General features: G+C 55.3%; 4 protein-coding genes across 4 annotated transcripts; 3 read left to right on the top strand and 1 right to left on the bottom strand.

The window, feature by feature from the left end:
• The first annotated feature begins 11,767 nt into the window (after positions 1-11,767).
• Positions 11,768-15,118, top strand: LOC134366153 (lipocalin-15). The gene is made up of 5 exons (XM_063082569.1): positions 11,768-11,878; positions 12,520-12,656; positions 13,631-13,704; positions 13,940-14,047; positions 14,988-15,118. The coding sequence occupies exons 1-5, from the start codon at positions 11,768-11,770 to the stop codon at positions 15,116-15,118; spliced, it is 561 nt and encodes a 186-aa protein (XP_062938639.1).
• Positions 15,119-19,761: 4,643 nt separating this feature from the next.
• Positions 19,762-31,225, bottom strand: GLT6D1 (glycosyltransferase 6 domain containing 1). Its single transcript, XM_063082568.1, has 4 exons — positions 31,185-31,225; positions 27,771-27,818; positions 21,066-21,203; positions 19,762-20,434 (listed from the first exon to the last, which is right to left on the bottom strand). Exons 1-4 carry the CDS (start codon positions 31,223-31,225, stop codon positions 19,762-19,764), a joined length of 900 nt encoding a protein of 299 aa, XP_062938638.1.
• Positions 31,226-39,518: 8,293 nt separating this feature from the next.
• On the top strand, positions 39,519-41,232 carry LOC134365483 (epididymal-specific lipocalin-9-like). Its single transcript, XM_063081597.1, has 5 exons — positions 39,519-39,617; positions 39,874-40,010; positions 40,305-40,378; positions 40,757-40,867; positions 41,177-41,232. Exons 1-5 carry the CDS (start codon positions 39,519-39,521, stop codon positions 41,230-41,232), a joined length of 477 nt encoding a protein of 158 aa, XP_062937667.1.
• A 12,236-nt stretch (positions 41,233-53,468) lies between these two features.
• Positions 53,469-57,090, top strand: LOC134366151 (minor allergen Can f 2-like). The gene is made up of 6 exons (XM_063082567.1): positions 53,469-53,558; positions 53,959-54,092; positions 54,569-54,645; positions 54,909-55,019; positions 56,868-56,969; positions 57,065-57,090. The coding sequence occupies exons 1-6, from the start codon at positions 53,469-53,471 to the stop codon at positions 57,088-57,090; spliced, it is 540 nt and encodes a 179-aa protein (XP_062938637.1).
• The last annotated feature ends 12,400 nt before the right edge of the window (positions 57,091-69,490 follow it).

Here is a 69,490-nt window from a genome sequence, read left to right as displayed (position 1 = left end):
GGGGAAATTTTAGCCAAGAGGATTAACCGACTCTGCGTTTATCTGTGTGCACCATAACCAGGAAAGCTGGAAAGGTCTGGCAAGGCCCAGAACCGTGACGGAAGGACCACGTGGACTCCCACAGAAGCACCTTTCAGGGGCCCAAACCCTGGATCAGCGACACCCGGGAGTCAGGTGCATGACTGCTCTCTCTACCCGGCGAGTTCTGGTTAATTAAACTCGCACCTCTGAGTTAGGCCTGGACGTCACCATGGCCAGTGTGGCTGGGTCCACTGAGCTGCCTGGCGAAGCTAGGGCCGCAACCATCGTCGTGAGAGTGACACATGGGGAGCCCAGCTCAGAGAGGTCGGGAGGCTGGGGGTGTCACACAGCACGTGTCCCTGGCACCCCTGCAGCCATCCCACCCACCGCACCTGCCCTGGAAGAGGGTCTGCCTGCAGGACACTCAGACACAGGAAGGGCCAGAGGGGTCACAGTGGGGACACCATCTGAGGTCCTAGAGCCCAGCCCTGGCCGAGCACGGGGAACACCCCCTCGGACAGGGTGGGTAGTGTGGGAGGATTGCGGGGGGGTCCTGGTGACACTTTTTGTGCTGGGACTGAGTCAGGGATGCTGCTGTGGAGCTGGCCTGCCTGTGTCCTTGATGGGGGGTGTTAAGAAAGGCAACTTCACTCTTGGACACAGGGTGGGCACAGTGACCGTGACAACCAGCAAGCCTGCCTGGTTGGCTGATCGACCAACCAGTCGTTCCCGGGCAAGAGGGAGACGGCAGCCGTAGGGGAGGCGCGTCAGCACGCGTCCGAGCAGCCCTGGGCACGTAGGGTCCACGCAGGTCCTGACCTCCAATTTTGTTGACTTGTGTGATACAGAAGGAAGGAAGGCAGGAGAAGCAGAGCTGCCGAGCACACCGTATGTCGCCACCTCGGTGGAAAGTCTGCATCCCTCCCCGTTTCTGGTCCAGCCGTGGCAGGCCTGGGCCCCTCGTGCGCCTTCCAGGGGTGACCCGCTCTCTTCAGGGGCGGCTCACGGTTTCAGCGGCGTTCTTTCCAGTTTATGTGCTTTCTTTTCTAACATTTTCTAAAAATGAGTTGAGACCTGGCTGCTGTGTTTCATTAAAGAGCCAATCCTGGAACAGCCAGTGCCCACCACCCAGAGGGCGGTAGGTTCCACAACCCCACCTTTGACTTTTGATGGAAACTCCCAAAGGAAGAGTCTGCAGAATCCATGCACCCAACACCCAGTGCTTTCTCGGGCCCTCTGTGTGTATGGCCAGGCCCGGCCCCTGGCCGCCCCACGGCTTGGGGACTGGCCTCTGCGTGGCCTCTGTCACCTCTCTGCCAGCCTGGCCTTGGTGAGAGTGGGGTCCCAGGGGACCAGGGGTGTCCCCAATGGCCCTCACCTGGGCCAAGGACACCGCCCAGACTCCACAAGCTCCCGCCCTCCATCCGTGGGATGCAGGCCAGTGGCCGACCATTGTTCCTGATCAGCTCTCACGTCACAAGTGGGGTGGTGGCAGGGAGAGGTGACCCAGGGCCGTCGGGCCTGCTGCTCCTCAGAGTGGACCAGATTCCACCCCCAGAGCCTGCCTTCCCCTTGCCCTGCCGCTGTCTCCATGGGATTCCTCGGGCAGAAGAGACAGAAGCTGATGCAACTGGTGTTTGTTTCCAATGAACATGATCCCGGAGTGCAGGAAATGGCCGAGGCTGGAGGCAGCAGCCTCACAAGGTCCCCTCTGAAATGCTGCCAGCGCTGGCCCAGGACGGTGCACAGACCGGGTGGGGCAGGCTCAAGCTTGGGTGGAGTCCTGGCTGGGGCCCTCGTGGGCTTCACCTGCTGGGCCAGCTGCTGCCTGACCCACGGCCAGGCACAGGCTCCAGGAGGGCGTGCCTGGGCCTCTCCTACCTCCAGTAGGTCCCCAAACTGCAGAAGGCCCTTCGCCTCGCAGCCAAGGGGCCGCGCCAGAGTGTAAACCCAATTTCACCCCCTCCCAGCAGCTGCCGATGCGTGCAGATGAAATCTGCATTCTAGCCCAGGAGCTCGGGTGGATGGGCCCCTGCCCACCTCAAAGATGTCACGCAGCGCTGTCCGTCTTCACCAGGACACTTGCATCCCCGCGTCTCTGACACCTGCCTGTCACGTCGCTGGGGACCTGAGGCCTCGTACATGCTGTTCCACCCTCTGGAACGCTGCTCCCTTAACCTCACCTCACCCCCTCCGATGGGGCCACACCACAGCGGGCCGCCCCACCTGCCGCTGTGTGTGGAGCCCCCGGCGGGCTGTAAGTTCCAGAAGGCACCGTGGACTTCATTGGTTGAGACCTCTACCTGTGCCCAGCGTCGTGGCCCGTGCGTGACAGAGGCTCACTGGTGTCTGTCACATGAGTTGAAGTTTCAAAAGCCGCCACCTGCCACCCCACCACCATGCTTCGTTACCAGGCTCGGGCCGTCCCCCATCTACCCTCCGGATGAACACAGTCATTCTCCCACAAGCCCCCTTTCCATGCAGAAGCCTCTGGGTTTGGTTCTGGGATTTGGTGCATCTGTCTTCTTGCTTAGCCCGTCGTGGTGCCGTAGACGCTCAGGGGCCTCCTGGCTGGCTCCTCTCCACGTGTCAGCTCAGCTGGTGCCGTCCCCACCCGTGGCGGCTCTCCTCCAGGCCCCCACACGCTTCGATGCGTGCTATCAAGGACTTTTCTGGGAACATATCTGTGGCTTTCCAATGTGATTGTGGCATTTCCACAACATCCCACGTGTGCACAGGGGCAAGCAAGTGCTGGCATGTGTGCGCACTCACACAAACAGAAGTGCGTGCATGCACGCGTCTTGTGTACATGTGCACGTGTGAGCACAGGTATGCTCACTCACACTCGTGCACATGCACACAGGTGCTCGGACACATGTGCTTACTTGCACGTTTGCACACATGCTCGCAGCACACCCTTACGCATACACATGCACACACACCTTCATGTGAGCATGCACACATGGGCACTCACACAATACACATTGCACACATGTGTACACAAGCATGCACGCACCCTCACATGCACACTCATGTATGTGCATGTGCACACTCATGCATACATCACACACACCACAGGATCTGAGTGGCTGCTGCTGGGGCCCCCCACCCGCCTCCTGAGGGACAGGAAGCCCCAGTCAGTGCAGCAGGAGTGGGTGGCGTCCCCTAGGCGGCCAACATGGGGGTACAGCAAGGCTCTCAACAGTCGCATAACCTGGAGACGGGGGCCTGAGCCTTCACCAGCTCCCAGACAACAGTGGCCTTGTTTCCTGAGCAAGGCGGGAAGGGCTGGGCTGCTCCTCTGATTACCTCTCAGGTCCTCTGGGAGCCATAATCCTCTTAGTCTCGCTGGCTGAGCAGCGTGGCTTCCTGGCAAAGTGCTGGGGAGCAGGGCAGGGTGGCCTCCCACAGAGGCTTTCACAGGCCCCAGTGGCCCACAGGGAGGGGCTCAGAGCGCTGACCACCAAGGGGCACCCTCTCCTGCATGGGACCCCCCACACCTCGGCACTGGCCTCTCCCCATCCCTCTTGGGTCTCAGGAGCCTGGAACCTCTGGCATGGGGAGGTGGCCCCACGGGGGGCTCTGACCCACCCTAAGCTGAGGTCAAAGGCAGCCTCAGAGAGAGTGACCCAGAAGCCCAGCTCATGCAGGGGGTTACTGCGTGGACCCCCGAAGCAACTGTTAGCCACTTGGGGGTAGGGGCTGGGAGTCAGGGTCCAGGCCCCGTGGCAGAAGCTCAGGCCTCATCCCCAGTGGTTCTCAAGCTGTGGGGGTCACAGGGAAAGCCACGGCCTCTCCCCAGCAAAACCTGGATCCCCCAACCTCAGTAGTGCTGACATTTCAGGGCCTCCGAACCCCATCTTGAACCATGGGATGTGCCTGGTCTACAGCGTTCACTCCAAACGGCTGAGAGTGGAAACAGACCCATTGGGCCTGTTCACAAAGACCTCCCGGTTGAGAGCCAAGTCCCACGGGCCCTCCGCCCCGACCTTTCCATGTCACCAAGGGCTGGCAGTGGCTCTGTCCCTGGAAGGCACCGGCTCTCCAAATATTTTGATTCCAGCGGGCAGTGCAAGGAGGGGAGGGAGCAGGCGGGAGGGGCCTGGAGACAGCTGTTTTCTCCAGGCTGCCCTGTCTCTGAAGCAGTGGATATGTGGGTTGGGGGGAGCCATCCCTGCACCCCGCAGCTCTGCACCCCCACGTCCCCGCAACCCGCTCGGCGACCACCAGGGAAGACGAAGCTGCTGCTGCTCAGCCTCGAGCTGGGCCTGGCCTGGGACCTGCAGGACCAAAGCCAGGTGCCGGTGCAGCCCAACCTCCGACCCGAGCAGGTGGCACTTCCCAGGGTTCTGGGAGGTAGGGCACGGAGAGGCACCAGTGTCCCCTGTCACCCCCCACTCCCCGCAATACTCTGCACAGGCAGCTGCTTAGCCCCATTCTGCACACGGAGATACCAAGGCACATGCCCCGTGTGCCCCAGCTGTCAGGCCCAAAGCCAGCTCCATGCCAAGAACACACAGGGCTTTGCCAGTGTCCTTTAGTGTGGGGACCAGGAGCTATGGGACAGTGACCCCCATTCCTCAGGGCTCTCCTGGGGGCAAGCCACTTGGGACCTCCACAACAGCCGGCCAGGCACCCCCCCCCACCATGTCCCCCACAGCACACAGACCCCGAGGGCCTCCTCGTGGGGAAGACGCTCTGTTCTAGTCGGGGGGCCTGGGGTGCAGGGAGCCACCCCCACCCCATCTGCGTCGTCTGCAGCCAATGGACAGCACCAAGCTGGCCAGCCCGGGGGGCGTAGAGTCAACAGTCCCCAAGGCCCCTGCTCAGGAGGAGGTAAAGTGGTGTCCGCACCCCACACCCATCTCATGTGCACAAGGCCCCCCTCACTGTGGTGAGACTGGCTCTGGGAAGACTGGCCCCCCCAGGGCTGCAGCAGCTGGGACAGGGGGCCCTGCCTCCTCCAGGTCGAGGGGCCATGGCACGCCCTCAAACTCGGTGCCACCAACCAGTCTGTCATCGAACAAGGGGGCTCCTACCTGTGCTTCATGTCCAGCATCAAGCTCCTGGAAAATGGCAACCTAAGGGCGGGCCCGTGGCTCACTTGGGAGAGTGCGGTGCTAATGACACCAGGGCCGTGGGTTCGGATCCCTATATAGGGATGGCGGGTTAGCTCACTTGGGAGAGTGCGGTGCTGATAACACCAGGGCCGTGGGTTCGGATCCCTATATAGGGATGGCCGGTTGGCTCACTCGGGAGAGTGCGGTGCTGATAACACCAGGGCTGTGGGTTTGGATCCCTATGTAGGGATGGCCGGTTTGCTCACTTGGGAGAGCGCGGTGCTGACAACACCAGGGCCGTGGGTTCAGATCCCTATGTAGGGATGGCCGGTTTGCTCACTCGGGAGACTGTGGTGCTGACAACACCAGAGCCGTGGGTTCGGATCCCTATATAGGGATGGCCCGTGGCTCACTCGGGAGAGCGCGGTGCTGACAACACCAGGGCCGTGGGTTCGGATCCCTATGTAGGGATGGCTGGTTAGCTCACTTGGGAGAGTGCGGTGCTGACAATACCAGGACCGTGGGTTCGGATCCTATGTAGGGATGGCCGGTTCGCTCACTTGGGAGAGCGCGGTGCTGACGACACCAGGGCCGTGGGTTCGGATCCTATGTAGGGATGGCCCATGGCTCACTCGGGAGAGCGCGGTGCTGACACCACCAAGTCAAGGGTTAAGATCCCTTTACTGGTCATATTTAAAAAAGAAAAGAAAAGAAAAGAAAATGGCAACCTGAGCGTCACCTACTTCTGCGAGCGAGGGCTTCCAGTGGCCTCCCTTCTCCCCCGTCCCCCAGGTGTCCTCTTGTCCTGGCTCTGACTGGCCACATCCTCAGACAGCCCAGGAGGAGTCCCTGCACCCTGACCACCTCCTCCTGGGCTTCCCGGCTGCTCACAGCATCCTGCCTCAGCCCACCGAGGACCCCGAAAACCAGGGCTCGGGGTTATGGCTCTGCCTGGGTGAACCCAGGGGCCAATGGGTTCACGCTCCGGGTGACCCTAGCAGGGCCTCACTATAGCAGGACATCTCTCGAGGAAGGCTGCTGTCCTTTTAGAAAAAATGGACCGTGCATGAAAGAATTCTACACTGGGGATGAGACAGACACCCCAAGCTGCTATACACCTTCAAATGGGAATAGAAGTGACCGTGAGGGGAGGGACAGGCACGAGCAGGCGACACCCCAGAGCAGCAGTTCCCAAACTGTGCTGCCCAGCTCCCAGGGCTCCCCTCCCCTGAGCCCCTCCCCGTGGACCCTGCCCAGGAGCTCATCGGTCCAGAGAGCGGCCAGGTCGGCAGGGGAGGCCGTGCGGAAGGCCGAGGCTCCGGGGGCCTCCCTCCTGCCCAGCCCAGGGTCAGGCACCACCTGGGATTTCCCTTTGGGAACAAAAGTTTCCAATGTCTCCTAAACCATTTTGCAAGTCACAGTAGGAAGCCTGGGGGACAGAGGATTCCAGTGTCGTGCCCGGAGAGGGAGGTGAGGTTGGAGCTCCCGAGGCGCTGGATCCGCAGGTCGTTGTGAGCACGTGCTAAGCCGGGGCCTGGGCTGGACAAGCCCAGTGCAGGGGGTAGCAACCACGGGACCTGCTGTGCTCAGGAAGACTGCGGACCTCCTGCTCTGACCCAGAGAGACAGAGAGAGACAGACAGACACAGAGACAGAGACACAGATAGACAGAGAGACAGAGACGCAGATAGACAGAGAGACAGAGATGCAGATAGACAGAGAGACAGAGACAGACAGACAGATAGACAGACACAGAGACAGAGACACAGACAGAGACACAGAGACAGAGACACAGATAGACAGAGAGACAGAGACGCAGATAGACAGAGAGACAGAGACAGAGACACAGATAGACAGAGAGACAGAGATGCAGATAGACAGAGAGACAGAGACAGACGGACAGAGAGACAGAGACACAGAGACAGAGACACAGATAGAGAGACAGAGACACAGATAGACAGAGACACAGAGACAGAGACAGACAGAGACATAGAGACAGAGACACAGAGACAGAGACAGACAGAGACATAGAGACAGAGACACAGAGACAGAGACAGATAGACAGAGAGACAGAGACAGACAGACAGACACAGATAGACAGAGAGACAGAGACAGAGACAGACAGAGACACAGAGACAGAGACAGAGAGACAGAGACACAGAAACAGAGACACAGAGACAGAGACACAGAGACAGAGATGCAGATAGACAGAGAGACAGAGACAGACAGACAGACAGAGAGACAGAGACACAGAAACAGAGACACAGATAGACAGAGACACAGAGACAGAGACAGACAGACAGACACAGAGACAGAGACACAGGTAGACAGAGAGACAGAGACGCAGATAGACAGAGAGACAGAGACAGACAGACAGACAGACAGACACAGAGACAGAGAGACAGAGATGCAGATAGAGAGACAGAGACAGATGGACAGAGAGACAGAGACACAGAAACAGAGACACAGATAGACAGAGACACAGAGACAGAGACAGACAGAGACACAGAGACAGAGACACAGAGACAGATAGACAGAGAGACAGAGATGCAGATAGACAGAGACAGAGACAAACAGACAGAGAGACAGAGACACAGAGATAGACAGAGGCAAAGAGAGAGACAGAGATATAGAGACAGAGACAGATGGAGAGACAGAGATATAGAGACAGAGACAGATGGAGAGACAGAGAAAGAGACACAGAGACATAGAAACAGACAGAGACAGAGGGACAAAGACAGAGAAATAGAGACAGAGACAGAGATAGGAGGAGAGACAGAGACAGAGAGACAAAGAGGGAGACAGAGATAAAGACAGAGAGACAGAGAGAGACAGGGAGAGGCAGAGTGACAGAGAGACATGGATGGTAAGAGACACACAGAGAGCTAGAGACAGAGAGACGCAGAGCGCACTGGCAGCAGTGGTCTGGCCTGGGCTGGGGTTTGGGCCCCTGAGACTGAGCGTGAGGGTGGGAGGGGCCTAGGGCCAGGGTCCCCTGAGGCGGGGCAGCCGGTGCCTCGATTCCAAGGGCTCTGTGGGCCGTGCCCTGTTTTCTGTCACAGACGAAGGCAGAAACTTCCTCACCTTTGTGGCAGTCGGGCCTGACTTTGTCGTCCTGGACACAGAGAACCACAGAGGCAGCTTCGCTGTGGTTGGACTCCACGGTGGGCATCCGCTCCAACCTGCCCGGTGCGGCCACGCGACTCGGACGGTGGGAGGAGTGCCCGGGGAGGGCGGGGAGGAAGGTGGGCAGCGAGGCATGCCAGGGCCCCCCGCACCTGCCGCCCACGCTCAGCCCTGGGGCCACGGGCAGGAGCCTCTCCGTGGGCAAGCTGGGGCAGCAGCTGCACAGGAGTCACGTGTCCCCAGGGGGCATCGAGGGGGACAACACTGTGGACCTGTTCATGCACCATGAGTCCCCCTTCTGTGTAGACTGGGCTCTCACACGGACGTGGCTGAAAGTGGCCTTGGACTAGGCACATCCTCCTTCAGGAAGTTCACCCTGGACAGCACAAGTGCTGAGAGGTGGCCAGGCGGGCGAGGGGTCCGTCTTGGACGGGTTGGGCTCGTTCGGGTTGTGGTGGAGCCTGGCACTGGGCCACTATGTGTGTGGGCAGGGGGAGGGTCAGGCCACGGAGCTCCTGCTGCGACCTCTGTTTTCCTCCTTGATCTGCAGCAAGACGCACGTCCTCGGGGGCGTAGGTGACACTACGTGGACACCTGCCTGTCTCCTCTCCTGCTCTAGGGACCACCCCACCAGGGGTGGCCCCTGTCCACTGGGCCACAGGCTGAGCTGAGCTTGGTCTGAATGCCAGGACCCAGCACCCAGGCTGGCGTGTGAACTCCACCTCCCTCTCCCTCACCTCCAGGCACCCCCTCCTGCAGGCCCCCATGCACACGTGTGCACCTGCACACACAGAGCCCTCCTGCGGCCTCCCGTGCACATGCATGCACGTGCACACACACCCCTCCTGCAGGCCCCCATTCACACACACGCACACGCACACGCACACACACCCCTCCTGCCTCTCCCTGCCGCCGCACACTCGCCCATGCTGTGATGGGTGCTCCCTGCACACCAATCGCCCTTGCCCACTCTTCTCTCCTTGGGGCCCTCCTGGGTCTCCCCTGTGCCCCCCAGGGCGTCCACCCTGACATTCACACCTGCATCCTATCCTGGTTTCCTTGAAGTCCTGTCCCCCCGGGGGTGGCAGGGCTGCGGCCTTAACCCCTGTCCTTCTCAGCAGCTCAGGAATGTGTGGAGAGACCCAGGCCCATCAGACCCCGACCCCCAGAATCACAACTCAAGGCGGGGGCAGGAGGCTCAGGGTCTGGTGAATACGAGAGCCTGTGGCCTGGTGGGGGGCAGAGCAGAGGCCCCGTGAGGCTCCGGGGTCCGAGAGCTTGGCCATCTGTCTCGGCGGCTGGGTGTGCAGGGCCGGGGGTGGGGCTCTGGGTGGGTGGTTACAGCTGAATAACGAAGGGAAGGGGCAGGACCCCAGCAGAAAGGGACAAACACAGGGAAAATCCCTCAGGACCCCTGACCCAGAGGCCAAGTGCTACCCTGGCACATTGGGTGGGGGATTGCTGGGCGGGGGGGACCAGCAACGGAGCACTTGGGTTCCCCAGGTCCTTATCAGGTGTGACCCTGGAGCCAGCGTTTTCTGTGTCCGCCACCTCTGGACGAGGCCCAGAAGCCCAGCCTCCCAGCCCCCCAGCCAGTGAACCGGTTCTGCATCTGCTCCAGAGGCCCCTGCGGCTCCTCAGCTCAGAGGAGGGGCCTTTCCCTCGGGGAGAGGGTGATGAGACAGCCAGGGACAGGACAGCCTGTGGATCTCATCCCCCAAACCTGAGGTCCGGGCTGGTGCCCCGCCACTGGGGAGGTTGGGACACAGAAAGGTTCCCAGAGGACAGAGGGGAGGTGCCAGAAAGCCCAGGCCAGGGCAGCAGCTGGCACTGCAGGGCTGCTGGGAGCACCAGGACCCCCAGGGCCCCGCTCACTTGTCCAGCCCAGACCCAAAGACCCACCCTCACCCGCCGTGCCCCATGCACAGGAAGGAGCAGGAGGGAGCCCGCCCTTAGTCCTCGCCCAGGCCCAGGCAGCCAGTGGTGGGGCCTCCCTGAGGCCCGGGGCACGTGGGCAGCACTGCAGAGGAGGGACGCTGTCGGCCACTGTCCCTCTTAGTGCAGGCAGGGCCCTGCTCGGCCTCGCAGGGTGGCTGGGAGCCAAGGCCGAGTCACCCATGCGTGGGGGCTGCTCTATCCTCCAGGCTGTGAGGGGCATGCCAGGGTCTCCTGAGCCCCTCACTCCCAGAGGCCAAGGCCTCACCTTCCAGCCCAGCCACAGACCAAGGCTGACCTGAGGGAGCTGCCCACACCCCGGCCAGCCCGAGTGCTGCCCCACAGAAACCACCAGAAACACCTTGCAGCTCAGGCCAGGCCCTCCCCAGCAGGGGCTTCTGTCCCCCGTGGGCAGAACTGTGTCTCGTGTCAAACCTAAACTGACCCCACGGCCACCATGGCCAGGAGATCATCCGGGTGGGTGCTTGACTGGGAGCGTGGCTTCCGTCATCCGGCCCCATCCTCAGGGCACCCCACGCAGCACTGTCACCCCTCCATGGAGGGAGGACTCAGAGGGCACAGGCCCTTCCCAAGGGCCCCCTTGGAGGTCATCTAAGAGCTGCCAAACCAGCCTACAGTGGCCCCCACTGTCCACCCAAGAGCCCAAGGCCAGGCCTCTGGTCACCCTGGGACTCTCTGTGCTCCTGCAGCAGAGCCCAGGCTCCCTGGAAGCTGGGACCGGCAGGGCTGGGGTTTCTCCAGTCCTTGCCCCCTGGCAGCCCCCGGCAGAAGGAAGAAGGGCAGAGCCTGGACACAGGGGCAGGGGCCCAGCAGAGGTGGGGGCATGCAGAGGAAGGTGCCACACTGGGGGACCAGGAGGGAGAGAGGGGAAGGGGCCAGACCACACGGGCTTCGTGCACTGGGGGTCTGCACTTAATCTGGAAGCCAAAGCAGGACCCTAGAAATGTGGGCTCCACGCCGGGCTCTGGCCACAGGAGGTCGGGGCGGGGAGGAGGGAGGCTCGTAGCCTGGTCCGGGCATGGTCCCGGGTTGGAGGGAGGGGCTGGAGTGAGGGATATTCGGAATAAGCAGGAACCAGTAACACCTGGCGCTGCCTGGTGCCCAGTGTGTGTCCAGCTCTGTCCTGGGGGTGCATCTGCACCGTCCCCTTCGATCCTCCCACAGCCCAGGATAGGAGCCCCCTCAAGCGGGGGTGGGGCAGGGACGAGAGTGCGGTACTTGCATCCCTGGCTCTGCAGCTGGTGACAGATGCAGCGGGAGGACGCAGGCCCAAGGAGGAGGGCCAGGCGCTGCAGGATGAGCAGCCAGGCCGCATCCTCCTCTGTCCCACCCTCAGCCTCCTGGAGACCTCACCCAGCTCCCAGGACACACTTGCAATGTGGTTAAACTGCCCAACAGCCACTCCTCACCCAAGTCCAAGCAACATCTTAGCATCACTGTAGACAAAGGCGGGTCACAGAGAGGCTGTGTCATTTCTAGGGGAAGGATTGCAGAACTTTTAGGAGGCCAGGTGCACAGCAGGGTTGCTCGGACGCGTGGTCCCTGGAGGACATACACGGAGGAGGGCAGCCGACTGGGAGGTGTTCTCCCTTCACCCCTGGAGTCATGGCCCTGGGGAGAGGGCTGCTCCTGCTGCTGGCCCTTGGCCAGGGCCTGGCCCGTACCCAGAAGACTCTAGAAGAAGTGCCAGTGCAGCCGGGCTTTGATGCACAGAAGGTAAGTGTCATGGTCAGGTCCCCAGACCCAACCCTGGGAAGAGGACATGGAGCAAGTGTCACATTGAGTGGGGCTCGGGGCAGGTGGGTGGGGGGCAGAGAGACTCAGGCCCAGCCTGACCCTTCAGGAGCTTTGGAGAGTGAGCTGCGTTGGGGCCTCCGTCCACCCCCAGGTAGAGCATCTGCCTGTTAACCCCCAGGAGGCTGCAGGGCAAAGCAGAGTGCCAGGCGCTGGGTGGGCCAGGCAGCGGCGAGGCCCCAGGGGGCCCTGCTAGCACTAGAGGGTCCCATCCCACCTCCTTGTCTGACCCTTCCTTGCCATCCCTGGGGTCCCGGATGATGGGACGGTGGACAGAGGTGGGGCAGGTAGAGCAGTTCCTTGGACAAGACAGCTCCCCCCACCCTGAGGGGGCAGCAAGGAAGGGAACGGGGTGGGGGTGGAGGGGAGGTGGACAATAGGTAGCCCGGAGGGGGGGGAGATGAGTATTTCAGGAAGAAGGAAGTGACAGCTCGTCCCCCACCTGGTAATTCACCAATATGTCCCTGGGGCTGTGACCACTGCTGACTGTGCTCAGTGCCAGGGCCGGGCCCCGAGAGCCTGCACCAGCCGCCCCACCTGCCCTGTGCCCCGCACCCCTGCAGGTGGAGGGCCGCTGGCTAGTCATTCGGCTGGCCGCCAGCCGTGCAGACCTGGTGTCCCCTGCCGACCCCCTGAGGCTCTCTCTCCACTCCATTTGGACCAGGCACGGCGGGGACATGGAGTTGGTGCTGTTCTGGAAGTAAGCCCGGTCCCTGCAGCTCCTCTTGGGTGCTGTTTCTCAGACCTGGGGCCCCCAGGGGACAGTAACATGGTCAGAGCCAGACACATCACACCTAGTGGGGGCTCAAGACCCCACCCTGAGAAGTGTAAGTTTCAGAGCTTTTAGAGAAGGGGCCTCAGGAAAGATGCACGCACAGCCCTGGCCATGGCAGGTGTGCCCACAGGGACATGGGCCTGTGTTGTCACAGCTTCCAACTGGAGGGACTCCAAGTCTGGCATTTTAAATGTGCAATCTCTCGTGTTTAAAAGTCACCTACTTATTCCCAGCAACCCCTATCCAAGAACCACAGCCGCCCCTGGGCCGACTCAGCACAAAACGCTTTCTGCCTTAATACGGGCAGGGAACGCGTGTAGGGCTGCACTCCCAGCGCTGGCTGATCCGGAGGACGTGGTGGTGACGAGCTCCGCTGAGCTCCGCGGCACCAACGAGCTGCCTCCTGATCAGTCTGCACCCACAGTGTTGAAGACAGAGACCCATGTCCAAGCGATGCCTAGTCACAGACACAGCTGTACAGTGGCCCAGTGAAGCTGGAGACCCCGGGGCAAGGCGGGCTTTGTCTATGCACAGAGCCGGGGCAATTAGGGACAGCCAGGACAGATCCTCTTCCCCAACACCTGAAACTCAGAGCCAAGGACAAATGGCCCAGCCCCTCCCAGGAGGTGTGGCTTCATCCGCAGAAAGGACGAACACCCGCTTCCTCACTCCTGCTGAGGGACCTCCAGCCCCTTCCCCTCGGCTGTGTGACGGTGATGCTGGGGCATGTACAAGCCTCCACCGAGCCCAGGGAGCTGCCACCCTGGGAAGGACGGTAGGGCTCTCAGCTGGGGCCCTCTGACATCCCCTGGGGCAGAGAGCCCTGAGCCAGTCACCACATCCTAGGGCAGGCAGAGCGCAAGAGGGTGACCAGAGTAAGTTCCCTTCTCTTTTCCCAGAGGACAGGGCGTATGTGAAGGAGTAAACGTCACCATCCATCCAACCGGGCTGCAAGGCCAGTACCGAGGCTCCTGTGAGTCCCCAGCCCTGGGGCCTGGGGCCAGCACTAAGTGGGGTGAAGGTGGGCAGGGGACACTTTGACCCCTACACTGGCTGTAACACGCAGGAGCTGCCAGCCTTGGTGGGAAGAGCGGGGACTGGAAGGGGAAGCACATCCTCTTGGTGGCATCGCGCTGTCCACAGGGTGAGGGTCTGGGGACGATGGAGAGATGCATCCCGCATCACCAGGCCCCTGGGGTCTCCCGCAGTTGAGGGGGGCAGCATGCACGTGTGCTTCGTCAGCACCGACTACAGCAACCTCATTCTTTATGTGCGCTTTGAGGACGACGCCATCACCAGCCTGTGCGCGCTGCTGGGTAGGTGGTCGGCTCTCCCCAGTGATGGCCAGCGAGGTGCCTGGGTCCCCAGGGGACGCTGGATGCTCCCGGGTCTGTGCTGTCTGGACAGGGGTCTCTTGCGCTAACTATTGTGTGGGCCCAGGTGCCAGCCCAGCATCCTCTCCCCATGCGGCCCTCAGGCAGGGCAGGCGCCGGGCACGCGCACACCCACTCATCCAGCTGGTGCACTTTGGCCGGCACTGCTCTGGAGCTTGGATTATCAGTGGATGAAACAGAAAAACGCCTCCTTATCTTCTCCTGGGGCAGATAAACCACCAGGCATCTAAAGTAACTGTCCCGTTGGGCTTCCAAAAGTGAAGGTGCTGCAGAAGAGCCTGGGGCGCAGGGACGGGAGGGGGCACAAGAGGCTGCAGTGACTGCAGACCAGACAGAGGTGGACGGGGCCGGGGGCATTCTGGGGACGGAGGATTGGCCAGAGCCATGCCCAGGGGTGGCAGCCACAGTGGCCAAGGGCCCCGAGCAACTGGAGAGGGTGAGCAGGATAGGGAGGTGGCAGCTCCAGGCCTGAAGTGTGAACCGTCTGGGGGTCTTCACCCGAGGTGGGCTGGGGCCTCGCTTTGCCTGCTGTGCCAAGGACAGACCTGTGTTTAGAGGAGATGAAGGTGCGGTCTTTGAGAGAACAGGAGCAGCTCGGGCCTGGGAAGTAGCAGGAAGGCAGCCCCGTGGCCAGGCGAGTCCCCAGCCATGCCCCCAGCCATGCCAGCCCCCAGCAGTGCCCCCAGCCATGCCAGCCCCCAGTCATGCCAGCCCCCAGCCATGCCCCCAGTGATTCAGGGCCAGCTGGAGTGCAGTGTCAATGGCCAATGCCCAGGGCCTCTGCTGGCCATCCCCAGGCTCAGCCTCCCCAGTGTCCACCCCAAGGGAGGAGGTGCCCTGACCATAGACCCTCTGATTTCAGCAAGAAGAATGTTTGAGGACCCCCAATGGCTGCGGAAGTACCTTGATTACGTGGAGAGATTCCACCTGCAGAATGCGCCAGTCTTCAATATAGATGGTAAGCGCTGCCCTGCAGCCAGTTCTCAGAGATAGGCCGGAAACCCCATCAGCAGTACCAGCCAAAAGACCAGCACAATGGAGAGTGTGACACAGCGACATGGGCACAGGGCCACCTCCATTCTATGGATGTGGCTCAGAGGTAGTCAGTGACAAGGCTAAAGTCACACAGTGGGGGGAGGAGGAGCTGGAAGTGATCCAGGTCTCCCACCTCCTGAGCCACCACCTCCCTGTGCATCAGTCAGTCAGTCGATCAACACATGTGCGGGCCAGGCCCGTTCTGGGATTTGGGGCTGTAGGTACAAGAGGGACACATTCTCCAGCCCTTGTGCAGGTGATATTGTAGCAGGCAGGAGCAGATGATGAAAAGCAGGCATTACAATTAAGCGATTTGGTAGAGAAAAGGGCTGGGGGGCTACCTAGAGCAGGGTTTGGGGAATGCAGCCCTGCTGCATGTGGGGGAGCCGCGTGGGCATCGCTGAGAGGCTGCTCCGGGGGAAAGTGGGGGCAGGGGGAGCAGAGAGAGGGCAGAGGTGAGATCTGAGAGCCGGGGTGGGTTTGTGGGGGCCTCAAGGACTGGGTTTCCACCAGAGCTCGGGGCCAAGGCAGGCTGCAGCCAATACAGGGGCTGGACGGCAGAAGGCGAGGTGATCCCAGAGAGGAACAGCGGTTTCGTGCTGTGTGATTGATTGATTGGGTGATTGATTCATTTTAACATGAACCAAGAAGGCCTTGCAATTACCACCTTTTTCTCTTCCCGTCCACAGGCCAATGCCCCCCACCCCAGGCCTAGGCCAGGCTATGCCCAAGTCTCCCGGCCTGGGCCCCTTATCCCTCTGTGCCGTGTTCAGCCTCCCTCCCCTATCCGCCACCTTAGTCTGTAGCCGGGGACTCACCCAGGTACCCTCCAAAGGCCCTGCAGCCTGGAGCCCCACCCTGGCCTCTCCGAGGGTCACTAGGTCCTGCCAACCAACAGCTAAGGGACCCACAGCGTCCCCCAGCCTGGCCCATGGGCTTGAGGAACACAGCGTGGTAAGAAGGCAAGTGGCCCCCAGGCTCCCGGCCCACCCATCCCAGATGCCTCCAAAACATCGGCAGTGAGCAGAGCACTGCAGTGCCAGGCCGAGGGCTGACGCGGTCACCCCCAGGGTCCTTCAGGAACACGACCTTACGAGGGGCCAGGCTCAGCCTCCAGCTATCTTGCACCTATGACCTGCCTCCACCTGGGTCTGTGCTGGAATCATTCCAGAGAGACAGTCCATGATCTGTAAGCAAACAGGGCACATTCCCACTGAGGTCCCAGGAACCCTGAATGACCATAACTCCAGACCACACTCCCGGTTAAGAGCCAGATGGGGCTGCTGGGTAAACAGACTGGTGCACCTGTGCAACAGGTGAACAGAGACAGGTCAACACCCTCTCCTAGAATCAAGGGCACTGCAAAGGCGGTGCCCACCTCTGCTCCAGGTGAGTCAGGGGCCACCCACCGGCAGGGCGGGCTCTTAGGAAACTGGGTCAAGAATCTCAATACTTATCGTCTGGAAGTGCCCAAGACAGGTTTGGCCAGATGCCTGCCCCAGAAAACAGCCTGCAAAACCTACGAGGAGGAGCCAGACTTTAGCGAGGCTTTTGCCACCACAACCAAGCGCTGTGAAATAAACACGATGCGGTTAAGCGCAGGGCCACCTGTGCTGGACTTTACCTACAGACACCTCGGAAGCCCGCGAAGCACGTGGTTACGATACAGATACACAAGCACCACAGCTTTGTATACACCAGCAAGCCCGTTCATGCACTCACCAAGAAATGTACAGGGTTTATAGAAGAGAACAGAAAATAGCCTATTCTGGGGCACTAAAAAGATATGCAAAATTTCTGCATGTTCCTCAACATCACAAAGGTTTAATAACCTCAAATCAATCTATACATTTCAAGCAATTCCATCAATATTCCCAACAGGATGTTTTTCCCAAACTGCAAACCTAAATTTAAAATTTACATGAAGGAATAAAAGTTTTAAAGTGTTTTAAAAAGAAGAGTAACACGAATCGATCTACCCGAATATAAAACTACAATGAGAAGACCATGAGGCATTAGCTCAGGGACAGAACGAAAGAGCAGTGAAACCAGGTACAAAGTCAACAAATAAACACAACTCTGTACAGCAACCTCATATACGCTACAAACGCCATCATAAAACTCGCCATTTATCCAACAGTGTTGAGAAAAATGGGAAAAACATGTGGGGTAAAAACAGAGTTCAATATCCCTCCCCACACATTATCTTAAAGTTAATTCCTGACTCGTTCTGAACAAAAAGAAACCTTGAAAGTTCTGTCGTACCTATAACTTGGGCATGGGGTGCCAACGCCCAGGGCACGAACCCGAAGAAAAAAGATGGTAAGCAGGGAAATTAAACTCTGGTGCATCAAAGACACTGTCAACAGAATTAAAATACAAACCACAACCTGACACTGATATTTGCAACCAATTTACCAGAGAGTGCACATCACATCTATAAATATATATCGAAACTCCTTGAAGGATTAAAAGGAACACTGGTAGAAAGACGAACAAAAGACAGAAGAGGGCCGTTTGCACACACGCAAACCCACAGGCTGATGAACACCACTTAAAAGGAGGTTTGACTTCATGAGTAATCAAAAACGCGATGCTATTTTTGCTTATCTAATTGGCAACATTAAAATTTTTTTAAAAATCGATTAGCACCCACTATGGGAGAAGGTGTGCTCTTCTGGTGCAGATGGAAATTTGCACAGGCTGACCTGGATTTCAGGTCTTTTAAACAGGCTTGTGCCGGCCCCGCGGCTCACTCGGGAGGGTGCGGCGCTGGTAGTGCCGAGGCTGCGGGTTCGGATCCTATGTAGGGATGGCCGGTGCGCTCACTGGCTGAGCACGGTGCAGACCACACCGTGCCGAGGGTTGCGATCCCCTGACCGGTCAAAAATAAATAAATAAATAAACAGGCTTGCTCTGGGACCTGGACATTCTAAACATTAGTAAGTTTGCCTGGCATCCTCCCGAATAAAACTTCTGTGACTTTTTTAAGGGCAAAATTTCAGAAACCCTTTCAATAAGTGTCCCAGCCTTATCCATAAATGATCAGGGAAGAGAGAGTTTTGTTTGCTCTGTCTGTTTAGTGCAGCACCCCCTCCCTCTCCAGGTCTGACCCAAGATAACTGGCGACATTGCAGGTGGAGGGTCTCTAGCTAGTGCAGTATCTATTTTATCTCTTTTGAAACTTTTATAGATTTTTAAAATCGAGAGCTACTCAGTGAGATACAAGAAAAAAAGCATCTTAATTAGTCAAGGGAGACAACTGCAAAAAGAGGAAGGGTCAGCTGCACCTTGCCGGATAAGCTCGTTAAGGCAGTCCTGGTCGTGAGCTGGACCGTGCCAGGGAGGCAGGGCCAGACGGTGCAGGGGACACTCGGCTTGTAGCTCCAGGTCTCACCCTGGACCTGTGGTCCAGCTTTCCCAGCCTCTATCTTCACTGCATGAAATAATAGTCCAGGCTCCTTACAATCTGAGGGTTTTTGTTGTCATTATTTTTGAAATGCTTGCTATATTAGTTTGCCATAACAAAGGACCACAGGCTGGGTGGCTTAAGCAACAGAAATTTATTTTCTTACGGTTCTGGAAGCTGGACGTCTTAGACCAAAGTGTCCCCGGGCTGGCTCCTTCTGAGGCCTCTCTCCTTGGCTTGTAAATGTGTTCCCCTGTGTCCTCGCGTGATCGTCCCTGTGTTTGTGTGTCTGTGTCCTAATCTCCTCGTCCTGTAAGGACACCAGTCGTGTTTGATTAGGACCCACCCTAGGCTCCTCGTTTTACCTTAATCGCCTCTGCAAAGGCTCTGCCTCTAAATACAGAGACCTGCTGAGGTCCTGGGGGCTGGGATGTCAGCATGTGAATGGGAGGGGGACACGATTCAGCCCATGACACTTACTAAAACTGTTCATCACTGTCTGCACCGCCTCCCTGAGTGACGAATGCCTCCCTCCATGACTGCACTGCGAGGGGACAGCTCTCTGGACTGCCACGGCACCCTGGGCAGATCACGTCTTCCTCGTCAATTTTAGCACGTTTGAATGTGCAAAATCAACCCTACGACAGCCTCACCCCCCACTAGACCGCAGGCTGCTAAGGACACAGTTATGTTTTTAACTACTTTCTGTCCCTGTTTGCACCTGGCGGGGTGCCCCTCCCTGGTGACATGTATTTGGTTAAATGCCTCTAATTCATCTGTGTCCAATCACATACTGGACAGATTGAGACTACATGACAGGACCAATGTATTTGATGAGTGAACTAATAAATGTTTATTTTTTCTTTTGCACACAACACTTTTCCATTTCGTGAGTCTATTTTATTTGAAACAGTCATTCTCCATTTAAAAAAAATTCCTTCTATGCCAAAAGTATTTCCATGTTATCTGTGATACACAGATAATAACATTACTGTGTATTAACATTAAATAATCATCCTTTTATTCTTTATCCTGTATTAGCCAAATTGGACGGTTCGAAATTGCAAGGGGAAAAATTCCTTTTGGAAGAGCGTAAATTTTTACATCTCTCAAAAATGGAAGGTTTTAAGACATTGTCTATTTATAAAAGACTGCTTCTGTGATTCATTTATCAGTCTATAAACTCAATGGCCTAATCATAATTCCTCTGGGAACGATGCGCCACCTTGACATAGCGAATCTGGGCAGGGGGGGTAAATGTCAGGTCCCAGCTGTATTCTGGTGATAACAACTTGGTGGGTTTATTGAGAAAAAAATATTTGTTTAGGTGCCTTTCATAGGTGCTGTTAAGTCCGTTTTTGATGTCCTGGGTAGTGGCACTCAGATAGTTCTGGATGAGGTTTAACATCTCATGGGGCGTGCCACCAACAATCGAGCCGTCATAATAGAAATCTCCCTGTCCAAACGGGATGTAAGCCGCTGACTTAGGCCTCCTCTCATAAGGGACATTCTTGGTATTTTGAAAATACCACCATGCGTGGAGCTGAGCCACAGAGGCGCCCAGGGTCTCCACCCCAAAGTCGTTCTGGAAGACCTGGTGGGCAAGCATGCTGAAGAGGAAGTCGACTTCATACTGGATGTGCCAGATGACGTGCTGGCCCAAGCTCCTCATGCGCACCGTGTCGTGGTCGTACCACAGGTCTTCTTCCTTCACTCTGAATATCTGGAACGTCCGAAGAGGACTTGGCTCCAAGTCAGGCAGCTGGAAGGAGACGTCCGCTATGATGTAGACAACAACTCGGTAGCCAGTCATGAAGTGCTTACTGGCTGACGTCAGGAACAGCTTCAGGTGCTCGTCTACCAGCCTGGGAAGCGCACACAAAGGAGGAAACTTAGTCTCCTAAAGCCTATAGGAGATTTAAAACAGTGAGTTCTAGCGGCCTACAGTGGCACTGGGTGTGTTAATTAGCAATAATTTGCTGTATGTTCTTAAATGGCTGGAAGAGAGGGCCTCAAACACTCATCACAAAGAAAAGAGGTGTTTGGTGGTGATGGAGATGCCGTCACCCTGATCTGACCGGCACACGTTGTTCACAGATATCGACACAGAACTCCGTGCCCCATAAACACGTGCAGTTAGAGGCGCCCCCACTGCGCCGTGTCAGCCGCGGTGTCGATGCTGCAGGAGGGGCGGGGGCTGAATCGGCTGCTGGGCCATAATGCAGCCGACCCCCAGGCCCAGGAAAAGCCATCACGCTTCGGAGCGACTGTCGGGAAGGAAGGGAGTGAGAGCTGAGGGGATATTAGTCACAAGACTCCCAAGTGGCGTGAAGGACCGGCCACCGGTGGGGAAAGTAACCACCACAAGCTTTCCGTGCAGGACGGCCAGGAGTCAGGGCCACGTGTGGGATGAGCAGCTCTTCGGGGACAGAAGGCCCGGGGACGCTCAGCCTCATTTTCCCAAACTAAAAGAGGGCAAAGGTCAGCGGCACCCACCTGCCACGGGCAAAGACAGCCAAGCCCACGGTGAGGTTTTGCCTTCCGTAGTATTTCCCCAGGGCCTCTCTGTTGAAAGTGCCTTCCCACACAACCGGAGCGAGCCAGTTCGTTTCCGTGATGACATCAGGGCGATTTCTGCAGAACGGACAAGAAGCGAGTTCAGCAGGTCCCACTTCACCACGGCAGCAGCGGCGGGTGCCTGGGCAATGCCAGCTAATGCCAGAGAGCACTAACTATGTGCCAGGCGCCGTGTGAGAGGGTGCTACATCACTAGCCCTGCTCGTCAAACGGGGAAACAGAGGCACGGAAGGCTGAGCGAGTCGCCTAATATAACACAGCTGGCAGGTGGCGGAGCCGGGATTCGACTCTTGGCTCCGTTTCTCCCTCTACCTTTTCGGCGCAGGAGCTGCTTGTTTGATCTCTGGCTGCAGCTGCACATCAGGCAGCCCGGAGCCTGCACGTTCTCCGACTGCAGCCTGGGGCTGGGACTGTGGCAGGACCACCACCTCCTTCCCCATTTTCTTTCTCCCCCTCCCTTTTCCTAGAAGTTTCTAGAGATGCCTTTTAGGCCTTCTCCCTCATGCTTTCAGCCCATCGCACAATACAGCAGAAATTTTAAAAAATGAGTCCAAAAAGGGAGAGAGACACTAGGTTTGCTTTCAAAAATAACAAAGTAACAACAGAATTTAAGACAGGCAAGCCTGGTTCAGCATTTGAAAATGAACCGATGTCAAGCAGCACCTCAGGGGCTACAGAACAATCGCCGCCGCGTCCGCTGGTGCAGAACAAGCGTCACTCACAGCTCAGTCCCCACGTACGGCCACAGCTCTCAGAAAAAAGCAGGAGCAGAGGGGAATCCCTCAACTTGAGTCTAAACATCTACGAAAACCCCAAAGCTGCCACACTGAAGAGCAGAAGGCCGAAAGGCCCTCCCCGAGGTCAGCAGCGCAGCGAGGACGTCCACGCTCAGTGTCCTGACTCAGCGGCACGGTGGAAGCTCCAGCACCACGAGGCACGAGAGAACAGCAGACGTCAGATTGACAAGGAGAAAGTAACCCTGTCCCATTGCAGATTACCTGACTGTCCACACAGAAAATCCCAGGAATCCAAAAAAAAAAGTCTCCTGGAGCTGGGAAGGGAATGCACAAGGTTGCAGGATACAAGGTCAGCACACGAAAAATTAATCTATCCCTATATGCTGACCATGAACATGCAGAAAGTGACAGGAAAACCCCCACTGCTTACGGTTGCCCCAAGGAAAATGAAATCCTTTACTTTCAGAAGGAGAGGACAGACCTGTAGCTACTCGACGTGGGAAAGGGGGAGTGGGACGCGGGATAGGAAGTCATCGTGGAAGGGACAAAAGTAACTACTGTTTGCAGTGGTGAACATGCTGATAATATTGATTTGATCATCACATGCTGCAAGCTGATACTGATAATCAGCTCTATACCCCACAAATGTGTATAAATAAAAACAAAATTGAAAAATAAAGTGAATGACAAAAGAAAAGGAAAATGAAACGCTTTGACAAACCACTGTGCCCGACAGCAGTCACTCCCGCTGACCCTCCCCACAGCCCCTGGTGACAACAAATCTACTTTCGGTCTCTGCAGCTACCTGTTCTGGAACACGGCTGAACACACCCCACTGCACGGACAGACCGCGTTCTGTTCATCTGTCCATCAGCTGGGGGACACTTGGGTCACTGACGTGTTTTCGCTATTATGACTGACACTGCCGTGAACACTCACATACAACGTTTTCTGTGGACATGTTTTAACTCTCTTGGGCACATACCCAGACGTAGAATCACCGGGTCATGTTGTCACTCTACGGTTGACTGAGGAACTGACAAACCGTTTTCCATAAATGCTGCAACTTGCTGCACCGCCACTAGCAGTGTATGGAAGCTCACGTGCTTCCACGTCCTCGCCAGCACTTGCTGCTAACTCTGTTAGTCCGGCCATCCCACAATCTTTATTCGTCACGGGGTATGAAGTGGCGTCTTGCTGCGGTTTTAATTTGTGTTGCCTTGACAACGAGTGACGCTGAGCGTCTTTTCATGTGCTGTTGGCCATGTACGTGTCTTCTCTGGAGAGATGTCTATTCGCATCCTGTACCCATTTTTTATTGCTATTTGTCTTTTTGCTGTTTAGTCGTTAGAGTTCTTTACCTATTGCATATACCAGACCCTTAACAAATAAATGACCTGCAAATTTTTTTTCCCATTCTGCAGGCTTTCACTTTCTCGAGAATGTCCTTTGGTTCATGAAAGTTTTCAGTATTGATGAAGTCTACCGTACCTATTTTTCCTTTTGTTTGTGCTTTTGATTTACCAGGTCGAAGAAGTTAGCTTCCATTGCTAGTTTGTTGAGTGTCTGTGCTATGACAGGAGGGTGGATTTTTTCAAATATTTTTTCTGCATATATTGACATGATTATGTGGTTTTTGTTTTTTATTCTACTAATACGGTGTATTATGTTGGTCGATTTTCATAAATTGAAGCAACCTTGTTGTTTAGTGGATAAATCCCACTAGTTCATGGTGTGTACTTCTTTACACATTGCTGGATTCAGTTCTCTAGTATTTTGTTGAGAGGTTTTGCAGTTTATGTTCCTATGGGATAGCAGTCAGCAGTTGCCTTGTGGGATCCTTGTCTGGTTTGGGTATCAGGGTAATACTGCCTTCCTGAAATGAGGTGGAAAGTGTTCCCTTCTCTTCTAATTTTTGGGAAGAGTCTGTGAAGGTTTGGTATTAATTCTTCTTTAAACATCTGATATGACTTACCAATGAAGTCATCTGGTCCTGGGCTTCTCCTGATGGGAAGTTCTGGTTACTAATTCAATCTCTTTACTTGTTATAGGTCTACTCGAACTTTCACTTTCTTTTTGAGTCTTTCTAGAATTTGTCTTTCTGGGAATTTCTCCTTTTCATCTAGACTGTCTGATTTGTTGTCCTGTAATTGTTCATAGTATTCCCCTATAATCATGACTTCTGAAGGCTGGTAGTAATGTCCCTCTGCCATTTTAGTAATTCAAGTCTTTTTTTTTTTCCCCCGTCAGTCTAGTTACAGTTTTACCAATTTTGTTGATCTTTTGAAAGAACCAATTTTGGTTTCATTGATTTTCTCTATTGTTTCTCTATTTTCCACTTCACTGATTTACTCTTCTTTTTCTTTCCTCTACTTGTTTTAGCTTTATTTTGCTCCTATTCATCTATTTCCTTGATGTGTAAAGTTAGGTTACTGACTTGAAATCTTCCTTTTTTACTGTGTGCGTTTGCAGCTATAAATTTCTCAGTAAGCATTGCTCCTACTGCATCCTGTGTTGGACGGCACTGTCTGCATTTTCAATCAGCTCAAAGTATCTTCTAATTTCCCTTCTGACTTCTCCTTTGACTCACTGGTTATTTAGGAGTGAGTTGTTTAATTTCCACATATATGAATTTCCCAAATTTCTTTCTGTTATTGATTTCTAATCTTATTCCAGTTTGGCCAGACAACATATCTTGTATGATTTCAATCCTTTTGAATTTGAGATTTATTTTATCATGCAACATATGGCCTATTCTGGAGAGTATTCCATGTGCCCTTGAGAATGTGTATTATTTTGTTGCTGGGTGCAGTGTTCGACAGATGTCTCTTAAATCTAGTTTGCAGTGTTCTTCAAGCCTTCTATTTCCTTGTTTTCTGTCTAACTGTTCTGTTCATTATTGGAAGTGGGGTATTGAAGTCCCCAACTATTATGTTGAATTATCTATCTCTCCCTTCAATTCTGTCAGTTTTTGCTTCGTGAATCTTAGGACTCTGTTGCTAGGTGCTGATGTTTATAATTGTTGTATGTTATTGATGAATTGATTCTTCTTACTATAAGATGCCCTATTTTGTCTCTAGTAACAATTTTTATCTTTGTCTGTTTTGTCTGATATTAGCATAGCAACTCCAGATTTCTTTTGATTACTGTTTGCCTGGTTAGACTTTTTAGTTAAACCTTTTTGTGTCTTTGAATCTGAAATGTCTCCTGTAGGCAGTATGTAGTTGGATCATGTTTTTATCCATTCAAACAATCTCTGCCTTTTAATTGGAGTGTTTCTCCCATTTACAGAATGTAATAGCAAAATGGTCATTTTGTTATTTGTTTTCTGTATATATCATATATTTTTTATTCCCCTGTTCCTCTATTAATGACTGCTATTGTGTTAAATAAGTAGTTTCTAGAGTACTATTTTAATTCACTTGTTTCTTTACTATGTATTTCTTATTTTCTTAGCAGTTGCCCTGGAGATTACAATTAACATCTTAACTTATAACAATCTAGTTGGACTAATACTGACTTATATTCAATAGTCAGTAAAATAGTAAATAGTAAACTAGATATTTTAAATAATATAATGTGGCATCTCTGCAGATTGGGCTCTCCTTCCTTCTCTGGGGTTTGTTGTTTTTGCTTTTTGTTGCCATGTTTGTTTCATGACTTTCCTGAACTGATTTTGTAAAGTTTGTATTTTTTTGTGATTTATGGTGACTGAATCCTCTGCCCAGTTAGCTTAGTGGTCATCAAATCATGCGGCAGATTTCCTTAAATTCCTGGAATTGACAAGTCTCCCAGTCTGCCAAGGGACTCTTTGTGCATGTCGAGGCAAGCCTGCATCACTCAGCAACGCAGTTGGTTTCTGGCACTGCCTTAGCCTTCACTTCCTGCTTCCACAGAACCTGAAGATCAGCCAGAGGTGAGAACTTAGGGCTATCTCAGGTCTTTCCTGGGCACATGCCTTCTAGATTCCCAGGTATTCCACATTTGTTAGAGCTTTTCAAAGCCCCTGTAGATATATCATTCCCAGCTTTTCCTCTTAAGCTTCTTGTTTAATCTGTTATTTGCTCTGTTATCACCTGCTTTAGGCAGATGTAAAATTAAACAATTGCCTGTACTTGTTTTCAACAGATACCCTGGGGAAACTTTTTTGCACTGGGAGAGCACCTAGTCAGGTCAAATACAGACAGCCTTGCAAGTGGGGAACCCACCAGACAGGTCCAATGAGGAATTCTCTGGGTTTGAGGATCTGAAGGAACTCTAGCCCTGTGTGCTGCCTCTGGCACCTTCCAGGAAGCTGATTTTCACTTCAAATGTAGACTGTTAGCTTTCAAGTCTGCTGTGGAGCTGCAGGGACACAATGGGTCCAGGGAAAGTTAAAATGACAAAAACTTCACTGTCCTCACCTCAAGATTCAGCTGCTCAAGATTCAGCTGTCCTCAAGATTCAGCTGCTTCTCCTGAACATAGGCTCCCCAATGGCTGTAAGCCTTTGATTAATTTTTGGAGTTTCGAAAAAGTTGATTCTATTTTTGCCAGTTTTCTAACTGATTTTATGGAGAAGGGAATTTTTGGAGGTCCTTACTCCACCATTTGTGCTAATATCACTCAAGAGTTACTCTTTATGCCCCTTCTACTGGCAGCAGCAGTAACAAAGAGCAAGATCTTTGGGATTTTACATTGGGATACTGCTTTGGAAAGTTATTATCTGCAGCTATGGACTGAATGGTTGCATACCCCCCAAATTCAGATATTGAAATCTTAAGCCCCAATGTGATGGCATTTGGAGATGGGGAAATTAAACATGATATCCTCTTTGTAAAGCTAAGCCACTAAAATTTAGCAGTGGACATTTTCAGAACACATATAGATGAGATAAAGTTATATAAAAAGGAAAGTGAGAGTCTGATCCACCAGGATGACATAACCAAGCACCAGGATTCAGGATGGCGATTATTGCAGAGATGAGGGGTGGGGGGTGGGGGCAGACACAGGATGAGGGAAAGGAGGACAGAAACTTGCATGCAAGAATCGAAGGTTGCAGTTGTTGTTTTATTAAAAATAAGCAAACAAACTAATAAAAGCATGGGTGGGTTTTGCATGAAACTATGACAAGAGTTGTCATGAACAATGGGATATGGTTGATCTAATCCTTGAAGTTCATTTAAAACATATATAAAAAAGGAATTTACAAAAGATGAAATGCAAAAAATAAATACACAAAAGGATGTTCAAACTGAATAACAATTATGGAAATGCAAACTGAATTGAGATATTTTAACTAGCAGTTTTGCTGACAAAAGATAATCCTTGAGTTTACCTACTGTAGATAAGAAAATAAAATGATACAATTAAGGAGAAAATTTAGCAATTTTTAAATTTACATCAAAATTTTAAATGTCTACATTCTTTGACTTCATGACTCCGTTTATATTTATCCCACACATAAACCCACACATCAGTGTAAACAAATGTTCAAGGTTAGTCACCAAAACATTACTTAGCCCCCAAACTGTAAATAATCCCAAACCCATAAGGAATTGGTTAAATAAATCATGGTCTACAATCATAAAGCAGAACACAACGTGCTCATCACAAAGGACCAGGCCCCTCCCAAGTGTCCACGTCAAAGTCGGGAGGGGTCGTTCGTTGCATTTTCAAGTGGCTCCCAAAGAGCTTCCATGTAGAGCGTGCCAACTTTCTCCCTGCCACATAATTGCCTGATTCTTGATGAACAGACCCTAGGTCTGCATATAAGAGCCTCAAAAACAAAAACTCCAACTCCTGGAAACCTCCCATGACAGCCATAGCTTAGTGATTCAGGGGAACGCTACCACTCCAAATTGAGATATTATTTTTACGAGCATATGAACAGACATTTTTGTTCTTACCCAGGCTTAAACCAGTCTGAGAGCCGAAGTTCCTCTACGTAGTAATTCCTGGGTACAAAGAGAAAACCGGGTTATCACAAAGAACTTGTCTGTTCAGCGCGTACCTGCTGAGCCCCTGGGATGTGCGGGGCGCCGTCTGGTGCTGGCTCCGCACTATGAACCTGCAGATCTAGCTCCTGTCCTCGGGAAGCGTCAGGTCGGGAGACAGCCTTAAACACACCATTTCAGTCCTGAGTGACTGTAACTGACAGGCACTCACAGGGAGGGAATCAACAAGCTTATCAGGCAACTTCCCTTTCAGAACTCTGGGACATTTGTAAGTAGGAGGAATCACGTTAGGACTGGCTCCCTCTCTGATATCATCAGAGGTGTCCTCAGCCACAGACAGTTCACTACGGGAGTCCCCAGGACTATATTCTGTCAAAATCCAAATTCCCCCCACCGAGCTTCATTAAAAGCATGAAGTGACAAATGGTGAACTAACTAAAACATCATCATTCTTTTCGAGTGTTGGTCTTGCTAATTTCTGGGGTCATGACCGGAGTAGAAAGTGAGATAAGGTTATATAAAACTTTGGAACGGGTTGACTGAAGAGCTCGTCAGAGAAACTTAAGCAACAGCAAACGTCAGGCCCTGGTCCTGTGCACGTGTGAGCGTGTAGAGACAGCAGTCTGGGCTGTTTCATGAATGTGCCAGAGACGACGCAGACATGCGACTGCTTTAAGTAGAGGCCAAACAAGCATATATTTGATCCTACTTTACACGCCCAACAAAACTGCACATGGCATCTGCTAGCCATGTGGCTGTAAAAGATCCCCAAAGTGCTGCCCTCTGGGGTTGTCTGACCCAGAGACTCCCCTGGCCCCACACCGCTGAGCAGTATCATGTAGACAGGTGTGCCCCCTCTTCTCTCCCCTCTACCCCAGGCCCCTTGCCCGCTCTCCTGCTGGGAGGGACTTCTCATGCAGCCTGTCGCAGAGCGGCCGATAAAAGTGGCAGTGCTGTCCTGCCCTCTCTTGTCCTGTCCTGTCCGTAATCCAGCCCAGTCCTCGAACTCATGCACATGCTCCATACGTACTAACCCCCCCACACACAGACGGTGGTTGCTTCTGGGGATTTCAGTCTTTTCTGTCCCTCCTCCTGTCACTCTTAGAGCTCCCTTGGGTCCGTCCAGTTTGCTCTCCAGTCTGTAGAATATATGACAAAGATTCCTGCCAGCAGAGGTGCCTTTTCTGTGAAGGTTCGTCAGACAAAACACAGGACGCCCATTAAATCTGAGTCTAAGATAAGCAGTGAATCATTTTTTAGTGTAGGTTTGTCTCAAACATTGCATGGGACACACTTCAGCTAAACACGATTCCTTGTTTATCTGAAATCCAAGTGTAACTGGGCATCCTGTATTTTTATTTCCTAAATGTGTCAACCCTACTGGTAAATGATTCCTTATTCTTTGGATAAACAACAACAACAAAACCATGTAGGTTTGGGATTTGAACAAACACATAGTGCAGTCTGAATAAGAGAATTTCTGGAATTAATATCCATTTAGTCACTCGTTTCTTAACCAAGTAATTACCGAGCACCTACTCTATGCCAGGCGTGATGCTGACGTTCTGGGGCAGATGGCAAAACCCATGCCATCGATTCGTGTGTGGCTCACTGCACCCTTTCTGCTGAAGATAGCCCACAATTGTCAAATAGATGGTCTTAACACCTTTACAACTGGCAAAAATCCTTTGCATGAAAGAGCAGTCCTCCAGGAGGACAAACGACACAGAATGGTGCTACCAAAGCAGTGGGGTTCACTCTCTGTCTCTTGCTCTATTTTTGTTTCCCCTTTTTATATAATAAGCTTGATTTTTACAGCAGATTCAGATTTACAGAAAAATTGTAAAGATGGTACATAGAATCCCTGCACACAGTTTCCCCTGTCACTAACATCTCGCATTAGTGTGGTGTGTCTGTTACAATCAGCAAAGCAATGTTAATACATCATTACCTAAAATCCACCCTATAGTCCGGTTTCCTCGGTTTTCACCCGATGTTCCTTTTTCCCCCAGGATCCCACCTGCATCCCACATTCCATCCAGTCCTCATGGGTGCTTAGGCTCCTCTATACTGTGACCGTTTGTCACACTTCACATGGCCCACTGTCGATGGAGACCTTGCTTGCCTGGCTGGGGTGGTGTTTTCAGGTTCTCCCCCTGTCCATCCCGTAATCCTCAGAAGTGCCACGTGCAGCCCACACCTACAGAGCGGGGCGTCGGGCTCACCTGCTTGGGAGTGGCGTGTCTACATAAATCACCGGGGAGATTTGCCTCTTCTTCCTTCTGTTCGTTCAATCCTTTATTTACAACAGGAAGGACTCGTGGGTATTTTATACTTTGGATTATAATCTGGTGCAACTTTGTTTTCTTGCTCAAGTTGTCCGGCTTTGGCCACTGGGAGGTCTTCCGTTGGCTCTGGGGCCCTTTGACATATCCCTTCCATATGGAGTTTGGTGTTTGTTTCTTTTTATCGCTTCCCTACTTTCTGACACCACAGATGCTCCAGTTGGTCTTGTTTATCTCCCGCTCCAGTCCTGGAATCAGCCTTGTCTCCGAGCCACCTTGGCTCCTTTCATGGAGAACGGTGTTAGGAACGAAGATCTGGGCATTGGGTGTGCACGTGCCACCGAGCCTCCTTGCTTCGAGGCTCTCTCAGCTGACAGAGGGAGGACGCATATAGTAACTGTGGGTATGTACAGACATCTATAAATGTGTCTCTATGTCACCGTCTCCGCTCCTTTTAAGGAACAGAAGCGAGCTCATACTGATGTCTCCAGCTTCATTCAGTCGCTGCTACATGAACCTTTCTAGCCCCCTCCCCTGACTGTCTAGGAAGTCCCCAAGGCTCCCACAGTCCACGTCCACTTACTCGTTCAGTTCAGATGCGCATGTACGCAGCAGCAGAATGGTTAATGCGCGCCGAGGAGAAAAGGCACCGATGAGAACACGGTGCCGGGCACGGTTCCGAGGGGCTTTGCTTTTGCAGGCTCCGCTCAGCCCAAGTTCATCGGCCAGCGCCCTTCTTCCTCACCGCTCTCAGTGAGCTTGTTCCATACATTTGTGACACAGTTAGGTCATTGTCTCACACCCTGCATTCCTTCCTGGGATACCTCTGGCCACCTAGGTGATTTTTTAAATCCGCATATGTTACATTTCACTCTTGGTGCTGGAAAGTCCTCTAGGTTTTGAAAATGCATAGTGTCATACGTGCACTGCTCTGGTACTATACAGAGTGGCTTTGGCACCACCCCAAATATCTGTGCTTCACCTGATCACCCCTCCCCCCACCCCCTGGCCACCGCTGGTAGTTTTCTTGCCTCTGTAGTTACCATACCTTTTCAGACTGGCTTCTTCTGCTTAGCAATACGTATGCATGTCCAGCTCCACCATGTCTTCTAATGCCTCCATAGCTCGTTTCTTTCCATGCTGAACAGTATTCTACTGTATGGACATACCATGGCTTGTTCATGCATTCACCTATGGAAGGACGTCTTGTTTGCTTCCGGTCTTCAGCAGTTATGAATAAAGCTGCTATAAACACCCAGTGCAGGGTTTTCTGTGGACATCAGTTTTCAAATAGGTTGGATAAAGACAACCAGACGCACAGCTGCCGTACTGTACCCTGAGACTACATTCTGCCTCGTGGGGAAGGGCCCCGTGGTCTTCCACAGCAGCTGTGCCTTCTGCTTGCCCCCCAGCAACTGGTTTTTAGATGTTAGATTTTTAGATTTTAGCAGTGTAGTGGCACTTTATTGCTTGAATCTGCAATTCCCTAATAACGAAGGTGGCTGGTCATCTTTTTATGCGCTTATTTTCCACCCGTGCATCTTTTCTGGTGAGATGTCTGTTCAGTTCTTTTGCCCATTTTTTAATTGGGCTGTTTGCTCCTTACTGTTCAGTTTTAAGAGTTCTTTGCGTATTTGGGATTATGAGTCCTTCATCAGATATGTGCGGCGTGAAGGCTTAACTTTTAAAGACGTCGTCTCTTGGGATACAAGTGCTTTTCAAACAGCACTCGGAGACTCTGCACTGCTTATACAGAAGGAGCGGCGTGGCAGAGGTGAGATTCGAACTTTCTAGACGAGAGGATTTCAGCTGGTTAGCAGACTTGTCCTCTGGTACACACGTTTCTCTAGCAGGTTGATTTTCCTGTTCACATTAGATACAAAGATGGAACTTCAAGATGGTTTAGAATTTATCTAAAATAGCACTCTGTCACCTTGCTTTATTTTTTTGACATTTATTATATAAAATATGATATCCCTGACATTGTATTTCACATTTGTTTATTGTCTACCTTCTCTGCCTGGAAGGAGAAGCTCCCTGAGGGCAGGGACTTTAGTCATTGCTATTGCCCAGCACCGGGAACAGAGCCCGGCACCTAGACGGTGCTCGATAAGTAATGTTCAATGTCTAAAAATGAAAGAATTAAAATCTTTATGCTTTGCTCTGTCCCACAAAGAGGGAGTAACTTCTGACGAGAGTGTTATTCATATTTCTAGACAAGATTCAGTTTAGGTCATCTCTGCCAATCTGATGGTTATGATTCATCGATATTTGGTATTTACCTGAAATAACGCTCAAGGGACATCAGTGATAAAACAAACGAAAACCACAGCAGCGTTCTTCTTCTAGAACACATTCTGTCCTAGGGGAACGAGAGAAACAAGACTGTAAGCCGTGGGAATCTGCACCCTTTGTCACCTTCCAGCAATGGACTACAGTCTAGACATTTGAACACAAACCTAAGGGTTTCTTCTAGAATGCTCGGCCTTCAGGGACGGCCAGCTCAGGCCGGGGAAGCCTCTGCTCTGCCCGAGGTGGCTGCAGAGCCCCTGGGTACCGACAGCTCCCCGGGGGGCTGGGGGTCAGGCTCTCCGGCTGCCCCTGGGTTCCTTGTCGACGTCCACCTTGATTGCCCACAAGAAGTGCAATAAATCTCCCCGCTGCACGGCTGTGAGAGCGGAATGAGGCCACGAGGAAGAAAGCTTCCTGAGCTGGGAGGTGGATTCTGCCCCGAAGGTGACTTTTTATTCTTTTTCCCCGTGGAGATAGCAAGCACGAACACTTTGCTCCAAGACTGTAGTCGTCTGAAAATTTCTGCGTGCTCTCAAAGGTAGATGCTTGTACACACGGATTGGAGTCCAAACTAAAGGCATTCAGCTCTAGAAGAGAACTGGGCTCTCGCCGACGCCCCGAGCGTGCTGCAGGTTTTACGTGGGATTTCTGTGCATGACCGCGCCACTGCGGTATACGCTGAAGCAAAACGGAGGTCCCCGGTATTTCATCTTTAAGCTGTCACTCAACGACCACAATGCTCTAGATCTGCGCTGATCAACACAGCGGCCACTAGCCACTGAGCATGTGAATGTGGCTGCTCTGAACTGACGACCAACACGATATGAAAGAAAAGAATTGGAACATCTCATGATTTTTCGTGAAAGTTGTCAGAATGAAAACGGAGTCGTGTGTCAAACTCGTGACAAAAAGTAAATCCCTAAAGCCGGGAGGCTGAGAAGGGATGCTGTCATGCACACACGCCCAGGATAAGAACTGTGACAAAGGCTGCCCTACACAATGCACAGGTGCCTGCAACAGAAACTTCTGCGAGGACCTTTCGAGTCACAGCACGAATCACAAGGGCACATGCCCAGCGCTGTTTTTACTAATGAATTGGCATCGACACCTGGGATACGCCCCTGTAACCAATGTTCTCTTTGTTTCAGGACAAATTATATGGACTTTTCTCCTTTGCCTTTAACGACCTTTGTCTTCTTTACCTCCTTGAACACGCACAGTTCACTATGCACGCGGTGCCACGGCAGCGTTCTGCTCCCAAATAAACTCTACATGTGTGTGTGCCTCAGCTTCTCTTTCAGGTCAACGTTCCACATGGATCATATACTGAAAGGGTAATATCTGGGCAATATAGTGTGAATATGCTGAGTTAAATTATGAAAACGAATTAACCTGTTTCTTTTCACCTTTTGTAATGTGGCTCCTAGGAAGCTGGACATTACCAATGCGGCTCACGTGACATCTCCATCAGGCAGTTCTTTATGTAAAACCATCCTGGGCAGACCTCATTGGGTGGCTTTTGTGACCACATTTCAAATTGAAGCGCATTAGAAATAGCACGCTGCTGCAGTAAGAGGGGTCCTCTGAGCCTGATCCTCTCCAACAGGGTGCCCTCCTGGTGACACCACCCCTAAGGCAGGCTCCTGGTAGTACACTGATGTACAAGGTTAGAGGTGATCCCCACCCCTGATTTTATCAGGATCACCCAAACTTTCACATGTCCCTCCTTAAGAGTCCCCTTACCTTGAGTTAGGGGCATATAAAGAGACAGCCAAAGATGTCCCACAAGGACAGGTATTTTCCAAGCATTGTATCTTTGGGTCTTTGCCAAGTCATGAGCAGATCCTGCCTGCTGCTCTCGTGGCCTCTGAGCCTTCTTTGGGTGGTGATGTCAGCAGACTCCTCTGATGATGCGAGCGTCATTGTGATGCCTCTGTGGCAGGTTCTTCTCATAGTTACCAGGTGGCAAGTAGAGGTGTGCAAAGGGCAGACTCAGGCAGTGCAACCTGACCAATGGCAAACACCCCTTGCCTGCTGCCTCACCTGGCTGGGGATCCCTTGGGTGTCATCTCCAGGGCACCGAGGGAAGCCGGCCCTAGGAGCTGGGATCAGCTGAGGATGCACAGCCAGCCACTGCAAGGCCACTCTGAGCGGGGCACCATCCCTCCTCCCCCTCCCTATCCTACTACTGACTCCTCCTACTCCTATCATTCTTTCATCCATCCACCCACCTGCCCATCCACCCACCTGCCTATCCACCCACCTGCCCATCCACCCGCCTGCACCCCTGTCCACCCGCCCCCACACCCGTCCACCCACCTACCCACCCGCCCCCCATCCATCCAGTGCTTTCATATTTATTGAGGCCTGTCATCTGCCAGGAGCTCAGCCCACCTCCTGGACTTTGGGAGTGCCCTGCCCACCACGAACACTTCACATAGCTTACAGTCTAGGGCTAGAAACAGATTTTGAATAAGTAAATGGATGATCTCAAAAGTTCTCAAAACAGAGACAGAGAAGAGGCAGTGATAGATGGGGAAGCATGCTGTGGGCTGAATGGTGTCCCTTAAAAAGATATGCTGAAGTCCTGACCCCAGTACCTGTGAATGTGACCTTATTGGGGAACAGGATTATTGCTCGCATATGGGAAGGCTATTGATTCTGTGCATTGACTTTGGAGCCAGCCACCTTACCAACCTTCCTAATGAACCATAAATACCTTGCCGGTGGTGAAGTGTTATTTGCACACGCAGGAAGACAACCGTGGTCTTCTTTTCCAATAAGTGCCTTTCTCACTCGCCTTTATTGCAGTAGCACCCGAGTGCTTTGTAAGAGTTACCCACTGAGCAAGGGCTCGCTGCCTGTCGTGCACAGAAGCCGGCTGCACGGCCCGCCTCTGTGGAAGAATGGCTTCCCGCCAGGTGCACGGGGGTCGAGGCAGGAGGCCCCACTCTCCAATCACCTCCAGGAACCTGGGCTGAACAGGCTTTTAAGGGGTATTCGGGATCCCTGATAAGCTGAATCTGAGTCAGGCCAGATGGCATGGGGGTGAGAGGCAGATGAAGTCAGGAGCTGATCGGTTTATTCTGAATCCAGTCCTCCGATTTGTCTAATCTGGATACAGCACCTTGGTAGAGAATTTTCAGGTTCCTGAGGTCAGCTGAAGGGCCAAGTCTTCAGGTGCCTGCTCACTTACACCCTGCAAGATAGCTTTGAAATAACTCGAGGGCTTCTGGTCAAGATGGCAGAATAGATGGTCCCCAGCATCACTCTCTGCCACAAATCAACCAATTTACAACTGTAACAAAGCAACGACTGCCAAGCTGGGGCCACTACAGCTCAGAGGAAGAGGAGGAGAGACCTATGGAGTGCATGAAGGCGGGAGAAGCCACGATGAGAGAAAGGGACCACTCCGACCATCTCCAGCCCTGGCCACTTCCAAGCTGGCCCTGGTGAGCACGTGGAGCAGTAGGTGGCAAAAGCCACAGCTGTGCCCTTTGGATGAAGTTGCTTGGAGGCTGCAGGGGAGAAGAGGTCCTTGGTTGCCCCCAGGCCAGCAAGACCACTAACAGGGTTCCCGTGGACACACATAGGAGTGAGGGGCCACAACTGAAAAAAGGAGCCACTCAGAGGCCAGTGAGTCATTGCAAGGGACTGGAGGTTGGCCTGTCCCATGGGAAGTGTTTGGAATGCGAGGGGTGGGGGAGACGGGCCCACCAGGGGAACACTGGGGCACAGCAAGGACAGCTGATCTACTCCCCAATCAGCACAAGCCCACTCTGTGTAGGTTGGTCAGGAATACAGATCTGCAGGAGGTGCAGTTTGCTGAAAAAGACTCAGGCCCAGACCAGAGTTTCCACGCAACCCAGGTGTACTGGATCTCAGGAGACCCAGAAGTGCTTACAAGGTCAACAACGAAAACCTGAGCTGCACAAAAAATCTTCTCCAGGGAATCAGCAGCAAAACAGCAATTTAGCTCAACTACAGGGCTCAAGTGCTGGTCCCCACAGGAAATTCCCTCATTTTAGAAGTAAGCAAAGGACAATAAATTAATTCCAGTGCAGAGTTTAAGTGGTGGGAACAGTGACTAATCCAACAAAGATCTGAAAGAAAAAAAAAACCCACAGACCAGAGACAAAGTTTGATATTAACTAGTAAAGGTCTCACATCACCAAGGAACACCTATAAAACCTAGAAGGACCAGAAGCCCCCTGGGTTCCCAAGCCAGGGAGTGGAGAGGGCTGGGGGCCTGAGCCACGACCCCCATCACCCACAACCAGCCCACAGATGACCACTGAACTGCTGCAGGAAGCACCCCGGGCTCCTGAGCCAGGGTGGTGGGGGGCCGAGGGCTTTGGCCACAGCCCCCTGATATCTGCATCCAGCCCAGCAATGACTGAGCCACCACTGGAAGTCCCCAGTCTCCCTTGAAGGAATGAAGGGGGTGCCACGGGCCTCAACCACGCCCCCCTCCTCCCTCGTTCTCCCACCCTATTTCTTTCCCCCGTTGTCTCTCCCCCTCCCCTGCAACTGCTCCATAACAGCATCTTATAATGTAAAAAAAAATATTAACAAATAAACTTAAAAAAATAAAAAAGAAGAAAAAAAACAAAGAAATAACTTGAGACAGGAAATAAAACCTGCTTCACCTGGCTCTGGGCGGTAGGTGAGCTGTTCACTGTCTGTCTCTGGGGACCCTCCTGCACATCCCCTTGGTGGGGTCCACTGCGGGCTTCCTGGTGCCTTCATGGCCTTAGATAGCACCATGGCTCACTGGATGCTTCTATTGTTGTGGTGGCTGAATTTTATTACAATGATTTGGGGGTCTTGGAAGTAATTATACAGTTTTCTTTCTTCAGCTGTTAAAGTGAGGCATTGCACCAGGACATTTTCCAGGGCTGAACCACTCCCTCACCCTGGAGAAAATTCCACTGGATGGGACGTGTGTCGTCCCCTTGTTGCCGGTGGAGCCCTGAGGATGCTTAAGACAGGCCACTGCACAGGAGAACCTTCTAGAATGAAGGGAAATGTTTCATATCTTGACTGGGGCATGGGTTACCTGCGTGCCTGGGGGTGTCAGCCCCCACCCATCTGCATTTCACAGCACACAACTTTTATCTCCATCAAAACCAAGGAGACAGTTACCCAGGTCCCCACCTCCAGGTGCCTGAAGGTTCGTGGAGGGAGTCCTGCCTGGGGGACTACTCCTGGGTGGTAGGTTGGTTCTTTTGTACACCTGTAAGCTATGAGGTCACCTGGTTAGATCCGTGACTCAGTGTCTCTGCCCCTGGCCAGGATGGCCACATTGTCCTCCCTGCATGGTGGACATACCCCCCTGCCCCATGTAGGCTCCATGAAGTCGTCACCTGGAGATGAAGCCTGCAATGCTGCCTTTATCCACCCCGATCGAGAAGGAGCATTTAAGGGGAGATGTGTCCACTGTGGGAAATGCAGGTGAGCTGAGCCAATGGCTCCAGTTGTTCTGGAAAGTTCCAGGGTGTCCTGGCTGCCGGCTTGGAGCCCTGTGAGGACCCCACCAAGACCTAGTCACCAGCTCAGCTCTCTCAAGGCCCCACCCCAAGCTGTGACCTCCCAAGAGGTCAGGCTTCCCAGAACCTGGAGCTCTCCACAGAGACAGTAGGGCAAGAATGGGGTGGGGGGTTGAGTGCACAGGAGGGACCTGCGGACCCTGCACGCAGGAGGTCACACTCGTCTGTGCGCTGTGTGGGATGCCTTTCCCAGGGTCCACTCCCCCCACCCACACACACCAGAATGGGTCCCAGAAGGAAGGTGGCACCGGCACACAGGGACGCAGCCTACTCAGGGGACCAGGGCCTTCCCAGCCAAGTCCATCTCAGTCTCTTTGGGGATCCTGAAATGCTGCACCAAGCTTGGGGCCATGGTCAGAGCTGGCCAGCACACTGGCCGCCTGCTGCCTCTGGACATAAGAGGAGAAGATGGGTTCCAAATCCAGGTCTCCTGCACTCCAAGAGCAGGTCAGTCATGGAGCCGCAGACATCAGGACTCGGGGGGACCACAGAGATGTAGGGGCCCCAGAGGCGGAGACACTGGCCAGAGCCAGCCCTGACCAGAATGGGGACGCCAGCCCGTAGCAGATGCTCTACTAAAAAAAGCATTCGATCAGTACATAAACTGTACCTGGTATTTAAAATAGGATTCAGTTTCCAGTGTCCTGGAAAATCCAAAGCCCTCACCTCTGGCTCAGCCTCAGGAGTACCCGGGGGACCCAGGAAGGCCAAGGTTAACCCTCTTCAAGGGAGACAACCTGGGACCCATACAGGGGAGGGGGCCTGGACTGCGTGGGGTCCCCAAGAGGGTCTGGAGTCTCTGTTCAAACAGGTTCAAGCGAGGCGACAAACCCCTGGACCCATGTCCTGTGCCTGTCCCCAGGGTGTTCTGGCACTTTCTGCTTTGGAGCAGGGCTGAGAAGAGTGGGGGCCTCAGGGGCCAGGAGGAGCATAAGTTTAGGTTCCACAGTGGACACCACGGTGCCCACGCAGCCCCCACGCCAACTAGCCTTCCTGTCGCGGTGCCAGCCCCGCCATGACCTGTGCCTGGACGTAGCGTGGGCCAGCGCCTCCCGTACACAGACACCTGCAGGAGCCCTGCAGGCATTTCCAGGAGACGGGACTTAACCTGCACCTCCCGAGGGCCCCAGCCAGGAAGGGGACGTGGTGGGGGCTGCGTCCGACCCACGTCTGTGTTCTCAAGGCCTCCCACACCCAACACCACGTGTCTGTCCCTTTCTGGCCCCCTCTGCCTCCTGCCTGCCGTCCATCTAGGCTGCCTTCACACCGCCCCTCCCCGGATTCTCTTCCAGGAGCTTTCAGAGCTCAGAGATCAAGGGACGTGTCCAGAGTCTCCTGGTGTGCAGCGGGCGGGCCCAGGTCCAGATGGCTGGCTGCCTGTCCCAACGCCCCTGTTTGGCTTTCTGACCAGCCGGGGGAGGGCCATGGCCGTGGGGGCCTTTGGCCACATTCCCAGTGTGCACAGAATGTGTGGGGACAGGCCAGAGAACGGGCTGTCCAGTGGGGGCTGGAGACGGCAGAACAGCGAGGGGTATAAAGGGAGTGGGCCGCGGCCAAGGTGCCCACCAGAGAGGATGACACCGCTGCTCCTGCTGAGCCTGGCTCTAGCCCTCTCTGCGGCCCAGGAGTTCAATCCCCGCACGGTCGTGCAGAGGAACTACGACATGGCCAGGGTGGGGCTGGGTCCAGGACCTTCTGGGAGGCAGGGGGCCAGGCCTCAGGGCACCTGTGCTCCCTCAACCTGTGACAAGGGCAGCTGCTTCCCGGGAAACCCACCTCTCCTGTCCGAGCTGTGACAGCAGCCAGGGAGGGCAGGAGGAGGCCGGGAGGACAGAGGGGGACAGGGTCCAGCTCCAGCAGGGAGGCCTGAGCACCGAGCAGCCAGGGCCGTCCGACGGACTCTGCAGTCCTCAGAGCCTTTGTCTTCAGGTCGCAGGGGTCTGGCACTCTATTTCCATGGCCTCGGATGACCTGAAGCGGATTGAAGAAAACGGGGACCTGTGGGTCTTCATTCGGAAAATCGAGCACTTACAAAACGGCAGCCTGAAATTCGACTTCCGCTTCATGTAAGCGTCGCCCCTACCAGCTGGTCCTGGAACGACCGGAGAGACCCTGTCCCCTCCCAGCCCCTAAGCAGACTCGCGCACACACTCCCATCCCCTGGGGGCACAGATGTGGGGCTGGGGGCAGAGAGCGGGGCCGGATCAGCCTGCTGCCCACTCTCCCCTGCGGCTGGGGCTGGGGCAAGGGGACAAGGGGGTGGAAGGTCCGGGGCGCGGGTGGAGCAGGGACGGTTTCTGCCGTCAGACCCCTTGGGGGCTGGGGCTCTGCTCTGAGCCTCACCCCAGTCTGGCTTCCAGGGTGCAGGGGGAGTGCGTGGCCGTGGCCGTGGTTTGCGAGAAGACGGAGAAGGACGGGGAATACTCCGTTGCCTGTAAGTGGAAGCCAGATTCTTCCCTGTCTGACAGCCATGAATTCCCTCTTGCCAGGGCTGTGGCCACTTTCTGGTGAGCACTGATTTAGGGGACTTTATGAGCCCCCTGGCAGCTTGACCCCAAAGCCAGAGGACTCTGCCCGGCACCAGTGCTGCAGGATCTCCCGGACCAGCCCCTCCTGGGAAGCCCCTGGCCCAGGCTGCCGAGGAGGCAGGTGCTGTGCCGGGGCTCCGGGGAGGAGAGCCACGGAGGGGCCATCGGGGGCTGCAGGTGAGATAGGCAGGGGACCACAGTGCCGCTGCTGCCCACGCCTGTCACAGAACCCGGGGGACGGCGGGGCTGGGGGTCAGGGCAATGCTGAGCGTGTCTCCACACAGATCGGGGGGAGAACAAGGTGCTGGTGTCGGAGACCGACTATGACCTGTACGTCACCTTCTACCTCCAGAACATCAGGAACGGCACTGAGACCCACGTGCTGGCGCTCTATGGTGCGCCCCCCTCTGCTGGGACCCGTCCTCCTCCGATGTTGGGCCTAACCCTGGGGAGGGGTCTTGCCATGGCCCCGAGGTTTGGGGAGGTGGTTCCCACCAGCTGGTTGTACCCCCAGATGCATTATTGGGGTGGGGTAGCTTCAGCATTCCACCCCCAGCCCTACCTGGCACAAACCCCCTCTCTCTGGCCAGGGCATGCCCCTCCCAGCCTCGTTACTGCCTGAGTCCCCCCCAGGCCTCCACACACATGGTCCCAAATCTGTCCCCAGGACGGATCCCACAGCTGAGCTCCGCCTTCCTGGAAAGATTCGAAAACACCTGCAAAAAATATGGACTTGGTTCACAAAATATCATCAACATGATTGACCAGGGTAGGTTTGGCTGCTCTTGGGCCGAGAGGAACTGTGAGGAGGGGACATTCTGGCTCAGCCCCTGCCCCAGCACAGAAGGTCTTGGGGGGATGCAGGTGGAGACCCCAGCGAGACCCCTTCTGAGAGCCCCTCTGTCTTCCCAGATCATTGCTACGCCTAGCAGTGGATGCGCCAGCCCAGGTGCGTGAGCTGTGGCTGGGGGCGGCGTCAGGGACGGCACTAGGGGGAGGTGGCTGGGTGGGGACATGGGGGGCCAATGTCAGAGGCCAGGGGTTGCAGCCCAGAATGTGGCACTAGCAGCCGCTTCTTGAAGTCCATTCCCCAGGCCATCTGCGGGGCTTTCCTGCAGAAGTAATGACGCACAACCCTCGGTGGAAGATGACATGCAACATACCACTGGAGTCTGTGTTTCAGTGGAGGCTGGTGGGGGGTAGGTTGCAAGCAGAAAAGGAAATCTGGCCCTGTAGGAGCCTCTTGGGGCTGCTGTAGCAAATGCCCACGAGCTGGGTGACCCACAAACAGATTTACTCTGACACAGCTCTGGAGCCCAGAGGTCTGAAATCCAGGTGTCACAGGGCTGCACTCCCTCCAGAGGCTCTAAAGGAGGGTCCTTCCTGCCTCTTCCAGCTGCTGGTGGCTCCAGATGTTCCTTGGCTTGTGGTCACATCGCTCCAGTCTCTGCCTCCATCTTCATGTGGCCATCTCCCTTCTGTCTGTGTCTCCTCTTCTGTCTTCTGTAAGGACGCTTGTCATTGCATTTAGGGCTCACCCCGGTAATCTAGGATAACCTCCTCACCTTGAAATCCTCAACTTAATCACATCTGCAAAGACCCTTTTTCCAAATAAGGTCCCATTCGCGGGTCCTGGGCATTAGGACGTGGGAACGTCTTTTGGGGGTCCCATTCAGCCCACCACAGGTCTCTTCTCTGGAAATAGCCCCAGTCCTGGTAAAGATCTCCCCCAGGTTCCCTTCCCCTTCCCAGAGTCTCATCTGAGAAGCGAGGCCCCTAAGGGCACCTCTGCATGAGGGTCCATGAGGTGTAAAGGAAATGATGCACCTGCCCAGCCTGGCGGTCCCATGGCGAGGAGCCCCCAGTCCCCCCTTCCCTCTGTGGGCTCAGTTGCTCCCTTGGGAGGATTATTAACAGCATCACAGCTGGGACAAGGGTCCACTCCTCCCCTATATTTTGGTGAATATAAGAGGGGTACCAGCCAATCCATGGTTATTTTGGGGATTAAAAGCAATTGTCTGTTGGGCATTTATTGGATAAATATGAGAGTATGTGTGCACATAAAAGCCTCCACACGGAGGTTCACGGCAGCTCTAGTCACGACCACCCAAACCTGGAAACGGCCCAGGCTCCTCGATGGTGGGTGTCTGGACACTGTGGTCCGTGCACACCGTGGGCAGGACTGGGCAGGAACGGCAAGGACGGGTCTCGAGGGCACGGTGCAGAGCGGAGAGCCAGCCCGAGGTTCCACGCCACGACTCCATTTCTGCAGCGCTCTTGGAATGGCAGAGCTGCAGAAATGGGAACAGATCGGTGGTCTCCAGAGGTGGGGAATGGGAAGTGGGCGTGGCCATAAAGAGGCGATAAGAGGGGCCCTCCTGGAGATGGAATGTTCTGGATCTTGACCACCGTGGTGGTGGACACACTTGCTCACAGGTGTGATAAAAATGCACAGAACTAAACACACACACACACACACACACACACACACACCCCTCAGTGCCTGTGAAACGGGAAGGCCGCAGCAGGGCAGGTGTCTGGGTGTGACCTCGTCCTATGCTGAAGTGAGCTGTGGCTGTCGGGGGCTCTGGGTAGGGGTGCTCGGGGTCTCTCTGCATGTCTCTCTCTACTGCATGTGAATTTACAATTCTCTCAAAATAAAATGTTAAATAGAGAAGGTGTGTGTCCTCTGAGTCAACCAAGGAAATGCCGGCAGGCGCTGCCCCCGTTGCCTCCGCCTGACCCCACTTCTCTGCTGCCCACTGACTTGGGCCCAGTCCCCCCATCATCAGCACCCCCTCCAGGGCTCTCCACAATTCACTGCAAACCCAGGGCTCCTCCGCCTTCCCCGTGTCCCCTCGTTACAGCAACCACACGACCCTGCACTGCCCCTTAAATGTTCTGCAGGTGGGGCAGCCTGGCAGGGCCAGGAGGGGCTCCTGGGACCCCTCAGCACCCCCAGCCCGAAGAGCAGCTGCCCCACCCTCCCCATGAAGGGGACACGTCCTGCAGCCTGAGACCTGCCCCACGGCCGCCCTCTTCCCTCAGGCACTCTGGGCGGTGGGGACAGGGGCCTGGCAGAGCTTCGGTGCCCCTCCCGCGGGCGCCAGACCCAGGATGCAGCAGCTCTGTCGCGTGGGCAGATGTGGAGGCACCCAGCCTCCCGCCGCCCGCCCAGCTTCCGGCTCCCTGTCTGGATCCTTCGTCCAGCCGGCTGGGCCGTGGCAGGGGACACGTGGGAAGCTGCTCACTTGGCTGGGGCCTGCTGGCGTGGAAAGCTGGTATTGGGGAGCGGAGGAGGGGCTGTCCAGAATGCCAACGTGAGCCTCACCAGGACAGGTTTTCTTGGTGTCTAACCACATCCTACTTGCTGTGATTACATTGATTTTGTTTTCAGTGCAGAAGGGTATTCATAACCCCTGACATCCCAAGGACCTGGTACCTCCGTTTCTCATCAGAAGAGACTGCCCTCTGCCCCTGGGCAGAGAGAGGGAGCTAATGCAGGGAGCCTGGTCCCCATTTGGGTGGGTCTGGGGTCAGAGCAGGCACCAGGCCGGCCCCCTGCAGTGGGTCCTCGTAGTTCCGATGCAGGGACAGGAAACTATCCAGAGAGGGGCTCTCGGGCACCATCCCAGGCAGGGGCCTGCCCAGGGGCACCATCCTCAGGTCAGACCAGTCTCACCTCTGCCCAGGCCCTTGGGGATGTCTCTGTTCCCCAATAGTCCCCTCTCCCCACCCTGGTCATAGGTGTCCCAAATCTGTGGGGAGCAGCCTGGGAAGGGTCCGGGGCAGGAGACCTGGGAGCTCAAATCTCTTTCAGCAACCCCCCTTGCCCCTCTGCATGGGGACAGGGTGGAGAACCTGTGCCAAAGATAAAGCCAGACACTAGTTAGAGTGGTAAGGACAGAGTTTAGTCAGTGATATCCATTGCAACAGGGAAGCGTCCGGTGTGGACTGAAAGCCTCAGTTTGTACACAGGGGACTGGCTGTTTAAGGGGAGAGGAGGAGGAGGGAGGGGTGAGCTCAGTAGAAGCGGGAGGGGAGGCTGGTCCCTGGAGAGCCATCTGGGTTTGCTCAGTGGCACTTACCGGAGGCAAGCTCCCGCCCTCCTGCACAGGCCCCGTCTTCAGGTGTTGCTGGGACAGACAGCAAGCTCTTTTGGCTGCCTGGAGTTTTCTCAGGCAGGGACCTTAAGCGGGTCTGGGGTCACCCCAGGGATATGAGCCTTGAGCTGTGAGACACTTTGTTAGTGGGTGTCTAAGTCTTTAGAGGCCAAGGTTGAGGCCGAGTCAAGAAGAGGCTCAGAGGAGCCTGAGCTGGAGTTTGGTCAAGGAGAGAATCTTTGCCACCTGCCCGGTGGTATTCAGAGCCCACCCAGCAGCGCCCACCAGGACACAACCCAAAATTGAGAGCAGGACAAATGCCCCGAGGAGACACGGCACAGGCACTGGAGGGGGAGACCACAGCCAACCAGACCCCTCGACGTGGGGTGGAGCCAGGGGCTTCAGGCCTCGGAGAATAAAGCCCCTCTCGATCCCAGGCGCGTCTAGTGGGGTTCCTTTCCCACATCCTCCAGCTTCGCTGCGCGTCCCTCCCCAGCCGGGGTCGTGGGGATTCCTGAGTCACGTTTCCCCCTCTTCCCTTTCTCTATGTGGTCACGAGCCACCTCAAACACACAGAACACAGCATCCGCAGCCCTGGCCCACCCGTGTTCTGTTACGTGCTTGTTACATGTGCTAGGACCGCTGCTGCAACAACAGTTCTTGTAAGTGGACGCCCTCCCTTCCCTTCCTCACCGCCCCCGCCCCCGACCCCCTGAGTTAGGAGGTGTCATGCTCCGGGTGGGCGTGGTGCCTCTGACACACAGGCACAGGCCTCGTGCCTTCCCTGCCACTTGCACGTGGGTGGAACCGGTGCCCTCACGGGCACTCTGTGCCCCGCAGCTGGCTGTCGAGGTTCCTCCGGGTTGACACACAGGGCTGCGGTTCATTCCATGTGCTGCTCTACGGTGTCCCTGTTTCAATGCACCACACCCGATTCCCTCACTCTTCTGGTGGCGAGCACTGAGGACGTCCCTAGTTTCCCACCAGCGGTAAACACTCCACAGCAGAAATGCTGGACCTAGTGTGAGGCTGTCCCCACCCTTGCCGGAAGTCACCAAAAGTGGCTGTGCCCCCACATACCCTGCAGGGTGTACTCGTCCCCAGGTCCTGCCACCTCCATGACCAGGGGTCGCTCAGACCTGACCTCATGGGTGAAAAAGGAGCTCGTTGCCTGCCTCTGCCTGTCTCTGGTCCCCAGCGACGAGGAAGGTGCGCACATCTGTGCGGACTGTCCCTTAGTTTCCTCCTGTGGGAGCGGCCCGCTCAGACCTTCTGCCCCCTGTTCAGTTTGCTTTTCTTTTTCCTTGTTTGTTTTTAATTCTCTGTGCTGGATCAATCCGTTTCTGCTCGCCAGGGCGGTGGGCACCTCCCCTCCCGCGTCTGTAACGCCTTTCACTTTGTACTTTGTGTTTGGTTCTCTGGGAACTTCTAGTCTGCTTATGCCCGTGCCTGTGATGTTTATGCTTACTGGGGAGTCCCTGCTGTTGGGGCTGCCTGTGCTTTTCCTTCTGGCACTTTCAGCAGCACGGCCTCATTCTTCTGCAGGACTCGGGACCCAGACTCTGCTGCTCACCAGCTGTGTGACCTCGGCCACGTTTCCCAATCTCTCTGTGCTTCAGTTTCTGTACCTGCAAAGCATGCACGGTGACAGCAGCTACGACATCATAAGGTTAGTACCTGCAAAGCACGCACGGTGACAGCAGCTACGACATCATAAGGTTAGTACCTGCAAAGCACGCACGGTGACAGCAGCTACGACATCATAAGGTTAGTACCTGCAAAGCACGCACGGTGACAGCAGCTACGACATCATAAGGTTAGTACCTGCAAAGCACGCACGGTGACAGCAGCTACGACATCATAAGGTTATTATGAGGCTTAAGCCCATGAATGCACGTAAAGTACTTAAAACAACGTGGGGCAGACAGGACGTGTTTGACAGGGACTGTCTTCTGATTGCTGCCATGGGACTGACCACGTCCAAACGTCACCTCCCTCTGAGAACGAGTCCGCAGGTGGCACCTGGGCTTGTCTGGCCATCATTGTATTCTTAGCACCCAACAAAGGGGCTGCCACTCAAACACTCCCAATTAGGCAATCCATGGTGAGTGTCTCTGCTCTGAGCCAGGAGCAAGGACAGAGGGCAGGACCCGGACGCTCTGAACCTGGGGTGGGGCCAGAGATGAGCTGCGTCCTAGGAGCCGGCCCATCAAAACACCAGTGTTGTTCTTAAAGATTGACATTTCAAAGCCTGCATCTTCTCGGTGCCAGAAAGCACCTGACCTCCTCAGGGCTGAGTGGACAGTGGTGGGGGGGGGTGACCTTGGCCAGGCCCCTGGGGAAAAGGATGCAGGCTTTGGAAGCAGAAGGCCTGGGCAGGTGCTGTGAGGGTCCTGGTCAGCTGAGCTCACAGGAACCACGGCCCTTCCCAGCTGGGTGCAGGGGACCGAGGTGGGAGGAGGGCGAGGTCCACGCAGGGGCCAGGAGGAGACCTGGTGGTTTTCCCACCTGCAGTGCCGGATGCTGAGGGATGGTGGCGCCTGCCACGTTCTCTCCTGGATGGTCTGCCCTCGCCAGGATGAGCCCCAGCAGCCCCTCCACGTGCAGAGCTTCACAGGGGGACCGAGCACAGGGCCAAGGAAACCCGGGATGCGGTTCCTGAGTGACCTGCTCACCCCCTGGGAGGCCCGAGGGACATACCTGAGGCAGGTGGCCGCAGAGGATACTGAGAGCAGGCTGGCAGCACAGCAGAGCCACACTCCTGGCATCCCAGGCTCTTCCTGCCTGTCTGTCCTTTGCTCCCTGAGCTCAACCTGCACCCCTGAGTTCAGCTTCGTGAGAAGCTCAGGCCCAGTGCTGGGCCTGGCAGGGAGGGGACTGGGGACTCCAGGCCAAAGAGGAAGAGCCCTGAGGAGGGGACCCCTAGGCAGTGTTGGGGGCAAGGAGGACTGTGACTCAGGGAGACGTGGGTGCAGGCGTTTGCCCTGGGCCCCTGCACCTTGCCCCCGGCGCAAAAACACAGCTTCCTACCCCTCCCTTGCCAGCACCGGCAGGTGGTGAAGGGAGCTGGTCTGCCTGGGCGTGAGGCTGCAACGCTGCAGCACGTCCCCCTGCAGGGTTAGCGAGGGGGGTCAGTGCTCCAAGGTCAAAGGGGTAAGGACCAGGTGAGCGGTGCAGCCGGAGCTGGACTAGAAGGGAAAATCAGACCGCCAACGTCCGTGGGGGTGAAGGAGACGATGGAGTTTTGAGCTCAGGCCCCAAGATGTGATTGCCAGTTTGGCAAATAAAAATCCAAGATACACGTGGTATTGGGCCGTGCTTATGCTGAAGAATTATTCATTGTCTGTCTGAAGTTCAAGTTCAACGGGATGTCCTGCACATTATCTGGCAACCCTACCTGGGAGGACCTTGGTGAGGAAAAGCTGGGGGGACGGGAGTGTGGGCGCCGAGCTGCCCCACAGCACCCGCCTCCCCCACCACCCCTGCGGGGGAGGAAATGGAGCTCAAGGCCCTTCACACGGCCAGGATAAACGCCGAGCACCAGCCCTCCCGCAGGCCTGGGGACATGGGCAGGTCTCCACCTCGCCTCTCCCTTCTGTCCGTCAGCAAGTGGACCTGGGTTCGGCTTGAGCGGCACCCGCCCAGGCAGCCAGGCCTTCCTGACACTCGGGCACTTCTCAAGGTCAGCATTCTTGCCACCTCTTTCCATCAGTGTCACCAAGCCCGCAGCAGATCAATGCCCTTCCAGTCGCTGAGATAATGTCGGAAAAACACCCAGGGATACAGGAGATCCACTGAAGCGCGGGCAGGACCCTCGGCACAGACCTTCTGGCCTGAAATGAGGCTGGGATCCTCTGAGCGGTGCCCAGGACATTCCGGGGAACCCCCCCTGCCTCTCAGATGCATAAACAACCCTCCTGGAGATGGGCAGTCCCAGGTCTCTCCGCTATGACTGTCCCCAAACAGACCGAACTTGGGGGCATCGGACACTTCTGTCAACAAGTGCTGAGGGGCAGGATAGGGTCCGGTGCTCATGCGCTGAGCAGTAGGACCCCCGACCCCACGCCACAAAGAGGCTGAGAGTCGGGGGCCAGGCGGGGTCTGGCTCCAGCTGACGCTGCCCTGGACGTGACTCAGCAGCTGCATGTCTGTTGGTAGAGCCCGGGCTTCTTCACGTTTCATTATCCCCTCCACTCCCCCAGGGCCCCGTGAGACCATGCTGTGCTCCAGTTTCTTTCCAGGGTGCCCTGAAACTCAGTCACAGGAGCTTGCCCGGACCTCCCAGCAGGAAGCAGCAGGTCTGACCCCTCCCTCCAAGTTCCAGTCTCCTTCGTGTGACCTCATGCTCGGACCAGGGTCAGGCTGATGGCCAGAAAGTGTGTGACATGCCCTTTGAACACCCCACCCAGAACCTAATGTCTGTTATGGACATTGTGTAAAATACCCAAGAGTTACAATGTCGTCCCCTCCTCTCCACACTCACCACTGTAGGGACCCTTCGAATACACATAGAGCCTGGCAGAGGCCCTCAGATCCACACCTGGGGCGCAGCCCCTCTCTGGAAGCCAGATGTTCCCACCACTGCCCGCTCCACCCGTGCAGGCCACCTGGAGTCTCCAGAGCAACTCCCATGCAGCACGTCTACATGGAACTCCAACTTGGCTGCAACCAAGCCCTGCCTCTTCCCATCCCAGCCAAGGGCAGCCCCACCTGTCCAGCTCTCAGGCCAACAGATTGGAAAGGTCCTGAATCCTCTCTTTTTCCCACAGCCCTCCTCCAGTCCTTCCGCAGACCTTTGACTCTCTTCACAATACATTCTGAATCAGACCCCTTTTCGTGCCCCCCCCAGTGCCATCTCCTTCTCTCAGCTGGATGTGGCAGCCACCACACCCCCCCCCCCCCGAGGTGGTCTCTCTGCTCCTGTCCTGCCCCCCAGTCTGTTCTCCAGCCATCAGCCAAAATGTCTCTGTTAGGATATAAGTCAGTGTGCTGCCCCCAGTGAAGTGGGGTAGGTGCACGTGGGCCAGTGCCTCCCCCACGGAGACTGTAACTAAGAGTCTGAACAAAATACGAAAAAAGCAACCCTATAAAGGTACGAGACAGTGGCAAGAGGATGGCAGAAGCTGCAGGGTAGCTGGCACAGGAGAAGAAAATAGCACCGGTCGAGTTCTCCCTCTTTTTAAAGCCACTTTCTGCCTGAGCACAGGCCCCGCTTGGCTCAGACTTGGTGGCTAAACCTCAGATACAAACCCTCCACCTCAGAGGCTTAGGGAACCGGGGAACAAAGTTCAAGGCAACCACAGCAGCCAGGAAGTGAGAAAGTCAGGGGAGAACACCCCACAGAGGAGAGCACCATGGAGTGAGAGCCCCAATTCTGCACGAACTCTGCCCAGATCCCTGGCTGACCCCTGAACTGTGCATGCATGGGACAGACTCTGGCAGCCCAGCTAGGGCAGAAACAGACGTTTCTGTCTCACCACACAGAGGAAACAGAGCTTAAAGCATAATCCAGCCAGGGTAACCACCTGCTAAAAACTCTCCAGAGGAACAAAACAGAACCCAGAATCTAGGCCCTATCATTGACAATGTCTAGGATACGATCCAGAAGAGTAAACCCATGAGGAAGGAAGATGTAACCCGTATTCATGCTATATTGAGAAAACCCAGATGTCAGAATTATCAAACAAGAATTTTAAGCAGCTACTATATTCATAAAGAACAAACGCAGAAGATATCTCAGACAGATATAAAAACTATAACAAAAGAACCACATGGAAATTCCAGAACTAAAAATAACACAATGTCTGAAATAGAAAACTCACTGGATGGACTCAACAGCAGAGTGACGATGACAGAAGTCAGTGAACTTGAGGATGGACCATCCAATCAAAAGAACCAAGAGAGAAAAAATTGGAACAGAAAATAAGTCATCAGTGATCTGTGGGGCAATATCAAAATGCCGAACGTACATGTAATCGGAGTCCCAAAGGACAGAACAGAGAGAACGTGGGCAGGAAAAAATAAAATAAAATAAAGAGCAACATTTAAATAAATAATGGGGAAAAAAATCCCCAATTTGGTGAAAGACATAAATGTGTAGATTCTAGATGCTCAACAAACCCCAAGTAGAATAAATACAAGGAAGACCAAACTCAGACACATAGTAAAACTGCTGAAAATTGAAGACAACCATCTTGAAAGCAGTGGAGAAAAACAGCACACGGCACACGGGGCAACAACCATTGGAAGACTTCTGACTTTTCTTCAGAAACAGTGGAGGACAGAGGACAGTGGAACACTTATAAAGTGGCAAAACCATATAACAAACATCACGCCAGGATTCTAAATCCAGTGGAAGTATCTGTCAAGAATGAAGGAAAGATTAAAACCAAGTGTTCTGCCTCCACCTGGCTCAGGGTAAGAGCCAAGTCCTCACGATGGATGAGAGGCCCTGTAAGATCGGGCTCCCGGAGATCCCTGCAACCTCGTTTCCCACCGCTCTGTCCACTTTGCTTTCTCCACTCGGGACACACCCGTCTCCCTGATGCCCCTCGAGTCTGCCAGCCCTCTCTGCTTCGCGGCCTCACACCTTCCACTCCGCTTACCTAGGAAGCTCTTCCTCCAATGCTCAAGGCTCTCTCCCACACTTCCTTCCGTCTGTGCTCACATGCCACCTCCTCAGGCACACCTCCCCCTTTTAAAATAGGCCCCCCAAATGCTCCCCAACTTTCTGCTCTCTTCCTTGCAGATTTTCTTTCCATGGAACTTGTCATTTTTAACATGCTCCATGGATTCTCCATTTTGCTGTCTACTCCCTGCCCCTGCCCTGATCATAAATTCCACCAGGGCAGGAGCCCACTCTGTCTGGTTTTCTGCTGTTTCTCCACCACCTCCCATCATACCTGGTGCACAGCAGGTGCTCCATAACCACGGGTAAGACAAGTGAATGCGGTTGTGAATGGGCAGTTACAGTTTCAGGAACTCACAACAATCAAGAACCTCTAATGCTCCTGAGCTGCTTCTGTCTGTAACGTGCTCGCGATGAGTGCAGAACTGTATCATCAGGGTTCCCCAGGGAAACAGAAGCAACAGCAGACAGAGACATACAGATATATGTAAGGGTATATACACTCATATACACACACTCACACACGCATGTTACATACACGTAGACATATGAGGAGATTTATTATGGAAACTGGCTTACAAAATTATGGGGACCAACAAATCCCAAGATCTGCCATCTGCAGCCCAGAGAACCAGGGAAGCACCTATGGTGTCATTCAGCCCAAGTCCAAAGGCCTGAGGAGGGGGTGGGTCAATGGTATAAGTCCCTGTCTCAGTCCAAAGGCCTGAGAACCAGGAGCACTGACGTCCACAGGCAGGAGAAGGTGCGGTCCCAGCTCAGACAGACTGAACTCACCTTTCCTCTGCCTTTTCCTTCTATCTGGGCCCTCAACAGATGGGAAGATGCCCGTGCACGCTGGTGAGGGGGGACCTTCTTTACTCAGCGTACTCGTTCAAATGTTGTTCTCTTCTGGAGACACCCTCACAGACACACCAGAAATAGCGTTTTACCAGCTATCTGGGCACCCCATAACCCAGTCAAGTTGACACATAAAATTAACCATCACAGGAACCAAGAGGGAGAAAGATCCTGCCACCTGATAGGCGTGTGAGCTCAGCCTCGGGTCCCTCTTCTGTAAATGTTGTGGCATCCCTGGGGGTCACGCTTGGATTCCCCCTCAAGAGAAAACCTGCCACCCTGAGCTGAGGTCACCCTGTCCCAGCAGCCCCAGCCAGGACTGAGCATGGGGAGCAGGACTCCTCCTGCACTCAGCTCTCCCTGCGTGGTTGTGCGAGACCGTCACAGCCACATGTAGTCTGAGGCATCCCATCCTGCTGCCCCCTGCTTTCTCCTGCATGGCTGTTCCCCGGTACTTATTTCCTGCAGCTGCCATAACAAAGCACCACAAATGAAGGGCTTAAAGCCACAAAAATGTGTTCTCTCACAGTTCTAGGGTCTAGAAGTCCAAATCGAGGTCAGCAGGGTTGGTTCTTTCTGGAAGCCCTAGGAAAGAACCCGTCCCAGGCTGCTCCTGGCTTCTGATGGTGCCGTAATCCTCGGCGTTCCTTGGCTTGTGTACCCATCACCCCCATCTCTGTCCCCACCCCAAATTCCCTCCATGTATATCTTTGTCCAAGCTCCCCTCTTCTCATAAGGACACCAGTCATATTGGATTTAGGGCTCACTCTACTCCAGTGTGACCTCATCTTAACTAATTACATCTACAATGACCCTGTTCCCAAATAAGATCACAGCCTGAGGTTCTGGGGTTTAGGACTCCAACATATGCTTTTGCGGGGGACACAATGTAGCCCATAACAGACTCCAGTCACAGTCCTCACTGGAAGCTGTGGTTTTGGAGGGGGAGTCAGCAGGTCTCAGCACAACAGCCTGGGGGCACCTTTGGCACAATGTGGCATAAGTGTCAGGAACCCTAGCCACATGCCCCCACCCTGGTGCTCAGTCCCAGGATCTCTCTGCCCACGGCCCTTGTCCACCCGACTGTGCTGCAGTCACTGTGCACACACAGAGGACACCACAAGGTGACTCCAATACCACCCCTGCCCAGGAAGTTGGCCCAACCCATGATTGGCTGTTGATTTTGGAAACTGGCTCTATGGGAACCTAACATTTTTGGTGTCCAAAGCAACAGAGAAGAGAATAGACAAGGGCTGGCTAACATTTCAGAGGATTAAGAGCCCCTGCTCCCCCCACAAGGACCTCACCAGCCACCCCGACCACGAGGCTATATAGATGGGCTGAGGGACCTGGCATCAGCGCAGCCAGTACATCCCCAGTTGTCACCAAACCCAGATAGAACGTGCCATGGGGATGCACCTCCTACTGCTGACTGTGGGCCTGGCGCTGGTCTGTGGCCTCTGGGCTCATGAGGAGCAAGAATCGGACCTGTCAAAGGTGAGACACATCACGGTGGCCTAACCCAGGCCCCTGGCCAAGATGTAAATGGGCCATCAGGGAATTCCCAGGGCAGCTTTGGGATTTGGAGCCCCTGCCAGGGCCTGGTAAGGAGCCCTCAGCTCAGGGCAAAAGGGAGCAAGGGACCCTCAGGCCTTGGGGGCGAGTGCTGGACTCCGGGGGTTGGCAGGGGCTGGACGCCTCTCCGTCCCGTGCCCGCTCACACCCATCTATCCAAGGTGCCCGGGGAGGCTGGCGGTCTGTTAACCAGTGAATGGCACCAGCCTGAAGGTCTTGGACCCACTGGCTCAGCCAGCACCCCAGGGCACTGTCTGGTCACGGGCGTGGATGGAGCTGGAGGGCATCCGGCCCCTCACTCAGCCCCTCTCTCTGCCTGCAGCTGTCCGGGAGCTGGTACATCTCAGCCTTGGCCTCCAACAACTCGGCCCTCATCGCGCCTGGTGGGCACTTCAGGGTCTTTATCAACACCCTGAACACCGAGGACGGCAACCTGCTCGGGGACATCCTCGTGCTGTGAGCACCGGGCACAAGGCGGGGTGCTTGGTGGAGGGGTGTGGGGGAGGGGCTGGACGGGCCAGGTGGCCCCAGAGGGGATGGAGGCGCTTCCTCGGAAGGTGGCTGGTCTGACTCGGCCCCTCACCTGCTGTGCGGCCTCCCCCGCCCCCTCTCGGCCACACCTGCCCATCACCAGAGCCCAACCCATGGGGCTGGCAAGCCTCGCTGGCGACGAGTGTCAGGGCTGTGTGTGTGCAGCGCGTGTGCACTGGGGAGGTGCTGTCGCTGGCCTCTCTGCAGGGCTTCTCTGGGCTGCTGCTGACCACGCGGGGAGGGGGAGCCCTCAGCGGGGCCGTGGGCTAGGGGGGCCGGGGAAGGCCATGGAACAGATGCGCTCGCCAAACTAGCACCCAGTACTCCAAGGAGCAAGCTACGCCCAGGCTTAAAATGAAAAGGGGTGGTGCACAGAGTGACCCCCTCCGGCCCTTCTGCAGGGAAGAGGGCGGGTGCAGCAAAGTCTCCCTCGTCGCCTTCAAGACCGAGGACGACGACCGGCAATTCACCATGGAGTGTAAGTGCAGCCCCGTTCCCAGCCTGGGTCTCCGGTTTGGAATCCTGGGGCCGGTGCCTCTGTGCCTGAGGGACGAGCAGGTGACAGAAGCTTAGGCCCCTTCCGCCTGGGCGCTGGCAGCCACTCTCAGGTGCAGAAGCCGTGTGTCCCCTGCCCCAGGAACAGTGGGCACAGTGCCACCTCCCGACTAAGCGCTGAGGTGGGCAAATAGGTGTCCCTCCCAGGCAGGCCTGAACCCTGCATCAGCCCAGTGTTCTCCACAGTTTGGGGACACAATGAGCTCCACCTGGAGGAGGTGGTGCCCAGCGAATTCCTGGTTCTCTACCTGATCAACCTATATGAAGGCGAGACCAGCCTGGTGGCCAATCTGCTGGGTATGTGCCGACCCCACCGCCTGCCAACGCTGTGCCCACCCCCATGCCCACCCCCACCTCCGCCCCACCACCCCTCCAGGAAGCGAGCCTGCCAGAGGGAAGAGGCAGGCCGGACACAGCCAGCCCTGCAGAGCAAGGGCCCCGCTCACACTCAGACACGCTCACATGCACACACTTACATGTACACACACACACCCACTCACAGTCACACCCGCTCACACTCATACTCAGACACACTCACATGCACACACTTACATGTACACACACCCACTCACAGTCACACCCGCTCACACTCACACTCAGACACTCACATGCACACACTTACATGCACACACACCCACTCAGAGTCACACCCGCTCACACTCACACTCAGACACACTCACACGCACACACTTACATGTACACACACCCACTCAGTCACACCAGCTCACACTCACACTCAGACACACTCACACGCACACACTTACATGTACACACACCCACTCAGTCACACCAGCTCACACTCACACTCAGACACACTCACATCCACACACTTACATGTACACACACCCACTCACAGTCACACCCGCTCACACTCACACTCAGACACACTCACATCCACACACTTACATGTACACACACCCACTCACAGTCACACCCGCTCACACTCACACTCAGACACACTCACATCCACACACTTACATGTACACACACCCACTCACAGTCACACCCACTCACACTCACACTCAGACACACTCACATGCACACACTTACATGTACACACACCCACTCACAGTCACACCCGCTCACATTCACACTCAGACACACACTCATAGACATGCAAATACGGACACATGCACAGGCAACGTGCACACATTTACATACACACCAACTCACTTGCACTCAGACACACGCACATGCACACACACTCATGCTTGTTTGCACACTCAGACATGTTCGTGTGTACACACATTCATTCATACACACACTTATTCACACTCGCATGTACACACGCACACATGTATACTCACACACATGTACACACGTAACTCATGCTCTCACACTCACATGTACACAGTCACACGTGCACATTCATGTACATACATGTACACATGCTCGCACTTGTTCACACTCAGACACACATGTACACGCTCATTCACACTCATGCTTGTTCACACTCAGAGATGCTCATGTGCACACACACACGTTCACTCACATGTACACTCACATGCACACATGTACTCACATGTACCTGCTCTCATGTACACACACACATGTACACACACACAGTTGCTCTCAGTCACCTGCCCTCACTGAGATCAGCCTGCTTGCCCCACGGCCCAGACTCCCTGCTCTGGGGCGAGGGGACGTGTCACCCACCTGCCCTGGAGGCCAGCACATCTCGTGAAGCACAGATTTCTGCTTCCAGGAGCCAAGTCAAAGCGGATTCCTTTTTTTCCAGAGCTGGGGCAGCAAACTCAGCTCATCCCAGGGCTGGGACGAGTTGCTCCCTTCTCCCCACCCCAGATGGCGATTTCTCTCCATCTGCACAGCTCCCCTCTGGGTTCCAGAGAGCACAGCACCCCAACCCCCTCCCCATGACACCCAGATCCCCCCTCAGCACCCAGATACTCCCGCCATGGCACCCAGACCCCCACACAGCGCCCAGATTCCCTCAATGCATCCAGATCCCCCAGGGCACCCCATTCACCCAGGCTCCTTCCTGGACCCCACCTGAGATGCTGTTCTTGGGAAGAGACCTGCTCCCCTGCCACCCATGCCCCTCCCACCCACAGCCCCCGTCCGGCCACAGTCATCCCCTGTGGCCAGCAGGGGACACCCCAATCATCCCTTGTGTTCTGCCCACAGTCCGGAAACCTGTTGCAGAGAAGGAGTTCCTGGACACCTTTGAGGACATCTGTGAAGAGCTGGGCCTCCTCAAGGAGCAGATCGTGTTCCTGGATCAAACCGGTAGGGCCCTTACCCTCCACTCAGTTCCCCTCGGCTTGAATGGCAGCCAGGTGGGGGCTGGGGCCAGGGGTGACTAGGCCATTCTGCTCCCTCAGATCGCTGCGAGAAGTTCAGAGACTAGGGCCATTGGCACCAGTGACAGGTGGGTGACACTTTTCCCTGGATCCACGCCCCAGGCAAGCTGCTCAGAGGGGGCACCCCCAAGGGCCTGAGGCCCATCCTCCCCAGCACCCCGAACCGCCCTGCAGAGCCCATGCTCTGAGGCGAGGGGTCCACCCTCACGCCCTCCTGCTGCCACCCCTGTGCTGTCCCTCCCTCCATACCTGCTCTGTGGACAGTGAGCCAAGGAGTGGGGTCTGGGTCGTGTGGGGGCTCAGAGTGGGAGGCTGGGGCTCACTGAAGCCCCCCGCCCAGCCCCCACCTCTCAGCCCCTCCAGAGCCTGCAGGAATTCCACCGAGAGCACGCACCTGGGCTTCTGCCGTGTGGCGCCCTCCCGGCCCTGCCCGGGCCCAGGACCCCACCACCGCCAGGCCTGGATCCCCTCTGCGCCCACCTACAGGGCGCTCTGCCCCTGCCTCCTTCCTGCCCCTCGGCTGTGGTCCTGCCTTGCTTAATAAAAGATTTTTCCCTCAAAAGATGATTCCTGTGTCTGTCAAAACAGTAGAGGAGGTCATTTGTTTTGAAGCTGCAGAAACAAGCTAGGGAGACCTGAAAATGTATTTCCCAATCAGATGGCTGGACCAGGAGGAGCCCGGACCCTTCCCCAAAGCTGTGCATTCATGTAGCTCATAGTCATGAACTTTCGCCAAGTGATAGATAAAAGCACGTGCATTATTTTTTTCACGTGTTCAAATAGGCAAACTTGTATTTATTAGGACTCTGGGCTTGAAATAACCAAATTTTACATACACAGAGAGGAAAATTTTAGCACAAAACGGAATCTGTTGGCTCTCCCACGTGAAAGGCGCTGAGGCAGGCTGCCTGCAGGCACGGCTGTGCCCAGGGCACGTGTGTCATTGCTGGAACCCGTCTCTCCTGCCTCCTGCCTGTCTTCCCTCCCGCGGTGGCTGCCTTCTCCTCCCAGGTCGAGGAACAGCAACAGGAGCCCATGCCTCCCGCAGAGCCACTGTCGAGGTCCCCGCGGCAGCACAGCCCCCAGCACTTGATGCGACGTTCCCACTGCCTCTCTGAGTCCTGTGTCCCCCCTCAAGCCAGGGGTGGGGCAGCTTCGTCCAAAGCCCAGGGGCTGAGAGGGGGCGAAGGGGGCTCTGAGGGAAGGGGACACACGCGCAGAAGGGCGTCGGCAGTGGGGATCCCTCTTTGTCGGAGCTGAGCAAAGCCACTCGTGGAGGAGCATCGCGGTGGCCCCTGGCATCCCCAGGACAGTGGTGTGGAGAGAGAGCCAGGCAACTTCAAAAAACCATTCCTTCCCATGGGAGTGGGGCCCGCACACCATCTCGCCGTGTTTCTGGAAGATGTTCGGGGATGAACTGCCCACCCCAGCAGGGAGCGGGGGCTTTGTGCAGCCTCTGAGACAATCTCCCATCCTCCACACACACTGTCCTCAAGGCCACCTCAGAGGGCGTGGCAGGGGATGCCTCAGCCGCCCCTTCTTGCAGGGCCATCTGGGGTCTAGACGTGCCGTGGGGTTGAGCCATCCCGGCCTTCCCTCCCCCACCGCGCCCTAGCACGGGGGCCTCCCTGGCGGGACAGATGCTTCCTCCAAGAGCTCTGCTCTGGGGCCACACCATGGGCTGGCTCCAAAACTAGGAACCAGCAAAAATTACAAACAAGCCACTCACCAAAGAAAACGTGCACGTGGCCAATAAAATTGGGCAACTATGTTCACGCGCGCAGAAAAAAGCTAGTTGAATCAGTAACAGCAGACCGTTTTCAAACATCAGACTGGCAAAAATGAAGGAAAACGCAACCACAGTCTCACAGCACTCAGAATTGGTGACAATACTGTAATAACTGCTAAAGTTGGACATATACACCTTCTTTAAGCCAGAAACCCCACTTTGGGGGACTGTCCCATAGAATTATTTCCATTTATAGAAGCCAAAGTAAGACAGGTACCCTCCTAACAAAGGAGAAGATAAAAGTAAATAAAAACAAAAAACAAAAGACGGAGCGTGAAAGAAAGGAAACGAAGCAACAGCAGATCCGCAGGGAGGCACAGATGCTGTCACAATCGCTGTCCCCAGACCTTACTGTCACCACCGCGGAGTCCAGCAATCCCGTGTCAGCTGCAGCAGGGCTCTGAGACGGGCAGCCACAAAAATCTAGTAACTTTTATGAGGGAGACGCCAAGAGCAAAGTAAAGGAAAATTCTCCTAAGGTGGAGGGGAGGGGCGGGGAGGGGACGGGAGCCGGTGTTTATGGGGACAGCTTCAGTTTGGGAAGATGGGAGCTCTGGAGACGACGGTGGCGGAGGTTGCTCCACAGTGGACTGTGCTTAATGACACTGCACGTACACTCAAGAAAATGGTCAAGAGGGTAAACTTTACGTTAAGTGTATTTTACCAGAATAAAAACACACTGGGAGAGGGGCTGGCGGGTCAGCCCAGTCGGTTAGAGCCTGGTGCTCGTGACACCAGTGTCCAGGGGTCAGATCAAGGAAAGCTCGGCAGGCAGGAAGAATGACAGCATGGCGATGATAGCAAGGCACCACGAGACAAACATGAAACCAAAGCGAAATTGTGACAATGATGACCGCTTCGCGTTGGCCACCATGTCACTTACAGTGACCATGAGATGAGAGCAGGAGACGCTCAGGACACATGGGCGCTGGCCAGATCTGCTGGTGACTGGTGACCCATAGGCCAGGGCTGGGGGAGGTCTGCAGAGCTGGCGGGCAGATGAGCTCGCATCAAAGGGCCTCGGGGACATGGGGACGGATGCTCGGCCAAGAGCACCTTTCATAGCTCTCCTCCCGCAATGGACGGAAACTGAGAACAAAAATAAAGAAGGAAAGCCCAGCTCTACAGAAAGCCAGGCAACCCACCACTCAGACTCGAGGCGCCCGCCCTCTCCCTGGGCCAGCACAGCCTGGACCCTGCGTGGAGGGACGCCGGTGCCCACATGCCCAGCCGTGGCCATCGTGCTTATCGGGGGTGGGGTCGAGGGCTGGGACATGCTGCCGCGTGTTCACCAAACACTCCCAGCCCTGCTGTGCACAGACAGAGCGCGGTGATGGGTGAAAGGAGAATGAGGAGGAACTTGGGGTCAGGGCGGGGGAGACGTGCAGCACCGGATCGTGCAGGAGCACAGGACAGCACGGGACCACACGCCGAGGTACAGATGCTGAGCGATCCACACGACAGGGGACCTGGGATGGAAAGAGTTGACTAGATGCTGAGGGGAGCCTCCCATGCCCACTCTGAGATGACTTGGGGGGTGGGATAAAGGGACAGTTGATCTGGGGTCTAAGATGGGACAAATGCCAGCTCGCCCCAGAAGCCCCCCAGGACTGAAAGAGCATGACCCCTCAAACCTACCTGCCCACCCGCCAATGACGAACCTCCACAGCATCCCAGGGCCTTGACCCGCCCTGCTGCCTGCACCGGTGTCACCTGTGTTCCCTTTCCACTCCCCACAGCCCCTCCCACACCAGAGGTCCTCAGGAATGCTCCTGTGGGTCAGGTGACTAGCAGGCCTGGGGAGAGCCCCCTGCCTCTGTTTCCCTGAATTCCTGGGCACAGGTCCTGCTACCTGGTGCCATTGCAGGATTCCAGAACAGGACACACAGCAGTCTTGGCAGGGGAGCAGAACAAAGACACCTGGCTCTGGCATCCCCAACAGAGCCCAGTGCAGGGGCCAGCGCAGGGAGCAGGTTCACTGGACACGCACCGGCTGCTGCTCTTGGGTGTGAGCAGATCAGAAGCCTCTTCTCGCTCCTGGTGCTGACAGTGGATGCGAAACCCAACCTCGGGGTGATTGGAAACCACTGGTAAACTCCAGGTGCAGGAAGTGCCTTCTGGGCAGGACTTCCTCACCTGGGGTCTCCTGGCCACGGGGCCCAGGTGATGCCTCACGGGGAGCCCCTCACACTCTGACCAAGACTCGCCTTTTACAACTGGAGCCTTTTGCAGGAGAAAGCCGTGTGCTTCCTCCACTTCCTCACAGGCCACCACGACCCAGAAGAGAAAGATTTCTCCCCAAAATGGGGTGTGTACCACTGAGCACCAGCTACAGACACCCAGGGGCCTGGCTCGGGCCCAGGCAAGGTCACGGTCGGAGAAGTGGGCCCAGGGACCAAGAGGTGAGGAGGAAGGGGGATCCGGAGCCGCAGAGAGGGGCTGTGGTGGGTGCGGGTCGGCCTGGACAGATGTTCCCACCTCTGGTTGGAGGATTCTCGAGGCAGAGACCATCCGTGCCACTTCCTCCTGAGCTGGGGGAGGCTGGAGACTCAGCCTCTGACCAGGAGCGTCTCTGCCCCGCACAAATGGGTCTCTTGCGTTCTCCCCGTCGGAAGTCAGTCTCACTGGGCTAAAATCAGGTGTGGGCAGGGCACGCTCCTTCTAGGGGCTCTGGGGGAGAATGCTTTCCTGCCTTTTCTGGCTTCCAGTGCTCCGGTTTACAGCCCTTCCTCCTTCAAAGCCTCTGCAAGTCTCTCTCTCCACACATCCTCTCTTCTGAGTCAGATCTCTCCGTCTGCTCTTACAAGTACACTCTGATGGCTTTTAGGGACCACCAGGTAACCCAGGATAATCTCCCATCTCAAGATCCAGAACTTAATCACACCTACCAAATCTCTTTTGCCCTACAGGTGACATTCACAGGCTCCAGGGTTTAGGGTCTTTGGGGATCACTATTCCCCCAGCCATGACACATATCGTGCAGACACTAATCATAAGAAAGCTGGGTGGCTGGATCCATACAAGAAGTAGACTTTGAGACAAGGAACATTCCCAAAGATTAAGAAGGACATTTCGTAACCATAAAAGGGTGAGCTCGTTAAGAAGACAAAACGATTGTAGGGTGTGTGCGCTTAAGAAATGAGTGTCAGACACATGGACCCACAGCTAAAAATCAAAAGAGAAGAAACGACAGGTTCATCATCAAGTCGGAGAATTTTCACACTTTTCTCTTAGTAACCGTGTCCGTGTCCTGGGGCTGCTGTCACTAACGACCCCAAACTGGGGGCTCAAAACAGCAGAAACGTATTCTCGCACAAGTCACAAATCCACATCACTGGTCTGAGAGGCAGGTGTGGGCAGCGCTGCGCGCTCTGCTGGGGGTGGGGGTGGGTGGGTGTCGATGGTGGGGGGGCTGTGCGTGTGGCAAGGGGCTGTGAACCTAAAACTGCTCTGAAAAATAAAGTATATATACATATACATAAAACCTCCTTCACCTCTTCCTTACGAGGACACTTGAGAGTGCATTTAGGCCTACCCAGATAATCCAGGGAAGTCACCTGCAAGACGCATTTTCCATGTCAGGTCACGTGCACAGCCTCCACGGGTCAGGACCTAATATCTCTGGGGTCTCATTCAGGCTACCAGTTGTTTTTTTTTTTCCATGCCCTGTCAATCAGCCTACTAATTGTTAATTGATAAAACAATTAGACAAAAAATCAGTAAGAATGTAGAAAATAGGGTGAACACAATCGTCGACCAGCTGGGTCTCATGGCTGCCTGTCGACTGCCACGCTCGGCGGGCAGAGTGCAGCCCACGTCCCTGCAGGTGGACACGTGCGTCCCCCAGACACACCGCGGCTCGGCCCATAAAACAAGCCTCAGTCCTTACAAAGGATCAAATCATACACCGGGAACTCTTCCCTTTTTTATTATTAAATTTTTTCCACTGAATGAATATATCACAATTTAAGAAGAAATATTCAAATTGCATGCATCCGACAAGGAGCTCACGGGCAGTACATACAAATACGCGTCTGAAGAGCTCCTGCAAGTCAACAGCAAAAAAAAGAACCAACTTGAAAACACTACACATGGTGAAGCCTGAGGACATCACGTTAAAGGAAACGACCTAGTCACAGAAGGACAAGCTCTGTGATTCCACTTCGGTGAGGGCCCGACAGAAGTCACATTTGACAGACAGGACGTGGAGTGGCAGATGCCGGGTGCCAGGGCAGGCACGGTGGGGGTGGCGCTGGCGGTGACGGGCTGCAGGGCGCCAGCTCGGCGGGGTGAAGAGCGGTGACCACTGCACAGCAGCGCGGGCACTCAGTGGCCTGTGCTGCGCCCACCGGGATGCCAGCCTCTGTTCCCGATAACTGGGTCTCCGAAGCCTCTGTGTAAGTGCCAGGATGCTGTCACTGCGTCGCGGACGTGCGGGTGATGGCCTGGCTGAGAAGGGGCCCTTCCGCAGCCAGGGCACCTGTCATCGGGGTGACAGCCAGGTGCCACCCGAGGCACCCGAGGCTGGCTGTGCCTCCTCTCAGACAGGGCCGGGCATCCTTTCCCTCCTCAAGAGGCTGTGACCCCAGAGCCGTTAAGAGGGACTCACACCCAGAATGAGAATGAGGACAGAGGAGCCCAGGGACCCTCAGAGAGACCACGGCCACGGCCCATCTGCCGAGACCACCCCCCGGGGTGCAGGGGGCCAAGCCAGGACCGCAGGGGAGGGCAGGGCCCGGGGGCCGCACAGAGGGGACGATGCGTAGGGATGAGGAGCCCTAGCCCTCCCGGTTAAGGGTCCAAGAGAGGCTCTGCGTCCCCCTTGCGCGGCCGTGAGTGGCCGCCCAGCTGCTTGCACGTCTGTGAAGAGGGTGAGGATCCGGGAGCCCGCGCGTGGGACGCGCCCGGCACAGGCCATCTCACTGCCCCAAGTGTGAGCTCCCGGCTGCTATGACAGATGGCCACAGACTGGGGCGCTCGGAAAAACAGACATCTGCTCCCTCGCCGTTCTGGAGGCCAGAAGTCAGAAATCGAGGTGCCTGCAGGGTTGGTTCATCTAGAGGCTCTCGGGAGAATCTGTCCCAGGCCCCTCTCCAGCCTCCAGTGGCCGCTCCTCGGCTCATAGAAGCATCACTCCCGTCTCTGCCACTGTCGTCACACACATCTTCCCTCTGCGTGTCCAAGTTTCCCTCTTAAGAAAACACCAATCGTTGCATTCAGGGGCCACGCAAAGCCAGGATGATCTCATCTCGGGATCCTTAACTAATAATATCGGCAAAGACCCTATTTCCAAATAAGGTTACGTTTGGAGGTTCCAGGTAGATGTGAATTTGAGGTGTCACATGAATGTTGGGGGTCACCAATCCAGGGAAAGGACAAATTTGCCCCTATAAATCTGCCAGATAAAGGCAACAGGAAGGATCAGGGCTCACCTGATGGTGGGGGCACAGGCACAGGTCCTCAGTGCCCACCTGTAGGGACCTGGTGATTCCTGAGCAGGGAGGACCCCAACCCAGGGGTCCCCTGGAGGGACTCTTTCTGTGCCCAGCACACAGCACCTCGCTCAGGCCCCAGCACCTGCTTTGCTCTGCACAGGTGCCTGGAGCTGCAGGTGTCTGGGACCCACATGCACCAGGTGGGGAGAGCAACGAAGAAGAGGCCACGTCACCACCTCTGGTCCACTCGGGGGCAGGAGGGGGCAGCACCACAGGCACCTGGACAGCCACCACAGAGGGGAGGGGTCAGGACCCCAGGAAGAGCCCAGGGCCCATGCTGATGGCCATGGGCGGGTGGCCGGTGCCACTGTCCTGTGGACAGAATGTGTGGCCTCCTCTGCACGCTGCTTTCCAAGGTGATCTTTGAATGCTCTTGACCGCTACACCCAGCACTTGGGACAGTGATGTCAAACTCCCAGAAAGTCACTGAAACTTTTCCTACCAGCACCATCAGGTGACCTCTTCAAATACCCCAAATTCCCATTAACCCAGGTCCATTTGGGCTCTTGGGTCTTCTCCAACAGAGTTTTTTTACTGAAAATAAAGCTGAGAGAGCTCCCCATGACACGAGGGGCTCCGCAGACACCCCGTGTCCTCTGAGGCATGGTTTTGGGGGGACGTGCTCTCCTGAGACTGAGGCAAGGCTGGCGAGGTGCCTGGCAGTCAGAGGGGGCCGGGGCTGCTGGCCCAGGTGGCTGACCCGGTGGACCACCCTGACTCTCACCCCTCGAAGCCTCTGCCATGTTCCCGGCAGCTTCCCGGGGGCTGGGACCACCCCTCCCTCACGCACAGCACCCTGTCAGCAGCCCCATCCCCGGGCCCCAGCAAGACCAGTCTCTTGGCACGGTCCCCAACCACCAAGTTCGACAGCCGCTGGTGATACAAGCACCTACCAAGCTAGGGCCAGGAAGGAGCTTCCCAAATCTGCCAAGCATGTTCACAAAGCACCCAGGCCCACCGAAACCGCGGCGCCCCCACCCTTTCTCCCCTCGGAACAAGCTCCGCTTTTCCGATGGGTGCCTGGAACTCAGTCCAGACGGGAGGAGGCCTCCAGGAGAGGAGGCGATGCCCCAGCGCCTGTCGTGCCTGCGCGCTTCATGGCCAAGAGGTGGCTCCGTCCAGCTGTCCGGCTCTACCACGTCCAAGCACCACAACCACGGCCACCTGCCGAACACTCAGGCCCTCAGAGCCACCCTTACCCCAGTGGGTAGCTAGGGACTTCAAGGCCCCAAGAAAATACGTGGGGGAACAGATTTCAAATCAACAACTTATCAGCCCCTATTGCCTTCTTTTTACCTTTTTTTTTTTTTGTAATATAACAGAAAAAAGTGCAAAAATGTCAGTGTGCGGCTTGGTGAATTATCACGAAGCAAACACAGGCACCCACTACCGGGAGCCCCCGCGCCCCTAAACCCGTTCCCTCTCCCTCCCAATAGGTGAGCACCCTTCTGACTTCTCACAGGTAGTTATGTCAATTTCTTTTTAATTTGCATCTGTGAGGTTCATCCAGTTGCTGATGCAGCTGTGATCCATCATCTTCCTGGTTCCAGCCATCACGACCATCCTATGGTCCCTTTGTCCACTGACCTGCTGATGGACACTGTGTCGCTCCAGCGTGGGTCCCTTGGGGCCCACACGTGCACGTCTTGGTTGGGTCTGTACCTAGCAGAGTGGTTGCTCCTCGAGCATCAGGGCTGTACAGGTGTTTGGTAGCAGGTGAGGCCAAACGACTTTCCCATGCGCAGGATTGGGGCAGAAGAGGGACACCAGTGCCTTGCCTTCCAGTCGCATCGGTCTGACCAATGGGATGAGAGTGGACTTAGGGAGGTGAGGGTGGACACCGGCGGCAGCCACAGTGATGCCGCAGAACAGATGGTGGCTTGGGCCGGGGCAGCAGCCACGCAGGTGGCGAGATGTAGCTGGGGGTGGCTGTGCTCAGGAAGCAGGGCCACAGACTGTCCGGAAGAACCGGATGTAGAGTAAGAGGGCTGGGAGAAGCCATCAGCGTTTCTGGCTGAACAGCTGAAGGGACGGAGCTGCCACCAACTGGGCAGAGATGACTGGGGGCGGGGGAGAGTACAGCAAAGGACATTGAGTCCAGTTTTGGACACGAAGAGCTTGGGAGTCTGGAGGACACCACAGGTAGTGATGTCACCCCAGGGATGTGCAGTGTCACAGCAGGACATGGCAGTTAAAGGGGAGATGAGGTCACCAAAGTGCAAATAGAGAGGAAGAGAGAAGGAGGACTGAGCCCCAGGGACCCCGATGTCACGGGGCCTGGGGGGGCAGGAGGGCAACCAAGTGAGGTGGGGCCCAGAAGCCACGTGGAGAATGTGAGCCCTGGGGGAGGGCGGGACCAGCTGGGAACCGAGGCTGGCCTGAGCGTCAGGGCAGGGGGTCGTGGTTCAGGTGCAGAGGGAGAAGGGAGCTCCCGTGGCAACTTCCAGGGTTGGGGCAGGTAGGGTCCTTGCTGCCATCTGAAAGAGCGAACGTCGAAGCCTAGAGAGCCGAGGGCAGCAGCAAGTCGGCCGGAGCTGGGGCCGGAGCCGATGCTCACAGGGACGCCCCGCTCTGCGTCCCCACCGCCCCACGTCTCTGCACAGCACCTTCAACACAAGGTCCAGGTGGCCCAGTGCAGAGAGGTCCTGGAGATGGGCTCCTGCTGCCCGCCCCGCCCCCCTGCCCAGGACTCGAGGACCAGGGCCGCACCTTGCTCTGCCCAGCACAGTGTGGCTCGAACCCAGGCCCACTTCACTCTCTTTTTGTCCCTCTCCTGAGTCCCAGGATGCCGAAACCAAGCTATTCAAGCGTGTGGAAAGGTGGCCATCGGGAAAGAGACTTGTGTCTGTTACGTCACTGAGAAACTCGTGACTTGATTTTGGAGGTTGAGCACTTGATGGGAACTGGGTGATCTTGGAAGCCGGCCCAAGAGCGCCCGGCCTATTGTTACAGCCCGACGGACAACACTGGTGGGGCAGGGGCTTTGTGGACATGGGACACGGGCCCTTGCTGGCCACAGCCTCAACAATGGAGGGTAATTGTGGTAAGTGGGAGGAGACCAGCAGCAGCAGCTGGCCACATGGCCAGGAAGCCTCTCCCAGCAAGGAACAAAAGGGCCATCGGCCACACACTCTGGACACTTGTCCACGGCACCTCCACATCACCTGCAGCTGCTGCCACCTCACCATGAGCCTCCTGCTGCTGGCCGTGGGGCTGACCCTGCTTGGCAGCCCTCAGGCCCTGCAGCACATGGGTCCGCAGGACCCCAACTTCAACGAGAATCTGGTAGTTGGACTTGGGCATTGGGAGCAGGAGGGGCAGGTGGCTGGGGCAGTGAGTGGGGACATAACAGGCAGCCCCCAGTCCCCAGCCAGCACTAGACCCTCCCATTGGCCTCTCTTGGGCAGATCAGTGGCAAGTGGTTCTCGGTGGCCTTGGCCTCCAACAACCTGCACTGTGTTGAGGAGAAGGGAGACATGAGGTTCTTCATCCACGACATCCAGGTGAAACACAAGAGCCTGCAGTTCCACCACTTCCAAATGAAAGTCTGGGAAGAGGGCTCCGGACAGGCCCCAAGGCCCACGGTGACTCCCATCCCCCCAACTCACAGCCCAGCTTCCCAGGCACTGGGGCTGGGAGTGGGGACATGCCAAGGCCAGAGCGATGCCCAGGAGGGAAGAGGCAGGGCTTGCTACCCCGAGGCAGGACACAGAGGTCCGCGGTCCAACGTGGCTAGCCCTGCCAGGTCTCACCAAGGGGTCTCCTGGTTCCCTGTCAGGATAAACGGTACGTGTGTCCCAGTTATGATGATGGCAAGAAAAACAAAAAAGAAATTCCAGTATGTGATGCGATGTTATTATAAACCATCAGCACTGGCCAGCCTGGGGGTGGAGGCTCCCAAAGAGTTTGGGGTGCAGTCGAGCCAAGACTTCAGCTGCAGGGAGCTTGTCTCACATGTGAGGGTCCCCCGGGACGGCTGTGGCACCCCCTCAGTGCGCTCTGCAGTGGGTGGGTGGGCTGAGCTGGCAGAAGCACCTGGAAAGAGCAGTGGCCTGCACCCCAGTCCTGCCCCTGCTGCAGCCTGGCTGGTCATTTGGAAGGGACAAGGGGGGTCCCAGGGTCCGGCTCTGGCCAGGTACCCGTTGAGATCCACAGATGTGGGTCACAACCTTGTCTTCCTGGAGAAAGTGGACCCCAAGTGCTTCGTCATCTTCTGCACCCACAAGCAGCAGCACAGGAAGGAGACCGTGGTGGTGGAACTCTACAGTTTAAGTGCCCCTGCCAGAGCCCTGCCCCCACCAGAGCCCTGTGCTCCACCAGAGCCCTGCCACCTGCACACATGCGGACACTGTCCCCTTCCTGTCCCCTGCCCTGCCACTTGGATTAGCTTGGGGTGTGTCCCCATGTGATGCCAGGTGCCTCCCAAAACAGTGTGTCCATTTGCTGGCCTTTGACAAGCATGCCAGGTCCCAGCCCTGTACCGCAAAGTGAAGGAAGTAAAGGAACATGCACAAGAGACAGGGTGGCCAGGCCCAGAACAGACGTCAGACCCCACCCCGAGTGTTGAACACAGCTCTGGGCCCCCTCGCCTACTCTCAGACTGGGCAGGAGGTCACCTTGCTCCCCAAACCTGTGGCACACCCTTCCCACCCAGCTCCCTGCAGCTCTTGTCCCTCAAGACAAAACCTGCACCCCTCAAATTGAAGGCAAACCCTCCAAGCCCCCCAGGACCCCACATCCCATTGCTCCACGTGACCAGTGAGAAGGACAGCTCCCACCCCTCTGTCCGCAGGCTGGACCCCTACTGCAAGCCAGAACATCTGGCTTATATTCAAAGAGTACTGCCAAAGCCACGGGATCAAACCTACCCATGTCATTGACCTGACCAAGGCTGGTAGGTGCTCACCTCCCCGCAGCCCAGAGCCCGACAGGGGATCACACCCAGTGTGCCCGGGAAGCCCCCCGAGTCCAGGTCAGCACAGGCTGGGGGGCTATCGTCTGAGCAGCTCCTGCTCTCTCCGCTGACTGCTGCCTTATCGGCCAACAGTAGGGACACCTCTGGGCCAGGTAGGTGGCCTCTGACCCCAGAGGGCAGCAGCAGCAGGTGGGGCCCAAGGACGGGCACCTACTGCATGCTGGCTCCATGCCAACCAAGTGAAGAGC

This window comes from Cynocephalus volans, chromosome 17, assembly GCF_027409185.1.
Source record: "Cynocephalus volans isolate mCynVol1 chromosome 17, mCynVol1.pri, whole genome shotgun sequence".
NCBI lineage: Eukaryota > Metazoa > Chordata > Mammalia > Dermoptera > Cynocephalidae > Cynocephalus > Cynocephalus volans.
This window is presented reverse-complemented; position numbering and strand designations above follow the sequence as displayed.

Bases quoted from the DNA above. Each gene is read 5' to 3' on its own strand.
- LOC134366153 (XM_063082569.1), top strand. From the start codon at position 11,768: ATGGCCCTGGGGAGAGGGCTGCTCCTGCTGCTGGCCCTTGGCCAGGGC. The intron at 11,879-12,519 runs GTAAGTGTCATG...GCACCCCTGCAG, and splicing joins CGGGCTTTGATGCACAGAAG to GTGGAGGGCCGCTGGCTAGT. The intron at 14,048-14,987 runs GTAGGTGGTCGG...CTCTGATTTCAG, and splicing joins CAGCCTGTGCGCGCTGCTGG to CAAGAAGAATGTTTGAGGAC.
- GLT6D1 (XM_063082568.1), bottom strand. From the start codon at position 31,225: ATGGAGGCATTAGAAGACATGGTGGAGCTGGACATGCATAC. The intron at 21,204-27,770 runs GTAAGAACAAAA...TCCGTTCTGCAG, and splicing joins TCAGACTGGTTTAAGCCTGG to AAATCGCCCTGATGTCATCA. The intron at 20,435-21,065 runs GTGGGTGCCGCT...TGCGCTTCCCAG, and splicing joins GCTGTCTTTGCCCGTGGCAG to GCTGGTAGACGAGCACCTGA.
- LOC134365483 (XM_063081597.1), top strand. From the start codon at position 39,519: ATGACACCGCTGCTCCTGCTGAGCCTGGCTCTAGCCCTCTCTGCGGCC. The intron at 40,011-40,304 runs GTAAGCGTCGCC...TCTGGCTTCCAG, and splicing joins AAATTCGACTTCCGCTTCAT to GGTGCAGGGGGAGTGCGTGG. The intron at 40,868-41,176 runs GTGCGCCCCCCT...CTTCCTGGAAAG, and splicing joins CCACGTGCTGGCGCTCTATG to ATTCGAAAACACCTGCAAAA.
- LOC134366151 (XM_063082567.1), top strand. From the start codon at position 53,469: ATGGGGATGCACCTCCTACTGCTGACTGTGGGCCTGGCGCTGGTCTGT. The intron at 53,559-53,958 runs GTGAGACACATC...CTCTGCCTGCAG, and splicing joins AAGAATCGGACCTGTCAAAG to CTGTCCGGGAGCTGGTACAT. The intron at 54,646-54,908 runs GTAAGTGCAGCC...TGTTCTCCACAG, and splicing joins CCGGCAATTCACCATGGAGT to TTTGGGGACACAATGAGCTC.